Source organism: Natrix helvetica (genome assembly GCF_964273705.1).
Source record: "Natrix helvetica genome assembly, chromosome: 4".
Classification (NCBI taxonomy): Eukaryota; Metazoa; Chordata; class Lepidosauria; order Squamata; family Natricidae; genus Natrix; species Natrix helvetica.
The window spans coordinates 116,307,611-116,379,699 of NC_138550.1; positions in this window are offsets into that span (position 1 = coordinate 116,307,611).

Consider the following 72,089-nt stretch of genomic DNA (forward strand, 5'->3'; position numbering starts at 1 on the left):
AGGATGCCCTACGCACGGTCATTCATGCGCTGGTGACGTCTCGCCTGGACTACTGCAATGCCCTCTACATGGGGCTTCCCTTGGGACGCATCCAAAGACTACAGCTAGTCCAGAACGCAGCCGCGCGGGTGATTATGGGGAGCTCAAGATACTCCCACGTGACACCTCTCCTGCGCGAGCTGCACTGGCTACCTGTGGTTTTTCGGGTGCGTTTCAAGGTATTGATTACCATCTTTAAAGCGCTCCATGGCACAGGACCCAGTTACCTGCGGGATCGTATCCTCCCGCACACATCCCTACGACCAATCCGCTCTCACAGGGAGGGACTACTACTGGTGCCGTCCACTAGGCAGGGCCAGCGGGCGATGCCTAGGGATAGGACCTTCTCTGTGATGGGCCCAACCCTCTGGAATGACCTCCCCCCCGACATTAGAACTACCACTGACTTTTGTTTCTTCCGTCAAAAATTAAAGACTCACCTGTTTCGATTAGCTGATCTGGCACATTCTTAGTTTTTACCTCCCGGTGGATATATTTTAATGGATAATTTTGGATAATATTTTAACTCCTGGGTTATTAGAGTTTTTTAATGTACTATATTTATTATTCTATATACAGTCTTGCAACCTCCTCCACCTACGTATTTAATTATTTAACTGTTTTATGTATGTATTTTATAACGCATTTTAGTGACTGTACACCGCCCCGAGTCCCTTTCGGGAGAGGGGTCGGTCTATAAATATGAATAATAAATAAATAAATAATAAATAACCATACTGATGGGCTCTGAATCCAATGGCAATCTCCATTTTCCTCTGTGCATTCATGGAGAGCTACCCTGACCCTTAGTGGAATTTTTCCTAATGAGATTTTCCCATTCAATTTGCCAGGAAATGTACATAAGACCTTCTCAAAACGCATGACCCCTACTAACCACACCGATGGGCTCCAAATCCAATGGCAATATCCGTTTTGCTCTGTGCATTCATGGAGAGCTAACCCTGACCCTTAGTGGAATTTTTCCTCATGGGATTTTCCCATTCAATTTGCCAGGAAATGTACATAAGACCTTCTCAAAACGCATGACCCCTACTAACCATACTGATGGGCTCCAAGTCCAATGGCAATATCCGTTTTGCTCTGTGCATTCATGGAGAGCTAACCCTGACCCTTAGTGGAATTTTCCCTAATGGGATTTTCCCATGCAATTTGCCAGGAAATGTACATAAGGCCGGCTCAAAAGGCATGACCTCTCCTAACCCTAACAACAAGCTACGAATGCAATGGAGATGTCCATTTTGCTCTGTGCATTCATGGAGAGTTAACCCTAACCCTTAGTGGAATTTTCCCCAATGGGGTTTTCCCATGTATTTTGCCAGGAAATGTACATAAGGCCGGCTCAAAAGGCTTGTCACCTACTAACCACACCGATGGGCTCCGAATGCAATGGCCATGTCCATTTTGCTCTGCGCATTCATGGAGAGTTAACCCTAACCCTAAGTGGAATTTTCCCGAATGGGATTTTCCCATGTATTTTGCCGGGAAATGTACATAAGGCCGGCTCAAAAGGCTTGTCCCCTCCTAAGCACACCGTTGGGCTCCGAATCCAATGGCAATGTCCATTTTGCTCTGCGCATTCATGGAGAGTTAACCCTAACCCTAAGTGGAATTTTCCCGAATGGGATTTTCCCATGTATTTTGCCATGAAATGTACATAAGGCCGGTTCAAAAGGCATGACCCCTCCTAACCATACTGATGGGTTCCAAATCCAATGGCAATGTCCATTTTGCTCTGTGCATTCATGGAGAGCTAACCCTAACTCTAAGTGGAATTTTCCCTAATGGGATTTTCCCATGCAATTTGCCAGGAAATGTACATAAGGCCGGCTCAAAAGGCATGACCTCTCCTAACCCTAACAACAAGCTACGAATGCAATGGAGATGTCCATTTTGCTCTGTGCATTCATGGAGAGTTAACCCTAACCCTTAGTGGAATTTTCCCCAATGGGGTTTTCCCATGTATTTTGCCAGGAAATGTACATAAGGCCAGATCAAAAGGCATGATCCCACCTAACCATACCGATGGGCTCCGAATGCAATGGCCATGTCCATTTTGCTCTGCGCATTCATGGAGAGTTAACCCTAACCCTGAGTGGAATTTTCCCGAATGGGATTTTCCCATGTATTTTGCCATGAAATGTACATAAGGCCAGATCAAAAGGCTTGTCACCTACTAACCACACCGATGGGCTCCGAATGCAATGGCCATCTCCATTTTGCTCTGCGCATTCATGGAGAGTTAACCCTAACCCTGAGTGGAATTTTCCCGAATGGGATTTTCCCATGTATTTTGCCATGAAATGTACATAAGGCCAGATCAAAAGGCATGATCCCACCTAACCATACCGATGGGCTCCGAATGCAATGGCCATGTCCATTTTGCTCTGCGCATTCATGGAGAGTTAACCTAACCCTAAGTGGAATTTTCCCTAATGGGATTTTCCCATGCAATTTGCCAGGAAGTGTACATAAGACCATCTCAAACGGTATGACCCCTCCTAACCATACTGATCGGCTCCAAATCCAATGGCAATGTCTATTTTGCTCTATGCATTCATGGAGAGCTAACCCTGACCCTTAGTGGAATTTTCCCTAATGAGATTTTCCGTGGTTTTTTGGTTGAACACCATCTGTACGCTGATGATACTCAGCTGTACATTTCAACCCCAAACCACCCCAACGAGGCTGTCGAAGTGATGTCCCGGTGTTTGGAAGCCGTCGGGGTCTGGATGGGGGACAACAGACTCAAACTCAACCCCTCCAAGACTGAGTGGCTGTGGCTACCGGCACCCCGGTTCAGCCAGCTAACTCCATCGCTGGCCATAGGGGGTGAACAACTCCCCCCTGTGGAGCGGGCGCGCAATTTGGGCGTCCTCCTAGATACCCGGCTGTCTATGGATGACCATGTAGCAGCCGTGGCAAGGGGGGCGTTCCACCAGGTTCTCTGGTGCGTCAATTGCGGCACCTACTGTACCAGGATGCCCTACGCACGGTCATTCATGCGCTGGTGACGTCTCGCCTGGACTACTGCAATGCCCTCTACATGGGGCTTCCCTTGGGACGCATCCAAAGACTACAGCTAGTCCAGAACGCAGCCGCGCGGGTGATTATGGGGAGCTCAAGATACTCCCACGTGACACCTCTCCTGCGCGAGCTGCACTGGCTACCTGTGGTTTTTCGGGTGCGTTTCAAGGTATTGATTACCATCTTTAAAGCGCTCCATGGCACAGGACCCAGTTACCTGCGGGATCGTATCCTCCCGCACACATCCCTACGACCAATCCGCTCTCACAGGGAGGGACTACTACTGGTGCCGTCCACTAGGCAGGGCCAGCGGGCGATGCCTAGGGATAGGACCTTCTCTGTGATGGGCCCAACCCTCTGGAATGACCTCCCCCCCGACATTAGAACTACCACTGACTTTTGTTTCTTCCGTCAAAAATTAAAGACTCACCTGTTTCGATTAGCTGATCTGGCACATTCTTAGTTTTTACCTCCCGGTGGATATATTTTAATGGATAATTTTGGATAATATTTTAACTCCTGGGTTATTAGAGTTTTTTAATGTACTATATTTATTATTCTATATACAGTCTTGCAACCTCCTCCACCTACGTATTTAATTATTTAACTGTTTTATGTATGTATTTTATAACGCATTTTAGTGACTGTACACCGCCCCGAGTCCCTTTCGGGAGAGGGGTCGGTCTATAAATATGAATAATAAATAAATAAATAATAAATAACCATACTGATGGGCTCTGAATCCAATGGCAATCTCCATTTTCCTCTGTGCATTCATGGAGAGCTACCCTGACCCTTAGTGGAATTTTTCCTAATGAGATTTTCCCATTCAATTTGCCAGGAAATGTACATAAGACCTTCTCAAAACGCATGACCCCTACTAACCACACCGATGGGCTCCAAATCCAATGGCAATATCCGTTTTGCTCTGTGCATTCATGGAGAGCTAACCCTGACCCTTAGTGGAATTTTTCCTCATGGGATTTTCCCATTCAATTTGCCAGGAAATGTACATAAGACCTTCTCAAAACGCATGACCCCTACTAACCATACTGATGGGCTCCAAGTCCAATGGCAATATCCGTTTTGCTCTGTGCATTCATGGAGAGCTAACCCTGACCCTTAGTGGAATTTTCCCTAATGGGATTTTCCCATGCAATTTGCCAGGAAATGTACATAAGGCCGGCTCAAAAGGCATGACCTCTCCTAACCCTAACAACAAGCTACGAATGCAATGGAGATGTCCATTTTGCTCTGTGCATTCATGGAGAGTTAACCCTAACCCTTAGTGGAATTTTCCCCAATGGGGTTTTCCCATGTATTTTGCCAGGAAATGTACATAAGGCCGGCTCAAAAGGCTTGTCACCTACTAACCACACCGATGGGCTCCGAATGCAATGGCCATGTCCATTTTGCTCTGCGCATTCATGGAGAGTTAACCCTAACCCTAAGTGGAATTTTCCCGAATGGGATTTTCCCATGTATTTTGCCGGGAAATGTACATAAGGCCGGCTCAAAAGGCTTGTCCCCTCCTAAGCACACCGTTGGGCTCCGAATCCAATGGCAATGTCCATTTTGCTCTGCGCATTCATGGAGAGTTAACCCTAACCCTAAGTGGAATTTTCCCGAATGGGATTTTCCCATGTATTTTGCCATGAAATGTACATAAGGCCGGTTCAAAAGGCATGACCCCTCCTAACCATACTGATGGGTTCCAAATCCAATGGCAATGTCCATTTTGCTCTGTGCATTCATGGAGAGCTAACCCTAACTCTAAGTGGAATTTTCCCTAATGGGATTTTCCCATGCAATTTGCCAGGAAATGTACATAAGGCCGGCTCAAAAGGCATGACCTCTCCTAACCCTAACAACAAGCTACGAATGCAATGGAGATGTCCATTTTGCTCTGTGCATTCATGGAGAGTTAACCCTAACCCTTAGTGGAATTTTCCCCAATGGGGTTTTCCCATGTATTTTGCCAGGAAATGTACATAAGGCCAGATCAAAAGGCATGATCCCACCTAACCATACCGATGGGCTCCGAATGCAATGGCCATGTCCATTTTGCTCTGCGCATTCATGGAGAGTTAACCCTAACCCTGAGTGGAATTTTCCCGAATGGGATTTTCCCATGTATTTTGCCATGAAATGTACATAAGGCCAGATCAAAAGGCTTGTCACCTACTAACCACACCGATGGGCTCCGAATGCAATGGCCATCTCCATTTTGCTCTGCGCATTCATGGAGAGTTAACCCTAACCCTGAGTGGAATTTTCCCGAATGGGATTTTCCCATGTATTTTGCCATGAAATGTACATAAGGCCAGATCAAAAGGCATGATCCCACCTAACCATACCGATGGGCTCCGAATGCAATGGCCATGTCCATTTTGCTCTGCGCATTCATGGAGAGTTAACCTAACCCTAAGTGGAATTTTCCCTAATGGGATTTTCCCATGCAATTTGCCAGGAAGTGTACATAAGACCATCTCAAACGGTATGACCCCTCCTAACCATACTGATCGGCTCCAAATCCAATGGCAATGTCTATTTTGCTCTATGCATTCATGGAGAGCTAACCCTGACCCTTAGTGGAATTTTCCCTAATGAGATTTTCCGTGGTTTTTTGGTTGAACACCATCTGTACGCTGATGATACTCAGCTGTACATTTCAACCCCAAACCACCCCAACGAGGCTGTCGAAGTGATGTCCCGGTGTTTGGAAGCCGTCGGGGTCTGGATGGGGGACAACAGACTCAAACTCAACCCCTCCAAGACTGAGTGGCTGTGGCTACCGGCACCCCGGTTCAGCCAGCTAACTCCATCGCTGGCCATAGGGGGTGAACAACTCCCCCCTGTGGAGCGGGCGCGCAATTTGGGCGTCCTCCTAGATACCCGGCTGTCTATGGATGACCATGTAGCAGCCGTGGCAAGGGGGGCGTTCCACCAGGTTCTTTGGTGCGTCAATTGCGCCCCCTACTGTACCAGGATGCCCTACGCACGGTCATTCATGCGCTAGTGACGTCTCGCCTGGACTACTGCAATGCCCTCTACATGGGGCTTCCCTTGGGACGCATCCGAAGACTACAGCTAGTCCAGAACGCAGCCGCGCGGGTGATTATGGGGAGCTCAAGATACTCCCACGTGACACCTCTCCTGCGCGAGCTGCACTGGCTACCTGTGGTTTTTCGGGTGCGTTTCAAGGTATTGATTACCATTTTAAAGCGCTCCATGGCACAGGACCCAGTTACCTGCGGGATCGTATCCTCCCGCACACATCCCTACGACCAATCCGCTCTCACAGGGAGGGACTACTACTGGTGCCGTCCACTAGGCAGGGCCAGCGGGCGACGCCTAGGGATAGGACCTTCTCTGTGATGGGCCCAACCCTCTGGAATGACCTCCCCCCCGACATTAGAACTACCACTGACTTTTGTTTCTTCCGTCAAAAATTAAAGACTCACCTGTTTCGATTAGCTGATCTGGCACATTCTTAGTTTTTACCTCCCGGTGGATATATTTTAATGGGTAATTTTGGATAATATTTTAACTCCTGGGTTATTAGAGTTTTTTAATGTACTATATTTATTATTCTATATACAGTCTTGCAACCTCCTCCACCTACGTATTTAATTATTTAACTGTTTTATGTATGTATTTTATAACGCATTTTAGTGACTGTACACCGCCCCGAGTCCCTTTCGGGAGAGGGGGCGGTCTATAAATACGAATAATAAATAAATAAATAATAAATAACCATACTGATGGGCTCTGAATCCAATGGCAATGTCCATTTTCCTCTGTGCATTCATGGAGAGCTACCCTGACCCTTAGTGGAATTTTTCCTAATGGGATTTTCCCATTCAATTTGCCAGGAAATGTACATAAGACCTTCTCAAAACGCATGACCCCTACTAACCACACCGATGGGCTCCAAATCCAATGGCAATATCCGTTTTGCTCTGTGCATTCATGGAGAGCTAACCCTGACCCTTAGTGGAATTTTTCCTCATGGGATTTTCCCATTCAATTTGCCAGGAAATGTACATAAGACCTTCTCAAAACGCATGACCCCTACTAACCATACTGATGGGCTCCAAATCCAATGGCAATATCCGTTTTACTCTGTGCATTCATGGAGAGCTAACCCTGACCCTTAGTGGAATTTTTCCTCATGGGATTTTCCCATGAAATTTGCCAGGAAATGTACATAAGACCTTCTCAAAAGGTATGACCCCTCCTAAACTTTCTGATGGGCTCCAAATCCAATGTCAATGTCCATTTTGCTCTGTGCATTCATGGAGAGCTAACCCAGACCCTTAGTAGAATTTTCCCTAATGGGATTTTCCCATGCAATTTGCCAGGAAATGTACATAAGACCTTCTCAAAAGGCATGACCTCTCCTAACCCTAACAACAAGCTACGAATACAATGGAGATGTCCATTTTGCTCTGTGCATTCATGGAGAGTTAACCCTAACCCTAAGTGGAATTTTCCCTAATGGGATTTTCCCATGCAATTTGCCAGGAAATGTACATAAGACGTTCTCAAAACGCATGACCCCTCGTAACCACACCGATGGCCTCCGAATGCAATGGCCATGTCCATTTTGCTCTGCTCATTCATGGAGAGTTAACCCTAACCCTAAGTGGAATTTTCCCGATTGGGATTTTCCCATGTATTTTGCCATGATATGTACATAAGGCCTGTTCAAAAGGCATGACCCCTCCTAACCATACTGATGGGCTCCAAATCCAATGGCAATGTCCGTTTTGCTCTGTGCATTCATGGAGAGTTAACCCTAACCCTGAGTGGAATTTTCCCGAATGGGATTTTCCCATGTATTTTGCCACGAAATGTACATAAGACCATCTCAAATGGCATGATCCCTCCTAACTATACTGATGGGCTCTGAATCCAATGGCAATGTCCGTTTTGCTCTGTGCATTCATGGAGAGCTAACCCTGACCCTTAGTGGAATTTTCTCTAATGGGATTTTCCCATTCAATTTGCCAGGAAAAGTACATAAGACCTTCTCAAAAGGCATGACCTCTCCTAACCCTAACAACAAGCTACGAATGCAATGGAGATGTCCTTTTTGCTCTGTGCATTCATGGAGAGTTAACCTAACCCTAAGTGGGATTTTCCCTAATGGGATTTTCCCATGCAATTTGCCAGGAAATGTACATAAGGCCGGCTCAAAAGGCATGATCCCTCCTAACCATACCGATGGGCTCCGAATGCAATGGCCATGTCCATTTTGCTCTAAGCATTCATGGAGAGTTAACCTAACCCTAAGTGGGATTTTCCCTAATGGGATTTTCCCATGGAATTTGCCAGGAAATGTACATAAGACCATCTCAAAAGGTATGACCCCTCCTAACCATACTGATTCTCTCCGAATCCAATGGCAATGCCCGTTTTGCTCTGCGCATTCATGGAGAGTTAACCCTAACCCTAAGTGGAATTTTCCCGAATCGGAGTTTCCCATGTATTTTGCCAGGAAATGTACATAAGACCTTCTCAAAACGCATGACCCCTCCTAACCACATCGATGGCCTCCGAATGCAATGGCCATGTCCATTTTGCTCTGCTCATTCATGGAGAGTTAACCCTAACCCTAAGTGGAATTTTCCCGATTGGGATTTTCCCATGTATTTTGCCATGATATGTACATAAGGCCTATTCAAAAGGCATGACCCCTCCTAACCATACTGATGGGCTCCAAATCCAATGGCAATGTCCATTTTGCTCTATGCATTCATGGAGAGCTAACCCTGACCCTTAGTGGAATTTTCCCTAATGGGATTTTCCCATTCAATTTGCCAGGAAATGTACATAAGACCTTCTCAAAAGACATGACCTCTCCTAACCCTAACAACAAGCTACGAATGCAATGGAGATGTCCATTTTGCTCTGTGCATTCATGGAGAGTTAACCCTAACCCTTAGTGGAATTTTCCCCAATGGGATTTTCCCATGTATTTTGCCAGGAAATGTACATAAGACCTTCTCAAAACGCATGACCCCTCCTAACCACATCGATGGCCTCCGAATGCAATGGCCATGTCCATTTTGCTCTGCTCATTCATGGAGAGTTAACCCTAACCCTAAGTGGAATTTTCCCGATTGGGATTTTCCCATGTATTTTGCCATGATATGTACATAAGGCCTATTCAAAAGGCATGACCCCTCCTAACCATACTGATGGGCTCCAAATCCAATGGCAATGTCCATTTTGCTCTATGCATTCATTGAGAGCTAACCCTGACCCTTAGTGGAATTTTTCCTAATGGTATTTTCCCATTCAATTTGCCAGGAAATGTACATAAGACCTTCTCAAAAGACATGACCTCTCCTAACCCTAACAACATGCTACGAATGCAATGGAGATGTCCATTTTGCTCTGTGCATTCATGGAGAGTTAACCCTAACCCTTAGTGGAATTTTCCCCAATGGGATTTTCCCATGTATTTTGCCAGGAAATGTACATAAGACCTTCTCAAAACGCATGACCCCTCCTAACCACACTTATGGCCTCCGAATGCAATGGCCATATCCATTTTGCTCTGCTCATTCATGGAGAGTTAACCCTAACCCTAAGTGGAATTTTCTCGATTGGGATTTTCCCATGTATTTTGCCATGATATGTACATAAGGCCGGCTCAAAAGGCATGATCCCTCCTAACCATACCGATGGGCTCCGAATGCAATGGCCATGTCCATTTTGCTCTAAGCATTCATGGAGAGTTAACCTAACCCTAAGTGGGATTTTCCCTAATGGGATTTTCCCATGGAATTTGCCAGGAAATGTACATAAGACCATCTCAAAAGGTATGACCCCTCCTAACCATACTGATTCTCTCCGAATCCAATGGCAATGCCCGTTTTGCTCTGCGCATTCATGGAGAGTTAACCCTAACCCTAAGTGGAATTTTCCCGAATCGGATTTTCCCATGTATTTTGCCATTAAATGTACATAAGGCCGGCTCAAAAGGCATGATCCCTCCTAACCATACCGATGGGCTCCGAATGCAATGACCATGTCCATTTTGCTCTGCGCATTCATGGAGAGTTAACCCTAACCCCAAGTTGAATTTTCCCGAATGGGATTCTCCCATGCAATTTGCCAGGAAATGTACATAAGACCTTCTCAAAAGGCATGACCCCTCCTAACCATACTGATGGGCTCCAAAACCAATGGCAATGTCCATTTTGCTCTATGCATTCATGGAGAGCTAACCCTGACCCTTAGTGGAATTTTCCCTAATGGGATTTTCCCATTCAATTTGCCAGGAAATGTACATAAGACCTTCTCAAAAGACATGACCTCTCCTAACCCTAACAACAAGCTACGAATGCAATGGAGATGTCCATTTTGCTCTGTGCATTCATGGAGAGTTAACCCTAACCCTTAGTGGAATTTTCCCCAATGGGATTTTCCCATGTATTTTGCCAGGAAATGTACATAAGACCTTCTCAAAACGCATGACCCCTCCTAACCACATCGATGGCCTCCGAATGCAATGGCCATGTCCATTTTGCTCTGCTCATTCATGGAGAGTTAACCCTAACCCTAAGTGGAATTTTCCCGATTGGGATTTTCCCATGTATTTTGCCATGATATGTACATAAGGCCTATTCAAAAGACATGACCCCTCCTAACCATACTGATGGGCTCCAAATCCAATGGCAATGTCCATTTTGCTCTATGCATTCATGGAGAACTAACCCTGACCCTTAGTGGAATTTTTCCTAATGGTATTTTCCCATTCAATTTGCCAGGAAATGTACATAAGACCTTCTCAAAAGACATGACCTCTCCTAACCCTAACAACAAGCTACGAATGCAATGGAGATGTCCATTTTGCTCTGTGCATTCATGGAGAGTTAACCCTAACCCTTAGTGGAATTTTCCCCAATGGGATTTTCCCATGTATTTTGCCAGGAAATGTACATAAGACCTTCTCAAAACGCATGACCCCTCCTAACCACACCGATGGCCTCCGAATGCAATGGCCATGTCCATTTTGCTCTGCTCATTCATGGAGAGTTAACCCTAACCCTAAGTGGAATTTTCTCGATTGGGATTTTCCCATGTATTTTGCCATGATATGTACATAAGGCCTGTTCAAAAGGCATGACCCCTCCTAACCATACTGATGGGCTCCAAATCCAATGGCAATGTCCATTTTGCTCTGTGCATTCATGGAGAGCTAACCCTGACCCTTAGTGGAATTTTCCCTAATGGGATTTTCCCATGCAATTTGCCAGGAAATGTACATAAGGCCGGCTCAAAAGGCATGACCTCTCCTAACCCTAACAACAAGCTACGAATGCAATGGAGATGTCCATTTTGCTCTGTGCATTCATGGAGAGTTAACCCTAACCCTTAGTGGAATTTTCCCCAATGGGGTTTTCCCATGTATTTTGCCAGGAAATGTACATAAGGCCGGCTCAAAAGGCTTGTCACCTACTAACCACACCGATGGGCTCCGAATGCAATGGCCATGTCCATTTTGCTCTGCGCATTCATGGAGAGTTAACCCTAACCCTAAGTGGAATTTTCCCGAATGGGATTTTCCCATGTATTTTGCCGGGAAATGTACATAAGGCCGGCTCAAAAGGCTTGTCCCCTCCTAAGCACACCGTTGGGCTCCGAATCCAATGGCAATGTCCATTTTGCTCTGCGCATTCATGGAGAGTTAACCCTAACCCTAAGTGGAATTTTCCCGAATGGGATTTTCCCATGTATTTTGCCATGAAATGTACATAAGGCCGGTTCAAAAGGCATGACCCCTCCTAACCATACTGATGGGTTCCAAATCCAATGGCAATGTCCATTTTGCTCTGTGCATTCATGGAGAGCTAACCCTAACTCTAAGTGGAATTTTCCCTAATGGGATTTTCCCATGCAATTTGCCAGGAAATGTACATAAGGCCGGCTCAAAAGGCATGACCTCTCCTAACCCTAACAACAAGCTACGAATGCAATGGAGATGTCCATTTTGCTCTGTGCATTCATGGAGAGTTAACCCTAACCCTTAGTGGAATTTTCCCCAATGGGGTTTTCCCATGTATTTTGCCAGGAAATGTACATAAGGCCGGCTCAAAAGGCATGACCCCTCCTAACCACATCGATGGCCTCCGAATGCAATGGCCATGTCCATTTTGCTCTGCTCATTCATGGAGAGTTAACCCTAACCCTAAGTGGAATTTTCCCGATTGGGATTTTCCCATGTATTTTGCCATGATATGTACATAAGGCCTATTCAAAAGACATGACCCCTCCTAACCATACTGATGGGCTCCAAATCCAATGGCAATGTCCATTTTGCTCTATGCATTCATGGAGAACTAACCCTGACCCTTAGTGGAATTTTTCCTAATGGTATTTTCCCATTCAATTTGCCAGGAAATGTACATAAGACCTTCTCAAAAGACATGACCTCTCCTAACCCTAACAACAAGCTACGAATGCAATGGAGATGTCCATTTTGCTCTGTGCATTCATGGAGAGTTAACCCTAACCCTTAGTGGAATTTTCCCCAATGGGATTTTCCCATGTATTTTGCCAGGAAATGTACATAAGACCTTCTCAAAACGCATGACCCCTCCTAACCACACCGATGGCCTCCGAATGCAATGGCCATGTCCATTTTGCTCTGCTCATTCATGGAGAGTTAACCCTAACCCTAAGTGGAATTTTCTCGATTGGGATTTTCCCATGTATTTTGCCATGATATGTACATAAGGCCTGTTCAAAAGGCATGACCCCTCCTAACCATACTGATGGGCTCCAAATCCAATGGCAATGTCCATTTTGCTCTGTGCATTCATGGAGAGCTAACCCTGACCCTTAGTGGAATTTTCCCTAATGGGATTTTCCCATGCAATTTGCCAGGAAATGTACATAAGGCCGGCTCAAAAGGCATGACCTCTCCTAACCCTAACAACAAGCTACGAATGCAATGGAGATGTCCATTTTGCTCTGTGCATTCATGGAGAGTTAACCCTAACCCTTAGTGGAATTTTCCCCAATGGGGTTTTCCCATGTATTTTGCCAGGAAATGTACATAAGGCCGGCTCAAAAGGCTTGTCACCTACTAACCACACCGATGGGCTCCGAATGCAATGGCCATGTCCATTTTGCTCTGCGCATTCATGGAGAGTTAACCCTAACCCTAAGTGGAATTTTCCCGAATGGGATTTTCCCATGTATTTTGCCGGGAAATGTACATAAGGCCGGCTCAAAAGGCTTGTCCCCTCCTAAGCACACCGTTGGGCTCCGAATCCAATGGCAATGTCCATTTTGCTCTGCGCATTCATGGAGAGTTAACCCTAACCCTAAGTGGAATTTTCCCGAATGGGATTTTCCCATGTATTTTGCCATGAAATGTACATAAGGCCGGTTCAAAAGGCATGACCCCTCCTAACCATACTGATGGGTTCCAAATCCAATGGCAATGTCCATTTTGCTCTGTGCATTCATGGAGAGCTAACCCTAACTCTAAGTGGAATTTTCCCTAATGGGATTTTCCCATGCAATTTGCCAGGAAATGTACATAAGGCCGGCTCAAAAGGCATGACCTCTCCTAACCCTAACAACAAGCTACGAATGCAATGGAGATGTCCATTTTGCTCTGTGCATTCATGGAGAGTTAACCCTAACCCTTAGTGGAATTTTCCCCAATGGGGTTTTCCCATGTATTTTGCCAGGAAATGTACATAAGGCCGGCTCAAAAGGCTTGTCACCTACTAACCACACCGATGGGCTCCGAATGCAATGGCCATCTCCATTTTGCTCTGCGCATTCATGGAGAGTTAACCCTAACCCTGAGTGGAATTTTCCCGAATGGGATTTTCCCATGTATTTTGCCACGAAATGTACATAAGACCATCTCAAATGGCATGATCCCTCCTAACTATACTGATGGGCTCTGAATCCAATGGCAATGTCCGTTTTGCTCTGTGCATTCATGGAGAGCTAACCCTGACCCTTAGTGGAATTTTCTCTAATGGGATTTTCCCATTCAATTTGCCAGGAAAAGTACATAAGACCTTCTGAAAAGGCATGACCTCTCCTAACCCTAACAACAAGCTACGAATGCAATGGAGATGTCCTTTTTGCTCTGTGCATTCATGGAGAGTTAACCTAACCCTAAGTGGGATTTTCCCTAATGGGATTTTCCCATGCAATTTGCCAGGAAATGTACATAAGACCATCTCAAAAGGTATGACCCCTCCTAACCATACTGATTCTCTCCGAATCCAATGGCAATGCCCGTTTTGCTCTGCGCATTCATGGAGAGTTAACTCTAACCCTAAGTGGAATTTTCCCGAATGGGATTTTCCCATGTATTTTGCCATGAAATGTACATAAGGCCGGCTCAAAAGGCATGATCCCTCCTAACCATACCGATGGGCTCCGAATGCAATGACCATGTCCATTTTGCTCTGCGCATTCATGGAGAGTTAGCCCTAACCCTAAGTTGAATTTTCCCGAATGGGATTTTCCCATGCAATTTGCCAGGAAATGTACATAAGACCTTCTCAAAACGCATGACCCCTTCTAACCATACTGATTGTCTCCGAATCCAATGGCAATGTCCATTTTGCTCTATGCATTCATGGAGAGCTAACCCTGACCCTTAGTGGAATTTTCCCTAATGGTATTTTCCCATTCAATTTGCCAGGAAATGTACATAAGACCTTCTCAAAAGACATGACCTCTCCTAACCCTAACAACAAGCTACGAATGCAATGGAGATGTCCATTTTGCTCTGTGCATTCATGGAGAGTTAACCCTAACCCTTAGTGGAATTTTCCCCAATGGGATTTTCCCATGTATTTTGCCAGGAAATGTACATAAGGCCGGCTCAAAGGGCTTGTCCCCTCCTAACCACACCGATGGGCTCCAAATGCAATGGCCATGTCCATTTTGCTCTGCGCATTCATGGAGAGTTAACCCTAACCCTAAGTGGAATTTTCTCGAATGGGATTTTCCCATGTATTTTGGCATGAAATGTACATAAGTCCGATTCAAAAGGCATGACCCCTCCTAACCATACTGATGGGCTCCGAATCCAATGTCCGTTTTGCTCTGTGCATTCATGGAGAGCTAATCCTAACCCTAAGTGGAATTTTCCCTAATGGGATTTTCCCATGTATTTTGCCAGGAAATGTACATAAGACCTTCTCAAAAGACATGACCTCTCCTAACCCTAACAACAAGCTACGAATGCAATGGAGATGTCCATTTTGCTCTGTGCATTCATGGAGAGTTAACCCTAACCCTTAGTGGAATTTTCCCCAATGGGATTTTCCCATGTATTTTGCCAGGAAATGTACATAAGGCCGGCTCAAAGGGCTTGTCCCCTCCTAACCACACCGATGGGCTCCAAATGCAATGGCCATGTCCATTTTGCTCTGCGCATTCATGGAGAGTTAACCCTAATCCTAAGTGGAATTTTCTCGAATGGGATTTTCCCATGTATTTTGGCATGAAATGTACATAAGGCCGATTCAAAAGGCATGACCCCTCCTAACCATACTGATGGGCTCCGAATCCAATGTCCGTTTTGCTCTGTGCATTCATGGAGAGCTAATCCTAACCCTAAGTGGAATTTTCCCTAATGGGATTTTCCCATGTATTTTGCCAGGAAATGTACATAAGACCTTCTCAAAAGGCATGATCCCTCCTAACCATACCGATGGGCTCCGAATGCAATGGCCATGTCCATTTTGCTCTGCGCATTCATGGAGAGTTAACCCTAACACTTAGTGGAATTTTCCCTAATGGGATTTTCCCATTCAATTTGCCAGGAAATGTACAAAAGACCTTCTCAAAAGACATGACCTCTCCTAACCCTAAAAACAAGCTACGAATGCAATGGAGATGTCCCTTTTGCTCTGTGCATTGATATAGAGGTAACCCTAACCCTTAGTGGAATTTTTCCGAATGGGATTTTCCCATGTATTTTGCTAGGAAATGTATATAAGGCCGGCTCAAAAGGCATGACCCATCCTAACCAGTCCGATGGGCTCCGAATGCAATGGCCATGTCCATTTTGCTCTGCGCATTCATGGAGAGTTAACCCTAACCCTAAGTGCAATTTTCCCGAACGGGATCTTCCCATGCAATTTGCCAGGAAATGTACATAAGACCTTCTCAAAAGGCATGATCCTTCCTAATCATACTGATGGGCTCCGAATGCAATGGCAATGTCCGTTTTGTCTCTGCGCATTAATGGAGCGCTAACCCTAACCCTTAATAGAATTTTTCAAATGAGATTTTCCCACGCAATTTGCCAGTCCATGTACATAGGACCATCTCCAAACCCATGACCCCTCCTAACCATACTGATGGGCTTTGAATCCAATGGCAATGTCCGTTTTTCTCAGTGCATTCATGGAGAGCTAATACTATCCATTAGTGGAATTTTCATTAATGGGATTTTCCCATGTATTTTGCCATGAAATGTACATAAGGCGGGTTCAAAAGGCATGACCCCTCTAAACCATACTGATGGGCTCCGAATCCAATGGCAATGTCCCTTTTGCTCTGTGCATTGATGGAGAGCTAACCCTAACCCTAAGTGGAATTTTCCCCAATGGGATTTTCCCATGTATTTTGTCAGGAAATGTATATAAGGCCGGCTCAGAAGGTTTTTCCGTTCCTAACCCTACCAACAATCTGCGAATGCAATGGAGATGTCCCTTTTGCTCTGTGCATTGATGGAGAGCTAATCCCAACCCTTTGTGGAATTTTGCCGAATGGGATTTTCCCATGTATATTGCCAGGAAATTTATTTAAGGCTGGCTCAAAAGTCGTTTCCCCTCCTAACCCTACCAACAATCTGCGAATGCAATGGAGATGTCCATTTTGCTCTGTGCATTCATGGAGAGTTAACCCTAACCCTTAGTGGAATTTTCCCAAATGGGATTTTCCCATGTATTTTGCCATGAAATGTACATAAGGCCGGTTCAAAAGGCATGACCCCTCCTAACCATACAGATGGGCTCCGAATGCAATGGCCATGTCCATTTTGCTCTGCGCATTCATGGAGAGTTAACCCTAACCCTAAGTGGAATTTTCCTTAATGGGATTTTCCCATGCAATTTGCCAGGAAATGTACATAAGATATTCTCAGGGAAGGCATGATCCTTCCAAATCATACTGATGGGCTCCGAATCCAATGGCAATGTTCGTTTTGCTCTGCGCATTCATGGAGAGTTAACCCTAACCCTAAGTGGAATTTTCCCGAATGGGATTTTCCCATGCAATTTGCCAGGAAATGTACATAAGGCCTTCTCAAAAGGCATGATCCTTCCTAACCGTACTGATGGGCTCCGAATCCAATGGCAATGTCCGTTTTGCTCTGCGCATTCATGGAGAGTTAACCCTAACCCTAAGTGGAATTTTCCCGAATGGGATTTTCCCATGCAATTTGCCAGGAAATGTACATAAGGCCTTCTCAAAAGGCATGATCCTTCCAAATCATACTGATGGGCTCCGAATCCAATGGCAATGTCCGTTTTGTCTCTGCGCATTAATGGAGCTCTAACCCTAACCCTTAATGGAATTTTTCCAAATGAGATTTTCCCACGCAATTTGCCAGGAAATGTACAAAAGACCATCTCAAAAGGTATGACCCCTCCTAGCCATACTGATGGGCTCCGAATCCAATGGCAATGTCCATTTTGTCATGCTTATCGAGATGGTCTTATGTACATTCCTGCGAAATTGCATGGGAAAATCCCATTCGTGAAAATTCCACTAAGGGTTAGGGTTAGCTCTCCATGAATGCACAGAGCAAAAGGGACATTGCCATTGGATTCGGAGCCCATCAGTATGGTTAAGACGGGTCATGCCTTTTGAGTCGGCCTTATGTACATTTCCTGGCAAAATACATGGGAAAATCCCATTAGTGAAAATTCCACTAAGGGTTAGGATTAGCTCTCCATGAATGCACAGAGAAAAACGGACATTGACATTGGATTCAAAGCCCATCAGTATGATTAGGAAGGATCATGCCTTTTGAGAACGTCTTATGTACATTTCCTGGCAAATTGCATGGGAAAATCCCATTCGGGAAAATTCCACTTAGGGTTAGGGTTAACTCTCCATGAATGCGCAGAGCAAAATAGACATGGCCATTGCATTCGGAGCCCATCGGTATATTTAGGAGGGGTCATGCATTTTGAGCTGGCCTTATGTACATTTCCTGGCAAAATACATGGGAAAATCCCATTGGGGAAAATTCCACTAAAAGTTAGGGTTACCTCTCCATGAATGCACAGAGCAAAACGGACATTGCCATTGGATTCGGAGCTTGATGGTAGGGTTAGGAGGGGAAAAGCCTTTTGAGCCAGCATTATATACATTTCCTGGCAATATACATGGAAAAATCACATTTGGCAAAATTCCACTAAGTGTCAGGGTTAGCTCTCCATGAATGCACAGAGCAAAATGGACGTTGCCATTGGATTCAGAGCCCATCAGTATGGTTGGGAGGGGTCATGCCTTTTGAGATGGTCTTATGTACATTTCCTGGCAAATTGCATGGGAAAATCCCATTCAGAAAATTCCACTTAGGGTTAGGGTTAATTCTCCATGAATGAGCAGAGCAATGCCATTGCATTCGGAGCCCATCGGTATGGTTAAGAGGGGACAAGCTTTTTGAGCCGGCCTTATATACATTTCCTGGCAATATACATGGGAAAATCCCAATTGGAAAAATTCCACTCAGGGTTAGGATTAGCTCTCCATGAATGTGAAGAGCAAAATGGATATAGTCTTCGGATTAGGAGCCCATCAGTATGGTTTGGAGCGGTCATGCCTTTTGAGAAGGTCTTATGTACATTTCCTGGCAAATTGCATGGGAAAATCCCATTAGGAAAAATTCCACTTAGGGTTAGCTCTCCATGAATGCGGAGAGCAAAACGGACATCGTCATTGGCTTCGGTACCTGTTGGTATGGTTAGGAAGGGTCATGCCTTTTGAGATGGTCTCATGTACATTTCCTGGCATATTTCATTGGAAAATCCCATTAGGAAAAATTCCACTAAGGGTCAGGGTTAGCTCTCCATGAATGCGCAGAGCAAAACGGACATTGCCATTGGATTAGGAGCCCATCAGTATGGTTAGGAGGGGTCATGCCTTTTGAGAAGGTCTTATGTACATTTCCTGGCAAATTGCATGGGAAAATCCCATTAGGGAAAATTCCACTTAGGGTTAGGGTTAATTCTCCATGAATGAGCAGAGCAAAATGGTCATGGCCATTGCATTCGGAGCCCATCGGTATGGTTCGGAGGGGACAAGCTTTTTGAGCCAGCCTTATATACATTTCCTGGCAATATACATGGGAAAATCCCATTTGGCTAAATTCCACTAAGAGTTAGGGTTAACTCTCCATGAATGCACAGAGCAAAATGGACATCTCCATTGCATTCGGAGCCCATCGGTATGGTTCGGAGGGGTCATGCTTTTTGAGATGGTCTTATGTACATTTCCTGGCAAATTGCATGGGAAAATCCCATTCAGGAAAATTCCACTAAGGGTTAGGATTAGCTCTCCATGAATGCGCAGGGCAAAATGGACATCGCTATTGGATTCGGAGTCCATTGTTATAGTTAGGAGGGGTCATGCCTTTTGAGAAGGTCTTATGTACATTTCCTGCCAAATTTCCTGACATGTCCATGGAGGGCCTGTGGAAGTACTCTGGTACCCCCATTTAATCTTTTAATCTAGACCCCCAGGTTCCTCCATGACCACTGAAGCCGCGGAGGGTTCCTTTCGCATTAAAACCAAACGTAGATGCGGAAATAGACAACTGGCAAGAAGACATTAACAAATTCTTGCTGTGGCAGTATGCCACTCCATGCTCTACTACGAATAAAAGCCCGGCGGAACTGTTTATGTGTCGGCACATTAGGACCACCTTAGAGAGGCTGCACCCCGATTATGCCCCAGGGCGACCCTTAGACTCCCACAGCACGCTAAAGGGTTTTGATGTCAGCGCTGCTGTCTATGCAAGAAACTACACAGGCCGCCCCCTGTGGGTCCCCAGGGTAATCCACAGAATTACAGACCCCTGCTCTTACTTAGTACAGCTGGAGGATGGCCGTGTGTGGAGACGACACTTGAATCAACTAAGAAGCTGGCAAGGGGCCACAACCGAGACATATCAAAGGCAGGGCGTACCCCTGCAAACCGCGGACTACAATGAACCAAAGCCCCGGTCTACCTCCCCCGAACAGTCACCGAGTAGAAATAATACAAATCCAAGGGCCTTACCTGTTCTTCCCCATGAGTCTCCAGCGATGACTAGGGTGGAGGAGGGAAGGTCTGGGCCCAGAGGGACAGTGGTTCCAGAAGCTGGGGCACAAGTTCTCCCCAGAAGGTCCGGGTGCACTCGACACCGCCCAAGGTATTTGAATGACTACGCATGCGCATTCTAAGTGTGAAGGAGTGTTGTGTATTATAGTTTTCCCTCTGGTCCGTTCCACCAGAGGGCGCTGTGCTCGCTGCTGATTGGTTCCCGGTTTGACAGCCAGCATATATAAAGGCTGTCAAAGCAGGGCACAGCTGTTGCCTGTTAGCTACGCGCGTGAAATGTGAATGGCTGCGCTGGCAACCTGTTATCATTAAAAGCTGTTAGCTGCTTTAAGTCCTGGCTCGCCTCCATCTGTCCACCCAAGTTCTCCCTAGCTAGAACAAAAAGGTCTAATTCATGGCTTAGTTCTGGAGAGAGTTTATAAAATATATTGGATCCTCCCAGGAGCTTAGTTCAGTGTTCCATTCGAGTACCAAAGGGGCAGTGGAATGAGCTAACGCAATGGTGGAGCAGTACCTAAGGTGCTAACCTTTTTCGGCTCGCGTGCCATAGCGGGGAGCGCAGGGGGAGTCATGTGCAAGCGTGCCGCACCCATAATGCAACATGTAACACCCCAGTGTGCATGTGCGCATGAGAGGTGCTCCCCCATTTTTCCATGCTTTTTTTGCCCTCCCCAGGCTCCAGAGGGTTTATAGGAACCTGGGGAGGGCAAAAAAAGCCTCCCCCAACCCCCGGAGGCCCTAGGAGGCTTCAGGGACCTTCAGGAGGCTTCCCTGAAGTCTCCGGAGGACTAAGAAGGACCCTACAAGCAAACTGGAAATCACTTCCGGTTTGCTTGGAGGGTTGGTTTAAGCCCTCCAGAGGCTTCAGGGACCTTCAGGAGGCTTCCCTGAAGCCTCCAGAGGACTAAAAAGGACCCTATGAGCAAACTGGAAGTCCATTCCCGAACTTCCTGTTTGCCAATAGAGCTGGGTTTTTTGCACTCCGGAGGCTTCAGGGAAGCCCCTGAAGCCTCCAGAGGGCCTCTGAGGGGGGCGGGGGCTCTTTTCACCCTCCCCAGGCTCCTATAAAGCCTCTGGAGCCTGGGGAGGGCAAAAAATGGCTTTTAAAAAGGCTGAACCCAGCCGGCCAGCATGCACATGTGCACTGGCCAGCTGACAGGGCAACGCCACGCGTGCCATAGGTTCACCATCCCACTGCTAGGTCAACTACCAACAAACTAATTGTGCAGACCTACTGCCTTTTGCTGAAGGGGCATACAACATTACAGTGTACAGTAGCATGTGGATTACCCCATTCAAAGTGGTCAATGGAGTAGACTTTGTTTCCAAGCCAGATTACCCCCAGGAACCTCCCTCTTCTGTTAATTTGACAGAGTGGGTTGACTCCTTTCAGACTACATGGGGGAATGTTAAGTGAGCACTAAGTAAGGCAGCAGAAGCTTACAAAGATCAGGCCGATAAGAAACTGTTCCAACGGGGCTATTTTTAGGACTTTAATAGTAAATATTGGTCTATGTTTCCACCACCCCCAAAAAAAAGGTAGCAGAGAGCAATGGTTACCAACCTTTCAGGCTCTGTGGACCAGCAACAGTGGTAGTGGAGGGAATGGTTTCGCACATTCACCCACCACTTGCACAGCCCAGTTCTCAATGGGCCACAGCCCTCTACTGGGTCTCAGACTGGACATTGGGGACCCCTGGCATAGAGACATTCTTAAAGAGTCATAACTGCAGAAAATCTGCAACAGGTATCATTGAATGATACCTTGCTTATTGGTCAATACACTATAGTGTTCTTACTGTTATTATTACATCTCTGTAATATTAAAGTCCTCTGTAAATAGAGCTTAATAATCTTGTCTGCTTGCTTTTGGGTTTTTTCCACTACCCTGTTTCCCTAAAAATAAGACCTCCCCAGATAATAAGCCCAACCAGTTTTTGAGCGCATGCACTAAAATAAGCCCTCCCCCCAAAATAAGCCCTTCCTGAAAAATATTGCAACACAGCAGCAGCCATGAGATGACCATGCTTGCTGCCTCCTGCACCTCAAAAATAATAAGACCTCCCCGAAAATAAGGCCAAGTGCTTATTTTGGGGGTCAAAAGAAAATAAGAGCCTGTCTTATTTTGGGGGAAACATGGTAGATGTAGCTTGTTTAAGAACATGAAGTGCATTGGAGGTACAGTGAGTTTTGCTGCCAAGATATTTAAAACTTTTGGGTTGCTGTTGCCATGATATGGAAGACCTTTGGCCCTGGGCATAATTTCCCACTTTGCATACAGCAGGCAAATGAAAGAAATATCAGAACATCTCAATGATACATTTAGCTTTTATACAGAACCCTCTACACTTTCCTGCAGAATCTTTTGGAAATGCTTAAAACAACTCTATTTCTTTTCATTAAAATTTTGCATTGTTTGAGCCAAACGAACAGAACAAAGCCCATTAATTCTGCTCAGAATTACACTGTCCTGTGTAAACAATATTTGGATCAGAAGTGATTTTTTCTTTCTTTCTCCAAACAATCTAATCCCCTAGAGACATGCAACATGATATCAACTATTATTATCAATGTTATTTGGACCTGAAAAGAAATCCGATAATGTCTGTAATAGATCAATCGAACAATTACTAATAAAGCAGTCAAAATGGCATATGCTGTTAAGACTGTAACAAAGTAATATAATTGAAGCTACAGTTAATTTTTTAAGAGGAGAATATGAAAATATTATATTTTATTCTGTTTTGCAGAGAATCCTAGTAAATGTAATTGATCTGAAATTGTACCAACCTTGATAGTAATATAAATGATAATGGAAGTTACTGATAGGATCCCCTTTGCAGATAAAATTCAAAAGGGAAGGGATGACATAAGCACAGGGGTAGGCTGCTATGGGTCTACCCAGGTTCGGGAGAATCTGTAGCCAACATTATGGCCAGTTCGGAGAATCTCCAAATCCCACCTGGCTGGCCCTGGCCACCCCGCCCCTCCCAGGAGTCTCCACGTAGCCCATTTTGGATGCAAGGTAAGTGCAAGGTGTTAGATATTAGCATATATCGAGATAAGTCTTCCCTCAGGTCCGCTCCTACAGCGGGAAACAGGTATTCATCTGATTGGTCAATGGGCGTGCCTCATCCCTATAAAAGGGGAACCCTCCGACCACAGGTTAAGCTGGATCACTACTACTACTAATAAAATGAGCTGTTGAGTTACTTCGTGTCCGCAGTCTGTCTCTCGTTGCCCAGATCTAACATTGGCGACGAGGGTGGGATTGAGAGACAGATAGGACGAAGAGCGCACTTCAAGAATCTCCGGATTTGATCCAGCCCAGGAATTCGGCAGAAATTCCGGCAGCCATCTCAGATCACCGCAGCGCGGCAAATTCAAACTGAGAAAATGGCGATGCATGCTCCCCCCGCTCCTTTCGACCCAGCAACCGACGAATGGGAAGCCTTCATGATTCGCTTCGAGTGTTTCCTCGAAGCAAATGAGTACACGGGGATCACCGATGCAAGAAAGAAAAATATCTTCCTCGGCTACTGCGGAAAGGAAGTCTTCAATACGGCCAGAGACCTCACCGCGCCTACTCCAATACAAGCAGTACCGTGGGCGACGCTGAAACAAGCCTTGGAAACACATTACGCGCCAAAACCGTCCCGCCATGTCAGCCGCAAAGAATTCAACACGAGGACTCAAATGGCGGGAGAATCCATTAACCAATTTGTTGCAGCTCTACGAAGAATAGCAGCCCACTGTGAATACAGGGATTTGGAAGAGCATATCTTAGAGCAATTCATCTGTGGGGTAAGAGACATTTCGTTGCAAAAGAAACTGTTAGCCAACCCGAATCTAACCCTACAGTCAGCATTGAACAAAGCAAGAGCGTCGGAATCAGCGGAGAAATCAGCAGTGACCATACAAAGAAGGGTCAACGAAACCCAGCCGGCACCGAGACAAACCAGAGTCCACTACGAAGACGCAAGCCCCGACTACGTGGATCCCGAGTTCGAGGACAGTCACCTAATGCAGAGCAGTCACTGGAGGCCTGGGGGGAAACCCGGATCCCGCTTGCCGCCCTGCGCAAGCTGCGGAGGGAATCACCCCAGGTCTACTTGCAGGTTCAGGAACGTTGTTTGTTCGCACTGCAACAAACTTGGGCACATCGCACGAGTGTGCCGGAGCGGAGTCCCTGCCTCACGGCAGCCACCCATGTACCGCCAACAGAAGCCCAACCCAGGGGCTTGGCGAAGTCAAAAAGGGCGCCCAGAGAGAAATCCACAAGTGTTTACCCAGAGAGAAACTCCCCAAAGAGCTGAACGAGCGTATTCCCAGAGAGATTACTCACAAGAAAGTGAGCGAGCGTATCCCCAGAGAGAATTCACACAGAGAGCCGAAAGAGCGTTCTACCAAGACGCTCAACGAGAGTATTTTCAGGATATAGACGATGAGATAGAGTTGACCCAGAGAGAGGAGTTGCGAACGTATCTCACCACGATACATCAGGTCCGCCCTAAGCGGCCCAAAAGGCTGAAAGTCACAGTCCTCTTGGAGGGCTCACCCTGCGAGCTGGAGGTTGACACAGGATCAACCCTGACGATCATTTCATGGGCATCCATGAAACAGGCCATTCCCGGCCTCAGAAAGAGCCAACTGCGCGCTCCTGACGTCCTGCTACGAGACTACCAGGGGAACCAAGTCCCCATCGTGGGCCAAGGCACATTCCACATCCAGTTTAAGGACATCGAAGCCCAGCTGCCCGTGACCATCTCCAGCGCGCCATTGCAGAACCTCCTGGGGCTTGATTGGTTTGAAGCCCTGGGATTAGAAGTCACCGGAATCAACGCCGTGAGAAACAGCAGCGCTGAAAAGATCTTTAAGGAGTTCGAGGATGTGTTCAGCTCCGGTCTTGGTAAGTATGTGGGCAAACCAATATCGTTCAATTTAGATCCAAATGTGGCGCCAATCCGACTTAAACCGAGACGAGTGCCTTTTGCACTCCGCCCAAAAATAGATAAAGAGATAGATAAGTTAGTGGAACAAGGAATCCTTGAGCCGGTAGATCACGCGCGTTGGGAGACACCTATCGTGACCCCAGTTAAGTCAGACGGATCAGTCCGCTTGTGCGCAGACTATAAATGCACAATTAATGTCGCGCTACAACAGAGCGCATATCCGGTGCCCGTAGTACAGCACCTATTGCACTCATTGGGGCCAGGAAAGGTTTTCGCTAAGTTAGATATGGCACAAGCTTACCAGCAACTGCCAGTAGATAGCGCCACAGCGGAGGCCCAGACTATAGTGACGCACAGAGGAGCGTTTAAATGCAACCGGCTACAATTCGGCGTAAGTATTGCTCCAGGATTGTTCCAGAGCGTCATGGAACGACTGTTGCAAGGGATACCGGGAGTCGTCCCATATTTTGACGATATCTTGGTGTCCGCTGCAAACGAGGAGCAACTAAACAAAAGAGTCAGATCTGTTTTGGCCAGAATCAGAGAGAAGGGCCTCCGCCTTAAAAAAGAAAAATGCCAAATTAACGTGCCTAGTGTAGAATTCCTGGGTTATAGAATTGATGGTCAGGGAATTCACCCCACTGAAAAGAAAATTAAGGCAATCCAGGACGCCCCCACACCACGAAATCAAACCGAGTTGCAGGCCTTCCTCGGACTACTTAATTTCTACAGCGTTTTTCTGAGACAGAAGGCGACCGTTGCTGAGCCACTACACCGTCTACTCCAGAGGAACGCACCATGGAGATGGGGACGAGCCGAAGCTGCAGCATTCGCCGGGGTAAAGCGCCTGCTCACCACTGACTCACTACTTGTGCAATACAGTCAAACCCTCCCGCTGGTATTGACCTGCGACGCATCGCCTTTCGGGGTTGGAGCAGTCCTCAGCCACAGGATGCCCGACGGGAAAGAAGCACCCATTGCTTTCTACTCCAGAACTCTATCATCGGCCGAAAGGAACTACAGCCAAATGGACAGAGAAGCATTGGCTGCCGTTGCAGGTGTGAAACGTTTCCATGAATACCTCTACGGCCGCGATTTTGAACTCATTACTGATCACAAACCGCTGTTAGGACTTTTGGCGGGAAATCGCCCCACTCCGGTCTCCCTTTCTCCACGTATGACCAGGTGGACTGTTTTCCTGGCTGCGTACTCTTACAAGTTAATTCATCGACCGGGCTCCACTCTAGGGCACGCAGATGCGCTCAGCCGTTGCCCATTACCAGACATTTTGCCAGACCCCACTCCAGAAGTACCGGTATTGCTCATTGACTGTTTGGATTCGGGACCGGTTTCTTCTTACGATGTCGCAAGGTTCTCCTCGAAGGACAATTTAATAAAACAAGTGCAAACTTGGGTATGGAGGGGGTGGCCGAAGGGAAATGTGGGCCCGGAATTCAAAATGTTTTGGTCTAAACGGGACGAACTCTCCGTGTTACAGGGATGTTTGTTGTGGGGGGATCGAGTTGTTATTCCTTTTGCTCTACGAAAAAAGGTATTGAATGCTTTACATATGGGTCATCCGGGGATCGTGAGAATGAAAGCGTTAGCGAGAAGTTATGTGTGGTGGCCCAATATGGACAAAGAAATAGAGGAGTGGGTGGCCACTTGCGACCCATGCCAGGAGTCGAGACCAGCACCCCCGGAAGCGCCCGCCACAGAATGGGAGAAACCCAAGGCACCCTGGTCACGCATTCATATTGATTTTGCAGGACCATTCCAGGGTCAAACCTTCCTCATAGTTGTAGATGCTTATTCTAAATGGTTAGATGTAGTCCTAATGACATCAACCACGGCAGAGGCAGTTATAAAGGTTCTTAGGCGGCTTTTCGCCACCCATGGTCTACCAGATCTGTTAGTATCGGACAACGGGCCCCAATTCACGGCCATGCAGTTCGAAACATTTTTAGCAGGGTTGGGAATCAGACACGCCCTCATCGCGCCATTCCATCCAGCGTCCAATGGTCAGGCAGAAAGAATGGTGCGGTTCGCGAAAGAGGCCCTCGCCAGGATGGGCCCGGGGGATTGGCAAACACGCATTGACCATTACCTCCTCATTCAACACATTACCCCGAGCGCAACGACGGGTAGAAGCCCCGCTGAACTACTAATGGGTCGCCGCCTACGGTCTCACCTGGACAGGCTCCACCCGAATTATTCTACCTCGGCTCCCCCAGACTCTACAAGTAAGGTCAGATCTTTTAGAGAAGGAGACACTGTTTATGCTCAAAATTACACAGGGGGGACATTGTGGATACCGGCGAGGGTCATTGGCATCATGGGCCCTCGATCGTATTTGTTAGAGCTTGAAGATGGGCGGAATTGGAGAAGGCACATCGATCAGCTTCGAGGTCGCCTAGCACAATCCAACTTACGGGATGAGGGCGAAAGTTTCCTGTCCACAGAAAGACAACCGCAGGGAAACTTCATCCCAGGAAACGACGACACCGGCGAGCTAAGCGGGGGACAGGACATCACGCACGCAGCTGAGCAACCCCCCGTCATCACAGCCGCTGAGCAACCCCCCGTCATCGCAGCCGAACAAGATACCAGGGAAAAGAGCATCGAAAACGCAAGACCTCCAGAAACAGAAAAAGCACCCGATCCTGCAACCACTTCAAACCAACAGGAAACCAGTCCTGCAAGTACATCAACGCAACCTGAACTCCGACGTTCCTCCCGAGCAAGACAAACACCCACCTACCTAAAGGACTATGTCACCTACCGCAACGTCCCATCTAGGAGGGGAGGGGTGTTAGATATTAGCATATATCGAGATAAGTCTTCCCTCAGGTCCGCTCCTACAGCGGGAAACAGGTATTCATCTGATTGGTCAATGGGCGTGCCTCATCCCTATAAAAGGGGAACCCTCCGACCACAGGTTAAGCTGGATCACTACTACTACTAATAAAATGAGCTGTTGAGTTACTTCGTGTCCGCAGTCTGTCTCTCGTTGCCCAGATCTAACACAAGGCCTGTGCAAAGGCTCAGGAAGGGGGGAAATGGGCCTCCCGGAAGGCCTCAGGAGGCCAGGGCAGGCAGTTTTCACCCTCCCAGAAGCTTGAGGAAAACCTCCGGAGCCTGGGGAAAGCAAAAACACCACCCATGGTGGTGCAGAATGCTGGCTAGGCCATGCCCACCATGGCCACACCCAGCCAGCAATCGGGCAGAGAACACGTTGCTGAAACTTTTGAAGCCCATCCCTCCATAAGAATGATCCACCATAGGAATTAGAGCACGTGGGGCTATGTAAACATAAGGGAAGCCAACTCATCCAACAAAAGGTATCCTGAAATCACAACTAAAGGAACATAGAGACTTGAATTTTCAGAAGTCTTCTGGGTGGGTCAGTATTGACTATTGATGGTGCTAGTTTGTGCCAGTGTTAAAGAAGAGTCTTTTGTTTTATAAGGATATACAAATGAAGTGTGAGAAACATGCACAAAAAAACCCCTTGAAATTGTCAAAGAAAAAAACAATTAATAAATTAATTGGATATTTTACCAGTGAATTTGGTTAGACTAGTATAGACCATTTTAAATCAGAAGAAGTTATAAGTGTGTGTGTGTGTTTGTGTTTGTGTGATGCAATAAAATTTGAAGGAGGAGACCTAATAAAGGAATGGAGCAAGAAATAGACTAGCTGTCAAATATGAAAAGGAAGATGCAAGAGTATGTGTAAATTACTGATCAGTTACACTGATTCTTCATACAAGCAGTATTTAATAATCTTACAAAAAAGAGTAAAAATATTCTTTCTGGGCTCAAGTATAGTGAAGAATGGGCAAAGGATTGTAGAAGTAGGGTGATTAATTCTAGGGAGAAAGGCAATGGTAAAATTAAGCAAGCTCATGAATGATAAGAATATTGCTATGTCAACAAGGATCAAAACCATTAAAGCAACAGCCTTTATCATGGTAAAATATGTCTATGGTGGATCTGGATTATTCAAAAATGTTCCAGGAGATAGAATAAGAAACAATGCATTTATATTATAGGAGGGCAGATTTCAGCTCAGGAACAGTTTCCTAAAGGCAAGAACTATTCACCAATGGAATATACTGCCTCAAAAAGTAGTGGATTTTCTTTTTGCCTAGGTGTTTAAACAGAGGCGGAATAGCAGTCTATTGAGGAGCAGGGGTATCAAATTCGTATTGTCACGGCATAGTCTCGTGATGTATCATGACTTTCCCCCCCTTCGCTAAACCGGGTGTGGGTGTGGCCAGCACGTAACGTATGCGACCCGTCGACTGCAAGTTTGACAGCCCTGCTGTAGAGCATTATATATGATTGAATGTATAAGAGAATACTCTATAATTTGCAATGTATGAACCACAGAATTAGAAAGAAACAGAAAGGCCATTTTAAAAAAATATATTGATAATGTGAACATTTTGATAAGAAGCAGAGGCAGACAAAGTACATTTGTGTAGAAAAAGTCTATTATTTTCCCCCTGCTTTCCTTCACTGCTGTTGCAAAAGTTCTAAATATATATATGGAATCTTTTTGTGTGAAGTTCATTTCTGATTAGGGCCATTTCTGTTCTTTTCAGGATGCGTTTGGTGGCTGTAGAGTTGGAGTGGAATTTTAATTGGAAGCATGTGGGGGTTAAATTTTGATCTCGGCAGTTGCGTAGGAATGTGAGGTCACATGTGAAGAAACTTCCAATTCTACGCGGGAGAAAACCCGAACAACCAAAGACGTACATACAAACACCCGCGAAAACCTCAGAAAACAAATATCGTACCTCTACGGGGAGGAAATCCACCATCTGACCAGGACCTACGAAAAACTCGTAGTCCAAAGAGCTTCCATCTTATGTGACCTCACATTCCTACGCAACTGCCGAGATCAAAATTTAACCCCCACATGCTTCCAATTAAAATTCCACTCCAACTCTACAGCCACCAAACGCATCCTGAAAAGAACAGAAATGGCCCTAATCAGAAATGAACTTCACACAAAAAGATTCCACCTAGACCGAATCAACAAAAATCTCCTTACACTTCACCTCAAACTCAGCAACAAGATCCATCCCACACTTTGGGACAAATCCAAACAACTCGCCACCTGGAGAGCCGAAACACAGACCACCCTCAAGACAGACACACATACCAATAAACTCCGAAGACTAAAAGAACGCCAGAAACAAACCCCTCCCCCCTCACAGCCACACATGAAACAAACAGTGCATAACATCTCAGATAAGATCCTCACCAAAGCTGAAACCAATGTCCTTGCCAGAGGATTCAACTTTGCAGTCGCTCCCAAACACATCCCCACTGAAACCATTATATGCGGAGTTGAAACCAGCCTGACCAAAATCAACCCCGATGACGCTAACAGAATCAGACTCGAAATTACCAACATCCTCTGCACCAGCAAGCCCCCCAAAAGCAACTTACCCAAAGAGGAACAGACAGCACTACTTAACCTAAAAGAAGACACTAGCATAATAATCCTTCCAGCAGACAAGGGGAACTCCACGGTGGTCATGAACACATCTGACTACCAAACCAAATTAACCAACCTACTCCAAGACTCCACTTACAAACCCCTAAGCACGGATCCCACCACCTACTTAGAAAAAACCACCAGATCCAAAATAAAAGCCTCCCCCATCAGCGAAGAGATTCAGCAAAGAATCATTCCCAGAGAAAAATCATCCAGATGCCCTAAGCTCTATGGTCTCCCCAAGATACACAAAGAAGGAACCCCACTCAGACCCATAGTCAGCTCCATAGGCTCACCTCTACAAAACCTAGCCAAATTTCTCGCCAAACAACTACAGCCCTATGCAGAATCCATCACCTCACACGTAAAAAACTCATTCCAGTTCATAGAGATCATAAAGAAACAAAACTTACAGCCCAGCGACCTACTCGTGAGCTTCGATGTTGTATCCCTCTTCACCCAAGTACCAATCAAAGAAGCCCTGACAGCTATCCAAAATAAATACAACCCCCCCAAACATATCCTAGATCTGACCAACCACTGCCTATCCAACACATACTTCATCTATAATGGACAAAAATACAAACAAATAGAAGGAGCACCCATGGGATCACCCCTCTCACCTGTCATTGCTAACCTCTTCATGGAACACTTTGAAACCCAAGCTCTAGAAAAATCCGATCACAAACCCAAACTCTGGCTCAGATATGTAGACGACACCTTCATAATCTGGCCACACGGGAAAAATAAACTGGACAACTTCCTCACACACCTCAACAGCCTACACCCCAAAATACAGTTCACCATGGAAACAGAAGCCAATAACCAACTCCCCTTCCTGGATGTCTTAGTCTATAAGAAATCCAATGGATCCCTAGGACACACCATCTACCAGAAGAAAACACACACAAACCGCTATTTGCACGCACTCTCACACCACCACCCAGCACAGATCAACTCTGTAGCCAAGACACTCATCTCCAGAACAAAACGCTTAGCAGACGAACAACACCTCAAAACCGAACTACACACTCTCACCAACGTACTAACAGCCAACGGATTCCAAAGAAACAATATCACTAACCTAATCCAAAAAGAAAACCCCACTAAAATCCAAGACAGTGAACAAGAAAACGGCAAAGCCCTCCTCCCATACATAAAAGGCACCACAGACAGAATCAGCAAGATCCTCCACAAACACAACATCAAGACAGCATTCTACACAAACCGAAAAATATCCACCATCCTAAGAAACCCCAAAGACAAAATAGAGTTAGAAAATCAAGGAGTATATGAAATCCCATGCACCACCTGCACCACCACATACATTGGACAAACCAACAGAAGAATAAAGGCACGCATTGAAGAACACAAAAACTCAGTCAGAAAGGAGGAACCAACTTCTTCCCTGGTCCAACACCTCAAAGCCACAGGACATGATATAGACTTTAAAAAGACCAGAACTATTGCCAAAATTGAACACTTTAACAACAGAATAATCAGAGAAGCTATTGAGATAGAAAAACGACCACACAGCATGAATAAACGAGATGATACCTCCCGCCTACCAGCCATTTGGAAACCCGCCCTCACTGACAAACGAGTCCCTAACACAAAGAATGATACCAGATCCACACTCGCGAAAACCACACAGGATGTCACTATCACACATCCACGCAAAAAGCAAGCCCAAACCCACACTGATAAAGACCACAAACCAGAAGCCGGACCACAAACCAGAAGCCAGACCACAGCTGCATTATTAGCCACTTTAAACCCCTCAGATCCATACATTAAGCAAACTGATGCCCACCACGGAGATGTGGCACGACCACAAACGAGAAGCCAAACAACAGTAAAGCAGCTCACCAGCTCAAATCCCTCTGCAACTCAGACTAACACAAGCACAACCAGGCCCCCACCCAAACAGAACACGCCCCCATCCAATCAGAGCACAGCCAAACTCCCATCCAATCAGAACACAGCCAAGTCCCCTACCAATCAGAATACACCTCCACCCAATCAGAATGCAGCCAAGCTCCCACCCAATCAGCACAAACCCCCACTGGCAGTTAAAAGGAGGAACCGGCTGAGATCTCACATTGCTCCTGGAAGCACCAAGCCGGAAGCACCAGCCTGAAGATGATGAATGAGACTTCATCGAAACGTCGTGAAGATACTTCCAATTCTACGCGGGAGAAAACCCGAACAACCAAAGACATATATATATATATATATATATATATATATATATATATATATATATATATATATATATATATATAAATATATGTTTATGTTCATGAATATATGTTTATGAGAACTTTCCCCCTGCTTTCCTTCACTGCTGTTGCAAAAGTTCTAATTATGTTTATTCAGTTGTGGGTTCTCTAGGGATAATTAAATGCATAAAACATACAAGAAACCCTTGGTGAAAAAGAGAATTGTCCCTTCATAGCACAGGTGGTATTCTGCTGGTTTGCACCGGTTTGGGTGAACTGGTAGTGGTGGTGGCGCAAGGCTCCGCCCACCCACCCAGACGTTATTACAGACGTGCGCTCCCGCTACCGAACCGGTAGTGAAGATAAGAGGATACCATTACTGCTTCAAAGCCTTCATGTTTTGCTAATTTTCTAAAACAAAAGTTCTAGAACAGGGGTGTCAAACTCGCGGTGTCACGTTGTCACATGACGTATCATGACTCCCCCCCCTTCACTAAAAGGGGGTAGGCATGGCCAGCACGTGAGGTGGCACCCCTGTTCTAGAAGAACATTCCTATAAACAAAATGTCTGGATGTTGCTCTTGGATATAAGAAGGCTGGCATAGTTGTAATATAATTTCTTTAGCATTTGGAGATCAAATACAGTAAATAATAATAATAATAATAATAATAATAATAATAATAATAATAATAATAATAATAATGAAAACAAGTTCTATAACTGAATTATTGGAGATATTACACAGATTGTTCATGAATATATGTTTATGAGAACTTGTCTTAGATCATATTACTTGTCGGTTTGTGATTTTTCATTTCTTTAATTTATAATACTGCAAGTTACTACATTCTCAACAACTCAGAATAATTAGTGTTGATAAATTTCAGTTTCATCAATGGAAGGGAAAGAGACAGAGAATTGCAGATTTTCTGAATGAGTTGTGTGAAAGCAGAACAGAAAAAGTCTCCCCATGCTAATTTATTTCCTTCTGGTATTAATGAAAGTTTTTCAGCATTGTATATGCTTGATTATACACCACAGGCAACAATTTATATATAAAGTTCAGCCCACATGGTCAAAAAAGCTCCAAACCCTAAAGAGTATACATTTGCTTTTTATTTAGTGGTTAGAAAAAAAGGTTTATATTTATGCTTCAAATTAAAGGACACAGTCTTTCATTTGCACATACAGATGAAAATGTCTTTGTTCCGTTATATTTAAGAAAAGCAACACACGGGATATATTTCTGATACTATCTGTTAGTTCTTTCCCCACCCATAACTCCTGATATAGGACTTAGTATAATTGTTTACGCCAGGTGCTAAAATTCTACAATGAATGAAAGTTTTCTGAATGGTTTTTTTGATTTCATTATGAGCTCTGAGCCCAAGCCTCTCCTCTGGTGTGTGGTATATCAACAATACACACAGGGGTGATAAAAGACTTGTTAAATGTGGGAGAAAAAAGTTTTGCTTCAATCCTGTAAATGTATCCTACACTTAGCACTTGCTTCTGTTACGTAACGTCTTCATTCTACAGCATAATAATTGTTATTCTCTGCTTCCCTAGCCTACCTATTGGGTCTACAACAGGCAGAAAAAAGATCCCTAATAATGTATCTTGCATCATGCAAACTATATCTTTCTCATCAATAATGTTTAAGCAGTTGTTGTTTTCCTTCAACGCTCCCTCCCTGCTGTCTTTATGTGGAGCTTAAATAAAATCTGCAGGTTCTCCCCAAAGGTCCTAGAAACACAGAATAGAAGAATATCCTTGCAGATCATTAATCTAATCTGCTGGCCAGCTGAGGAATCAACTACTACACCATTTCTGACATTCATCCGTTATAATATAAAATACAAAATAAGTGGTAGGAAACAAAAGGGAGGGAAAGGGGAAGAGAGAAGTATAGAAAAGAAGGGAAAAGTCAATGGAATATTATAGTTTACCTTTTAAAGTACAGTATGACATTACCAATGGCTACAAAATGTACCTGCCTCTTCTTGCTTTTATTTTCTTGTCTTCATAGAAGTAATTCATGTATCTGCTATCTTGCCATATTAGTAGGAAATCAGATAAATAAAGAGCTGACCCTTGCATATAAAAGCCATTATTTTAAAACCCAATAGTTATAAAGAACATAAATTTATTTAATGTACCTATGTAGATAAATAGGTAGAAGCTATGACATTATGCAATACTTTTTATGCATCTCGCCATAGGCACATGTTAGGTGGTCGTCACAATCTTTTTATATAGTAAAAATATGTTTAAAAAATATTACAAACATCTAAGTACAGTGGGGCAACTAATAAAAAAATAACTCTCATAAGCATTTTTCCTGCATTGCTGATACAATAGCAGTGTTTTATCTATATGGTTCATGCTATATTTTATATTATCTCCACTGCTGTGGCTTGTCTGTGATTAAAATGAAGTCTGGGAATGTCTGATTATCTGGCAGAGGAGGCGTTTCCGTGCTGCACAAATGCCAGGAAAACAGAGTTTAGGCAAAAGGCAGTTTTCTATCAGGTAATCAGAACATAAGGCGTGGGAGGTAAGCAATGACTAGATATACTTGGCATGGAATGTTGCAGAGGTTTAGGCTCACAGAACTCATTTTTTTTAGTACTTCAAGTTACATTGTGCATGTGTTTTCCAGGACAGGAAAAGATTGCTTCTCTTTCTCTCTCCCTCTTTCCTCTTCTCTTTTTCCAATAGTCTTAGGTAAAAGTAAAGGTTCCCCTCACTCTAGGGAACGGTACTCATCTCCGTTTCAAAGCCAAAGAGCCAGCGCTGTCCGAAAACGTCTCCGTGGTCATGTGGCCGACATGACTAAATGCCGAACGTGCACGGAACTCTGTTACCTTCCCATCAAAGGTGGTTCCTATTTTTCTACTTGCATTTTTACATGCTTTCGAACTGCTAAGTTGGCAAAAGCTGGGACAATTAACAGGAGCTCACTCTGTTACGCGGCACTAGGGATTCAAACCACAGAACTGCCAGCCTTTCTCATCGACAAGCTCAAAATCTTAACTTAACTTAACTTTATTCAATTTCTAGACCGCCCCCCTCTCAAAAGAGACTCGGGGCGGTGTACAGTCATATTAAAATCATTGAACAATAAATATACATGGTATAAATACTAAATAAATAATAAATTGCTTTGTGATTTAGCCACTGAGCCACTGCATCCTTCCCCAATAATCTTAGGTATCCGCTAATGATTGTACTGGCCCCCAAAGCAAAAGGGAAAAAGTAAAAAAAAAGAATGCCCAACGCTGAATGGAAATTATTAAAGGACCCAAATGATGGTAAGACTTATCTTGTAAAATAGTAGAAGGTTAGTAGAAAAGGTGAAATGGTATGTCCTTGAACATACATATCTGGCACTCAATCCTTTCTAAATTTAGGAAGAGGTCAGATACTCCAATTCCATGAATTATCCAGGAGTAATCTACTTAAGTTTCACATCAGTACCCTTCTGTTAAATATATCTTGGCCGAAAGCTCATTTGGAAGACAAGTATCTATTTTAAGTAATTATCCCAATTCTTCATATTACAAAACAGGGAAAAAGCTAAACGTTTCAGACTGAACTCAAGGATTCAAAAAATAATTGCTTTGTGATTTGGTATGGATTAGCTCGAGAAGACATTTGGATTTGGTGCTTTCCATGTTAACAAGTGTTCTGGGGATCTGATTACCACAATCCAGGGCAGTTTTCTCAACCTTGGCAATTTGAAGATATATGGACTTCAACTCCCAGAATTCCCCATGCTGGCTCTTGGAGCTGAAGTCCACACATCTTCAAGTTGCTAAAATTGAAAAAAAAACAGGAAGTGACCTGGCAGCAGTGAATTTGGGGATCTGGTAGTCAGAGGTGGTATTCAGCTGGTTCTCTCCAGTTCAGGCAAACTGGTAGCACTGGCTGCGGGAGGCTCCACCCACCCACCCTGACATAATGCACGAGCACTTCGCATGTGCAGACATTTGCAAACTAGTAGGGAAGGTAAGTGAATCCCACCAATGTTGGTAGTGTTGCAGCTATGCATCAGCTTATGTTCAGATTGTATTTATTTGCAAACAAAGTAAAATATTACAACACATCAAACATTTGTAATGAATTCCTTCCCAAGTAAATTATCCCTCCACAGATGTGGAACCAAGGTAACCCTCCTGCCTTCTTTTGTTTACTTCTTTTATCACAGCATGCGTCAGTTTGCATCCTTTAAAATATTCATATCTGTAAAAATATTGTTATGTGAAACAATATATTTAAAACACTATACCAAACAACCCCTGGGAATCTACTTCCCAACATACATAGGTCATGACATCAGTGGTTGCTTGGTTAATGATCCCATACTCCCAGATGATACAGAGGGAATTGACAGTAAGTAGTGTTGGCATCTCTAAAACTACTTCTTTGGCTGAGCTGGCTTAAATTTCACCCAAGGAGTTATGCTCAATTTTTTTTTCTTTTACAAATGAAACTCATTGAACTAGTTGACAGCTGAGAGCATAACACATACAGATTAAGCAAAATGTCTTCATTTCTTTGAACTTGCAGTACCTGAATAAAATGCTGAACTCCACTTAGAAACAGATGTGTTGGAAGCAACGATGCCATAAGAATTATTTAAGTTCTAATTTTATTGACCAGATATATAATCTGGAATAATGACTGTAGGCTAAGTGTGTGTGTGTGTGTGTGTGTGTGCATGCGTGCAACATAATAACACAAAAGCCCAAAAGATGTTCTCTCCAATTAGTTCTGCTGTTGTTGTTTTAATGAAAATTTGTTTGGACTAGAATGCAGAAGATAAACCTGCTACCCTCCACATCAATTAATCCATCATCATGCATTGCATTAATGGTTGTTGCTAGGACACCATAAAACATACCTTTAATTTATTTTAATTTACAAGAACTTTGGGCTTCATGAGAATCAGATAGACACACAAAATAATGTGAACAATTTTTCTCTTTTCTACCTACTTAGTTCGACCATAGGACAGAACCAAAATTTGTCAATTGAACTGCCTTGCATTTGTATCTGTTAAAAGTTGCTATTTTTGGTAATAAAAGTTTCTGAAATAGTAGAATAAAAAAATATGGAACAACTTTTAATCATGCCATGACGGAATCTAGAATTGTTCTATATGATTTCGTTTGCTGTATTTAAATGCTTTATTTCTACAGTCTGAGCAATAAACTACATCCTTAAGGTTGACAAGGCAATTCTTCCATGTACACATGTATGTCAGTGGTGGGTTTCCATTTTTTTTTTACTACCGGTTAGCTTGTGCAGAAGCGTCCGGGCAGGTGGATGGAGTTTCCCACTGCCACTACTGCCAGTACATCCAATCCAGACCAAACCGGTAGAAACCCACCTCTGAAGTACATAACAGCCATGCAAAATAATTTTGCTGCAACTTTGATGCAAAACATATTGCCACATATCCACTACAATTATTAGTAGCATTTGCACTGATGCCTTTTTATTGACACAGTTGCAAAACCAGATTTTTTTTCTAACAGTAAATTTTTAAAATTGGTCAGTTATTTTTAAATGATAAAATCAATATCCTCTTTTGCCATTGCAAAATGAAAGCGTGATTAATGCATCAGTAAAGGAGGGAGTCTCTCTTGTGCTCTGATTTTTTTCAGGCTGCCTGGCAAGTTTATGAAGGTTCAAAGAGACAATAACACCAAGCTAATATCCTGCTACAGGATATTGGAAAGGCAAACAACTCTGTAAGTTTAAAAATAGGATTAGATCTGTAAGAGGGAACAGGAATAGTATCTATAGCTACACCAGGCTGAATGAAAAAGATAAGAGCTAATGATCCTTTTGCTTTAGGGCACGAAGCTAGCTCTGGTTAGCTTCAGAAAAGAATTTCCTCCTACCACAATATTATATTATCCAACTGAACAGGTGCATCAAATCTGATTTAGAATCTCCATTAGAGATCACAACTAAACTTTTAGAAGTAAGAAAAGTTTCTATAGCAATCCGTTTTCTACTAGCAAGCTAATTTTTGTGATAAATCGGATGCAATATATCACTGATGAAAAGGATTAGGAAAAACTAGAAGGAATCCATGTTGGAAGAACACATGGCATGGAATTTCACTGGTTAATAAGTCAGGTGCCATTGATATTATATCCCAGGAATAGAAATGAGAGAATTGATTACTTGTTTGTTTGCTTGAGATATGCTATTTTTCCTCTAGGAACTAAATACAGCATTCATACTACCACTTTTCTTCAATTTTTCTCAGACCAACATTTTGGGATAAGCTGGATCAGTACATTCCACAGCCAAAATAGACTTGTATCTCCCAAATCCTAATCCAACCTTCAGAACTCAATGACACTTACCGTATTTTTCAGAATATAAGATGCACCTTTTCCCCCTCAAAAAAGAGGCTGAATATCTGGGTGCATCTTATACACTGAATACAGCATTTTTGGCATCCTGAAACCTCGCCCCCTTTGCAAAAATGGTTGTGCACAGCCTTTAGGAGGCTTCCAGAGTGCTCCTGGGGGCTGGGGAGGTCAAGAATGAGCGAAAAACTGGCTGTTTTCCCCCCCCCCCAGCTCCCAGGAGCACTCTATATGCTTCCTAAAGACTATGCATGCCCTTTTTTTGTGACAAAAAATGGGCCTGTTTTTGCGAAAAATGGGCCGATTTTGGGAGGTCTGCAGCGTGCAAAAACTTTTTTAAAAAATTTGTCTCTTCAAAAGCTTCATGTGTCTTATACTCCCGTGCGTCTTATACTCCAAAAAATATGGTAATTTGCATAGTGAAGGATATATATATAGCTACAAAACATTGTAAAACACTAGATGGTTCCGCCCCAGGCGCCTGATGGAACCAGATAGGTTCCAGACGGAGCTTGGGCCACCTCCTGCAGCTCTGACCCGCCCTCGGGTAGAGGACCTGGTGGCCGCGTGGAATAATGCGACTACCGGGGCCTTGAACCGGGTGGCGCCTTTGCGGCCTCTCCGGCGGCAACGATCCACCCTGGCTCCTTGGTTTACCGAGGAGCTAAGGGTGATGAAGCGCCGCAAGAGATGCCTAGAGAGTCGTTGGAGATCCTCCCGATCCGAATTTGACCGAGCACAGGTACGAGCCCATTTAAGGACGTACCTAGTGGCATTGAGAACGGCCAAACGCCAATATTGTGCCACTCTCATTGCATCCGCAGAGAACCGCCCTGCCGCCCTGTTTCGGGTGTCCCGCTCCCTTCTGTTTCAGAGGCCGCGGGAGGCCCCTTTACAGGGTAGGGCAGAGGAATTTGGGAAATATCTGCAGGATAAAGTCGCTCAAATCCGGAAGGATTGGGTCCCCTTCAGTGGCCCAGTCGAGACGCCAGTGGCGAGTCTTGAGAAACCTTTTTGGGAGGAGTTTGACTTGGTTGTCATCGAGGATTTGGACAGATTGCGTGGACGACTGCGACCTACCACATGTTTACTGGACCCGTGTCCCTCCTGGCTTGTACTGGCATCCTGGGAGGTTACACGCGACTGGCTCCTGGGCCTAGTGAACGCTTCGTTGGGTGAGGGGTCTCTTCCGGCCGCCTTGAAAGAGGCGGTGGTGAGACCCTTGCTCAAGAAGCCTTCCCTGGACCCTACGGAGCTGGCCAATTATCGTCCTGTCTCCAACCTTCCCTTTTTGGCGAAGGTTGTAGAGAGTGTGGTGGCTTCTCAGTTCCCACAACATCTGGAGGAGAATGATTATCTAGACCCGCGCCAGTCTGGCTTTCGCCCCGGGCACAGTACAGAGACGGCCTTGGTCGCGTTGGTGGATGATCTCTGGAGGGCCAGAGATAGGGGCTGTTCCTCTATCCTGGTCCTATTAGACCTCTCGGCGGCTTTTGATACCATCGACCATGGTATCCTGTTGCACCGACTGGAGGGGTTGGGGGTCCGGGGCACCGTTTTGCGGTGGTTCGGCTCCTACCTCTCTGGCTGGACGCAACGTGTGTTGGCAGGGGAGCAGAGGTCGACCCTAAGCCCCCTTACCTGTGGGGTGCCACAGGGTTCGGTCCTCTCGCCACTCCTGTTCAACACATACATGAAGCCGCTGGGTGAGATCATCCGTGGTTTCGGGGTGGGATATCATCTGTACGCTGACGATACTCAGCTGTACATTTCCACCCCGAACCATCCCAACGAGGCCGTCGAAGTGATGTCCCGGTGTGTGGAAGCCGTACGGGTCTGGATGGATGACAACCGACTCAAGCTCAACCCTTCCAAGACGGAGTGGCTGTGGGTTCCGGCCCCCCGGTTCAACCAGTTAATCCCATCTCTGGCCATTGGGGGCATTCAACTCGCCCCCGTGGAGCGGGCGCGCAATTTGGGCGTCCTCCTGGATGCCAGGCTATCCATGGATGACCATGTGACAGCCGTGGCCAGGGGGGCGTTCCACCAGGTTCGCCTGGTGCGCCAATTGCGCCCCCTATTGGACCGGGACGCCCTACGCACAGTCACCCATGCGCTGGTGACGTCTCGCCTGGACTACTGTAACGCTCTCTACATGGGGCTTCCCTTGAAATGCACTCGGAGACTGCAGTTGGTCCAGAATGCGGCCGCGTGGGTGATTATGGGGAGTACTAAGTACTCCCATGTGACACCTCTCCTGCGCGAGCTGCACTGGCTTCCTGTGGTCTATCGGGTGTGTTTCAAGGTCTTGATTACGATCTTTAAAGCGCTCCATGGCTCAGGACCTAGTTACCTACGGGATCGTATTCTGCCCCATACATCCCTACGACCCATCCGCTCGCACAGAGAGGGACTTCTCCAGGTGCCGTCCACCAGACAGTGCCATGGGGCGGCGCCTAGGAGCAGAGCCTTCTCTATAGCGGGCCCAGCCCTGTGGAATGACCTCCCCCCGGATATTAGGAGCACTACTGACCTCCGCTCCTTCCGTGTCAAGCTCAAGACCCACCTATTCCAAATAGCCGGCCTGGCTCAATCATAACTTCATAACGCTCCTGATGGGTTTTTTAATTCAGTAATTTTATTTAAATGGGATTTTAAATTGTGTTTTTTTAATTGTCTTTCACTTATGAGTCTACCTCCTCCATGCACATGTATATGTCTTTGTTCTTTATGTGTGTATGTTTGTCTTTATCTGTATTTTATCTGTTTTGATTGTACGCCGCCCCGAGTCCTTCGGGAGAGGGTTGCGGCTAATCAAATAAAATTATTATTATTAAAATTATTATTGAAATACATCTCAATGCCAATCCAACCAAGCAACACTTGGTCAAAATCTTATTCCAGCATTTGGAGGCTACAGAATGGGAGGAGCAACCTTAAACTCATCCCTGCCAACATTGAGTAACTGTGGGTTTTGGCTTTCTTTGTTGCAGCTGTAACTGTTCTCCCTCCCGGCTTGCTATATCTATTTCATTGTCCACATACACACATGCACATATTCAAAATAGCTCTCAAAACCTGACTCCCCCCTCCCCCCCAAGGCCTTGAATTAGAGTAAATGGCAAGACTTTTGTATTTATATTTTAAAACGGCTGCTTTTCTTAGCGTATTTGGTCTATTTCTTGCTTTCATTGTGGTTTTTTTTTTACCTTATGTTTCCCAGAGTCACAGAGTAGATCAACCTTATAACTTTCTAAAATGAAATTTTAAAATAAAATATCATGCCTAGCTTTTCTATAGCATTTGATATAAGTAGGCTTATTATATATTATTTTGATACAACAGTCATATATGTCATTACCATTATTCCCATGATCCGGAATTGAAGCTAAGGTTTATAGAATCTTAGCCAACATTGATGAGTGCCTTAATTTGGGACATACCACTAGCCATATTTTGGAGGTGCAGACATGGGTGTGGATATTTTTGTTGAGGCAAGACAATTTGAGAAGGGGTAGGAAAAAAAGCAAACTTTTTTTCACTTCAATTTAAATTCTGTTAATTCAATTAATCAAATACAGATTCAGTTAAATATTGCAATATTAAAGTTCTAAATTAGAACCACAACTAAATTTGAAAAACTGAAAGACTCTTGAAAGAATATCAGAAGAACAGAAAGAGAAAAAAAATCAAATGCAGGTTTTAAGAGGGAGAGACAAATAATTATTTGAAATTAATCTTCGCTTGGACTGTGGGCTGAAGAACAAGTCATCACTTTCCTTTCTTTTGTTTCAGCTGCTCAGCGCATGCATTTTCCTTTATTCATTCTATGCTACCCAGGCTTTGTATCTCAAGAGGTGGACAATAAGAAAAATAAATTGACACAAGGCTTAGAGACGGTTCTCCTTTCTCAAAGGTTCCACTTGAGGGCAGAATTTCACTTTCTTGAAAGACACGATCAGGCTCGGTTGTGCTCAGAATCCTTTACCATTGTCAAAGTTTGTTTCACCATCCCAACATCTCGGGTACAGAAAAAAGACTGTTCAGTAAATGTAAATAAAAGTGAAACTGGTCAAGATTCTGAAAACCCGTTTGATTAATTCAGATAAATCTCTTCCAATGGGAGAATGCATTAAAGTACATGTCTCTAATGCAGTGCTTCTCAATTATTTTCTGTCATGCCCCCCCTAGGAAGAAGAAAACATTTCGCGCCCCCCCGCGCGACAGTAAATAGTATAATTTGTCTATAAAATTGTTATAAGTACACCTCTGCATAACATAGCACACCGGTCTTTCCTCGTCTCCCACCGTAGTCACATGCTTTCTTTCGTCTTTCCCTCTTGCTTGTCTATCCTTCCTTCCACCCTCCCTTCCTCTTTCCCTTCCTTCCTGCCTCCCTTCCAGTTCCCTCCTTCCTCTTTCACTCTGCCTGCCTGCCTTCTTTCCTCTTTCCCTATCCTCCTATCCTTCCTTTCTCCCTCCCTCCTTCCCTGCCTCCCTTCCAGTTCCATTCTTCCCTCCTTCCTTCTGCCTCCTTCCTGCCTGCTTGCCTTCTTTCCTCTTTCCCTCTTGCTTGTCTATCCTTCCTTCCACCCTCCCTTCCTCCTTCCCTTCCTTCCTGCCTCCCTTCCAGTTCCCTCCTTCCTCTTTCACCCTGCCTGCCTGCCTTCTTTCCTCTTTCCCTATCCTCCTATCCTTCCTTTCTCCCTCCCTCCTTCCCTGCCTCCCTTCCAGTTCCATTCTTCCCTCCTTCCTTCTGCCTCCTTCCTGCCTGCTTGCCTTCTTTCTTCTTTCCCTCTTGCTTGTCTATCCTTACTCCCTCCTCCCTTTCTTCCCTCCCTCCCTGCCAGCAGCTCCTCCAGCATCCCAGCTGGAAGCAGCAGCACAACAGTCGCCGTTACCAGGGGCGAAGGGGTGGCGGTGGCAAGATCGGGCGACCGCCGCCCCTTTGTCCCTTCCCCAACAGCGGCTGTTGCGCTTCCGCTTCCAGACGGAATGCTTGCGGGTGAGCTGCTGGCGGGGAGGCGAGCTACCTGCATAAAGATGCCGCCGAGGGCATGGCAGAATATATCCCGGCTTGAAGTGGCAGCGCTGGGGACTGCTCAGAGACTCATCAGAGCCGCGGGCTGGAGCTGTGCAAAAAGTCTGCTTGGGCTGGGGGGGGGAAGGGAGGGAAGCCTGGGACAGCCATGCTTCCCTCCCTCCCACCCCCGCCCGAGCAGGCTTCTTGCACAGCCCCAGCCTGCGGCTCCAATGAAAATCCACAGTCCGAAGTGCTGCCACTTCCAGGCGGGATATATTATGCCTTGCCCACGCCGCCGCCGTTGCACCCAGATGGAAAGGGAGCCTTCACGCCCCCCTTTACGGAGCCTCGCGCCCCCCCAGGGGGGCGCGCCCCACTATTTGAGAACCGCTGCTCTAATGGATGCTGCTACTCATAGCAATACTTCTTAATTTTCAGAATTACCAAACTTATATGAAGACATGTTGGTGTGATAAAATCAGCATAGGACAATATCAAAAGGCTTATTCTCAGCAAGCAACATTTGTAAGGAACAAAGTCAATCTTATCTAAATATTAATCAAAAGAGATCACACAAAAGGCTTATTATAGGAGTCTGAATGTACCAATTCTTAGCATTCTTCCAGTTTTGCATTTTTAGAAAGTCAGTGCTTGTCAAATAAGAGAAAATATAACATGCATGAAACTTAATTTCACACCAACAGAACATTTTCCTTCAGTAAGCAAAAATGAAGAACACTGTGCTGCTATCTATGGGAGGGGGGGTTAGGCTTCATTATAGAGGTAGCACTGCCTTTCAGAAATAGTGGTATCTTCCTATAATCTTACATACCAAAATCCATGCAAAGTTGCTGAGATGAAATTGACATTCTAGCAGGTTTTACACAATTCATCAATTTTTACAGAAATCTAGAAACATTTTAGTGACGTGTGAGAAAACAATGCTTTGAATAAATAAGGACAAACTGGGAGGAACCATTAAAAAACTATTAGGGGTCATCTTAATGTCCTGCAGCATAAAGATGCTTTACTATTTCCCCATGATATCACCCTTACTTTAACTACAGCCAATTGCCAAGGAAGCTTACAGGTATCTTTAGTGATTTATACAATTAAATAAAAGTTTTCTGTCTTGATGTGATTTTAACATATTAGATCAGGGGTTTCAAACTTGATTTCATTGAGGGCTGCATCAGGGTTGTGTTTGACCTTGGGGAGGGGCTGGCCAGAGGGGGCATTGCCTGCTCAATGTCACTCATGTCGGGGGCACCTGTGGCAGCCTGAGCACTCCGCCAGTGACCTACCAAGCTCCGTTTTCACTGGCAGAGGGTTACAGGAGACTGTCCCAGCTGGAAATGGAGTTTGGGAGCCTGTTTTTGCTGGCAGAGGCACCGCAGGCTGGTCACTCACTGTTTCCAGGGTCGCCAGATCTAAGCACCCCGCAGGGTGCCTTGAGTTTGACACCCTTGTATTAGATTCTGTGACCAGAGAGGAGAGCTTCAATAGAGAGCTTTAATTCAACTTTCCCAAATTGCATGATTATGAGTAATCTAGAATAGCATAAATTTGGAAGAAAAAATAAGGACAACAACTTCCTTGGTATCTAAGCTTTCTGTGAGGAAGTAATTCTACATGTGAATTATAATCAATAATGTAATTGTACTTCTAAAATCTAAAAAGGCAGGATCTCTCACTTTTCTTAATGTTTGGATATTTTTTTCCACTGAACTGTTTCACTTTAGTGGGGTAAAATAAAGACCATAAATATTCTCTTGCATTTGAAAATAGTGCAACAGCTTGGGTCGATGGCTCTCTCCAGGTAAAATAAACTGCTCTCCTTGAGTGAAGCCCACACCCCCAGTTCTGTGCAGGATTCCAACTGAAAGCATCCCCAACAGAGGGCTGTCTAGCCGGTGCCCTCAGACCAATGGAAGGGAGTCTATCACTTCCAGGTGATTTAGAGCTACCATATGTGGCCTGCAAGTCTCCAGATGACCACTTCTTGGCAACAAAGACATTATTCTTTTTCTCTTGGCTTCCATTCATGTCAGATAAGGTAGCCCTGCTAGCAGTGTTTTTTAAACTTTTAAATGTGTCATTCAACTCCCAGAATTCGGAATTTTATTTCTAGCTGCTTTGCTTGCATCATCTGCAGACTTGATAAGCATTCGCTTCTCTTCATTCAAGTCACTAATAAAAAGAACACAGGGCCAATTTGGACCTTGCAAATATTCTCTCAGGGCCCCAAATATCTGTCAATGCTGCTAATGAGGGCTAAATGAGAATGAATACCTTATAATATGACAAGGCATGCTTTAGAAGTGGCTATTTTGCTGTTTAAATCTTTCTTCAGATCTTAACATGGGCCTCTGGGAGCAGGATTTTGTTTATGGGAAAGAACTACTACTTTAAAGAATGGCAGGCTTAAAAGATTTAATATTAATTCCCTTTTATCTCCAAACAACAGATGGTGTTAATCTATGTACATAAAAGCACTACATTATTCAAGGCTGCAGTCCTAAACACACTTTCCTATAAGTAATCACACCTATTTTCATTTAAGGATTGAGCTATAAACTAAACTTCTATTAGGAATCCATAGAAATAATATGAATTCTGCCAAAAGAACAGAGAGAAGAATAAGAATATGAGCAAATTTAATTCAGTTTATTGATTCATAGATAAATTGGTAGATTGAATTACTTCTAGATTTGTTTTAGTCAATAACCATAGGTTTTAGCAGGGAGTATGCTATTGGGAAAAAGCCAAAAAGTGTATTAAAATTACAGTCACAGAAAAATATAGGTCAGCTTTTACAATGAAAAAAGACATCCTTCCAAAATCTTGTCTTGAATCTTGTTGTAACCATGTCTGCAACTAGGTAATTTAATGCAATAAAAATTAAAGTAATTTTAAAGACATAATTAATTATTCAAAAAAACCCCACATTTTCATAAGTATTAGCCAATATTTTTCAAAGCTAATTAGACAATTAATTAAAAGTACTTTTGCTGTTTTTCTTAGAGCTAGAAAGAGATAATTCTTTGATTCATCTCAGATGATAAAATCTGCCTAGAATATTTATAGATTTTACATTTATTCATGGTAGATTATTAAGAATGTACTCTTAGTATTCCTATCATATATACAGTATACTTGTGCAATAATTATGTCATTACATTTCTTTAATGTCAAGAAGCTACATGTTCCAACCTGCTAGGCATACTTTATCTTCTCACGAACAAAAATGCCTGTCCCCACCACAGAGAAAAGCTTTAGAAGGGAGTAGAAAGAGAAATCAAGATGTATTTTCATCAGATCAGAAAAAGCAATGGCTAAAGTTGGCAAGGCTGCTTAAACCAGGGAGAGCTATCCTATAAATATGGAGCAGGTGCATTCCAATCCTGAAATTTTTCCAGGCTGGGAAAAGAATGTATACAGGGAATGGAAAAAGATAGGCAAAAAGGTTTAAGATTTTAACCCTCAGGCAGACATATGACAGCCTGATTTCGGAATTGTGCTACACACCAGTTTCTTCATATATGTGATTATGTTTTCTTTTTTGTCTGTGATAAAGTACCATGTTGAGTATGGCTGTTAGCTGGTTCCTGAAAGCAGTCAGGCTTCTGAAAGAAAACAGAGTTATCATCATTCCTGACCTGATGTCTGACAAAAATCTACAAACAGAAGTAGCAGACTCACCACAATTAACAGCAGTATAATTAGAGGTGGGTTCCTACCGGTTCGGCCCAGATTGGCCGAACTGGTAGTGGTATGCTGGCCTGGGTCGCAGAACCGGCAGCGACCCAGGCTGCCCCCCCCCAATCGGTTCCCCGGTTGCTACTGCCACTGCCGCCAACTTATTTTGGAGTTCTGCGCATGCGCAGAACAATTTCCATTGAACTGTCCATGTGTGTGCAGCATGCATCCAGTGCGCTCATGCAAAGCATGCGCACGAGCAAACCGGCAGTAACGCTGGCTAGAATCCACCCCTGAGTATAATAATTAGTGTTTATTATATGGTGATTGAAAATCACTTTAAGGGTGAAAAAAGATGTCCTTTTATTTTAAGATGGGGTATAGAATAATTTTTTAAAATATACTTCTGAACCTATATCATCTTTTCTCACCATTTGGCACTGAATATATTTGCTGTGGCTATAATGCGGTTTATAAGTTCTTGCAGCCATACGGTATATTAGCAGTTAAGACAATATAAACTCAATCAATTTTGAGTTAACACGATCTCCAGAAACACATTTTAGTTTTACCTGTTAGAAGTGGGCAAGTATGAGCTATTTATATGGAGCTGTCAAGCAGAGCAACCAATCAGGGAACTGAATCGGCCCGCGTTTAGCCAAGCCGCGTCTGGCTGTTGCTGGCAGTCAGGCAGGGTAAGCCTGACGTCATCGGAAGAATACTACATTACCCATTTCAGTTGACATTGAAAATGACTTTTTCCAACTGGAAATAAAATAAAGCCTAATAACACAGTGAGTCGGCAACAACACTTTAACTCCATTTGGCCAGACAAAATGTAGGAGAGATGAAGCAAAACCTTTTTTTTGATTGAAGGATTTCCCCCATGGTTAAAGGCATGGGTTATGGTGCATCCCTATTCCCTTTTACTAATATTTCAAATAGCCCACTAAAAAGTACATAGTATTCTTTAAAAATAAATTAAAGAAGTGTGATAATATGCTCTGTCCGGCTTCTATCTTCTCCCAGTTATACTTTAGAAAAACTTCTGATTAAAAGCAATCACACCCAGTCAGCCTGAGTGTTTGAAATGATCTTTCATCCTGAATCATCTTGACATTACAAACAAGTAAACTATAGCCCCCTCCCCACCCACCCTGCTCTTTTTAACTTTCATCACAACAGGAGTCAATGTTCTGCTCAGTGCAATGGTTTCGAGCAGTGTAAACAAAGTGGAGTAAACAATGAAACAATACTGAAGTAAGAGCCAGGCGAGTGATTATGCATCCACAGATGAGATTGCAAAACCATCTGGGAATTATAAAAATTAAAAGATCAGCCAGAGTTTTCCTTTCTGCCAGTTCTCATTTATGTCTCAAGAGTGAAATGGTTACCATTGTTAAAGCCAGCAATAACTTGCAAGTCATAAACTCTCACATTTAAGACTTTCCTAAACTGGGAATACTCTTTGTCAGGTTGGGCCTGCTTAGTAGTTTCTTTCGCCATGGAAAAACCTGAGAAAGCAGTGAAAGTATTTAGGCTCCTGATAGAGCAGCTTAAGACAAATTGGCAGAAGCATAAAGCACAGGATCCCCAACAGGCTGACCAGATCATAATGACTAAATCTTGATTTAGACTTGCCCACAACTGCTCATAGGCATTGATGCATACCTAGGTTGGGAAGGAGTTGATGAATAAGCATAGGTTGCAGACAAGCCAGTGCCCTTACTTTTGGAATCTCAACCGTGCATTGTGTGGAGATGCAGATTTTGCATGCTGATTGGTTGACCCGACTTCCTGTTGGGAGTTTGGCAGAAGACAAGGCGTATTGTTGTTTGAGCATCCCCCAGCCAGAACGTTAACATTTGCAGACGTACAAATGCAACTCAGCTATGCAACTGTCTCCAAAAGACAGATGTTTAAATGAAGCTTAAGGCAGAAGCGTATATCGGCGAGGATTTGTTCTCTTCTGTATTCTAAAGGCCCAAAGATCTTTCTAATAATTCATCTGATGGAAAAAGGCCTTAAGATCCAATTCCAACTATTTAGTCTACTCTGCTCAGATTTTAAGATGGCTATTCAAGTGCTGAATAGGTCAGCTGCTATAAATATATTATGCTTGCCTAGATGTAACCCCACTGTATCATGGGACAAGGCAAATACAAACAAGGAAACAAAACTAAGATGTGGAGAAAAGGAAAACGATGGGAGTGAAATGGGATTTGAATGCTGTTTTTAAAGAGAGTGCATGTGTGGCAAATGTCAAAATAGCTGATTAATAACAAAATTTGCTAAGGGGAGCATAAATCACTCTTATTTATTACTGGCACAACAACATAATTCAAACGCCCTTGTTCCTATAAAGAAAGAAGCAGGGATGTGAGGGATCACACAAGTTTTGGAAGAAATCCCCTTGTATCTTTCTTCTGTGCCAAATAATTGTTCTTATAGAAATCTCCACTGTGGTGTGTATTTGTGTGTGTGTGTGTTATTGGGCTTCACTGAGCATGAACCCAATGTGGGTTGTGGGCCATCACATCCCATTAAAGACAGTTTGGAAGAGGAAGAACTCATTATTTCATATCTCAGTTTGCCTCTTTGATGCAGTGAACATATATGTCCTTTATTACAAAGGAGAGCTCATTATTTCAGAATGCTGTCCTTTAGACAGATTTTTTTTTTAAAAAATCACTTTTGTCTTTTATTTTGGTCATTGAAAGTGGTACAAATGGTACTACTTAACGCAGAGTCTTTCACATTCATGTGAGAAAAAAAACGAACTGTCTTTTAATAAATTTACATAGACTATTTGATTTTAGCTATTTTTATTACAGTATACATTTTGGAACAACTTTTCTTGGTTTTGCTTGTGAATTTTCCTTTGTAAAACAAAGTTATAAACACGGAGAATTAAATGTTTTTACCATTGCGAATCTTTTTCAGATTTTCCCCCTTTTCAAGTTTGTCCTTTATTTTTTCCACAAAAAAATGTCACTGTGCCCTTTGGAGTCACATTAGATTTTACTGAATTCAAACCTCCTTACCCTGGCCTGTCTGTATTTGTTAATGCTAATTTTAAAACGTCTCGGCACTGAGATGTACGTGGGCACATAAATTAAACAGGGTGGGCCTTGAGTACTTTCATAGGGATTAGCAGGGAATATAAAAGATGAAAGCTGGCTGGGAAGTGAGGAAAACATCCAGAATAAAGCAAATGCAAATTATGTCTGTGTTGCTGCCACAAAAATTACATTGGTATATTTGTGAAGTCATCACAAAAGTTGAGCGGCTGGAAGGACATTTTCTCTTTTCAATTAAAAAATTTTCAAATAATAATATACAAACCAGAAAGAACTGAAGGAAAACAATTAACATTATTATTTTGGGCAACTTGAAAGTCTTTCTGAAGAGGAAGGCCTTAACTCCTTTCCTGAAAGTAGATAGTTGGGACTAAATGTATCCCCTTAGAGAGTGCATCCCATATTTTGGAGAAGACTTTCTCCCACAAGCAGACAAAATATTCAGGCATCTTTAAAATAATTTCTCTTAAAATATTGTTACTCAAAACACTTTGTGCCTAAGAGGGGCATTTAAGATAGTGAATTTCTGCCACTTAAGGTTTAAAATTAAGATTTAAAACAATACTTGAAACTATACTTACCAAATATGGGTTTAAATACCTAGAATCTAGGTACAGTGAAGGGCAACAGGTTTGTTTAAATGTTCTCTGTGTCTAGGTTTTGCTTCATTTCTATGCTCTCTAATCTCTGAAGTCCAGGAAGGTAATATCTGGAAAGTTTAGGGAATCTTGTTTAGGGGAATGTTTAGGGAATGCTTGCAAAACGCCCTCTCCTTCTAAATAGGCGCCATAATGGTGCAGTGGTTAGAATGCTTCTGCCCACTGCCAGGAGTTCAATCCTCACTGGCTCAAGGTTGACCCAGCCTTCCATCCTTCCAAAGTTGGTAAAATGAGAACCCAGATTGTTGGGGACAATATGCTGACTCTGTAAACTGCTTAGAGAGGGTTGTAAAGAACTAGGAAACAGTAAAGAAATCTAAATGCTATTGCTATTGTTATGGCATAGAAGTATGTTGTTTCAGAAGTGTTGGTGTCTTAGCAGGGCAATCACAAAGTAGCCAGGTTCTCCCAACATAAGCAAAAGAATAACTTTTCCTGATAGCTGAATTCTCTTAGTTCAGAGATGGATGGGTGCAACTTCCAAAATCTGAAATAAGTATGTAAAAGTATGGAGAGGAGAAAATGATAGAGAGCAGTCACCTTTATCACACATTGCTTGAATCTCCAATCTCTACTCACAGGTTGGATTAGTAGTTTGTACAGAAATGCTCAGGTGATTTGTGTGTGTGTGAGAGAGGGGGAGATAGGGAGAGAGAGAGCAAGATGAATGTAGTAAATTTGCAAACATGACCATCATAGTTGCCAAGAAAACAAACCAGTGCTTGGACTTCAAAGGCAGCTACTACAGCATCAGCAGAATTTTTCCATCTGATTGGTACATTTGAGTAGCCAGGATATCTGATGAGGTAGAGACATTCTACAGGAAGAGAAGGGCCCTTGTCACTAACAGCAACACATAACAATTGGGTGATATACTCAGTGTTTACATGTTAACAGGAAAATATGATTGATAGGTGGATTCCAGGAACTGAACAGTTTTTTATGTCCCCATTACTGGAAAAAAACACGATGAATCAGAAGAAAATTAATTAAACTTATTTTCAGACATTTGCAAGATGCTCAGCTGCATCGTGAATTACTGTGCCCAGAAAAAGCTTATCATGATAGTTCAGGAGAACTTCGAAACTATTAACCTTCCCAGATGTAAACAAAACTACAGTGAAACCTTGGTTTAATGGCTCATGAGTGCAGTGGACAAAATATCCATTTAGACCAGGGCTGTCAAACTCGCGGCCTGTGGGCTGGATGTGTCACGTGCTGGCCACGCCCCCGCCGGTTTAGCAAAGGAGAAAAAAGTCACGTAACGACAACGCGAGTTTGGCACCCCTGATTTAGACAATCTCTCAAAATAATAAATTGCAACCTACATTATTGTTTTACATTTATTGTATTTGTACCAATGTTTATTATTAGCAAAATGGTATTTCGCAAATTATGTAAATTACTGTCAATGATGAAATTTGCACTGTTGGCTTACCATTTGCATCCTGATAAATAACGTACTTCTAGATTTAAGGAACATTTGATAGTAGTGGAGATGACTTCCCTTTAGGTGTCTGATAGCTGAACGGCAGTTAAAAAGCAATTTCTGAAAGTGATTAGAAAAGAAAGTATGCAAACCTAGTATCCTTTCAAATGCACCATCTGCTGATTGAACAAGAAGTCTTTCCCTCTTCTCCCAGAGCTCTAAACCCACTGGGGATGGGTTTTGTAGTCTTCTCATAAGGAGCAGCTGTCACAAGGAGCAGCTGGAGCACTTGTGAGCAATCTGAAGTCTTCTCCTTCTCTGGAGAAGAATTATTGAAGAGCTGCTCTACAGGCCAGTTCTTCAATCTGTCATGGTTATCTTTAGTCTGCCATTTCGTCAATCTGTCATTTCTTATGAATGAGATGCTGGTAGTTTAAGAACACCAGAATGTCTTTAATAATGGTTAAAGCATGGTTGAAGACTGTGGCCAATAGGAAAGGAACTCCGTTAACTTCAGATTCAAATAAAGCAAAGAAAAATGCACTTCTCAGTGTAAAAACAATACGAATGGAGAGATATTCTTTTTTCCCTTGCAAATAAATCCAATAAGCCAACTAAAAAACATATTTATAGGTCAGACTTGTAACAATAGCTTGAAAAGTTATTTGCCAAGATAATTTGCACGAAAACAATGTAAAGAATTGAGCCACTTAGTTTAAAGCAGTATTTTGTTCACGATATCTGTAGATTTAAGTTGAGAAGGGTATATGGAGCCATGCACTTGAAACCTCTGTTTGAAGATTTGCAAATAGTTTAGTCACATGTGCAATTGTTTACTCATATAGTACAAACATTTTTAAACCATTATATCAAATGACTGAAGTTCTTAAACTATATTTTTTAATGGGGAAAGCAAGAGGAACACATATGTAGAACACATTTATAGAAAAAACTCTATCTGGCATACGGTTCACTTTTGAAATGATCAGATGAATTAATATTTTTAATTCAAGACATAAACCATAAAAGCAATAAAACAAATAAGTCAAAAGAAAATCCCCATTATTTCAGTCTTTCAGTTCTGCACTGACACTTATTTATTGGATCGCTCACTTAATGGACAATAAATAATGGAGGAAAAAAAAGCTATTTGGCATAGACGAAACAAGGTTATTTCAAAAAATTTAAAGGGATCCACTTGTTCATACACCCAAATTGTACATTACCAGTACAGGAGAGTACCTTTTGGAAGTACAGATGATGTCACCAGTGGTGGGATTCAATTTTTTTTTACTACTGGTTCCGTGGGCATGGCTTGGTGGACATGGCATGGCTTGGTTGGCGTGGCTTGGTGGGAATGACAGGGAAAGGATACTGTAAAATCTTCATTCCCACTCCACTTCAGGGGAAGGATACCAGGGGTGAATTGCTGCCGGCTTTACTGCCGGTTCGCAAAGGACACGTAACACGCGCACTGTTCAATGTTAATTGTTCTTCACACATGCACAGAACAATTTACAGTGAATTGCACATGCACAGTCACTAAAATTCAAGACGGCGGTGCCCAAGCAGCAGCAAGGGAACTGGTTCAGGGGCGTGGCAGGTCTGGATTGCTGCCGGTTCTGCGACCCAAGCCTGAATTCCACTACCGATTCGGTCATACTAGGCCGAACTGGCAGCAACCCACCTCTGAAGGTTACTGCAAAATCCCCATTTCCTCCCGATCAGCTGAGACTTGGGAGGCAGAGAATAGATGGGGGCAGGGTTAGTATTTACCAGTTCTCTGAACTACTCAAAATTTCTGCTACCGGTTCTCCAGAACTGGTCAGAACCTGCTGAATACCACCTCTAGATGTCATCCTTTATTAAACTCTGTCCATCAAAAATGTATCCTCAAGTTTCATTTCCTTTTTAGACTTTCATTTTTTTTTTTGCTAGCTTATATTTACTTTTTTTCTAGATACTACAACAACCGCTGTAATACTCGCATGTATGTATGTTCATTTTAATACTTGAAATTTGTAGATCTACATCAGTGGTGGGTTTCAAATTTTTTAGAACCTCTTCTGTAGGTGTGGCCTGCTTTGTGGGAGTGGCTTGCCAGCCATGTGACCGGGTGGGAGTGGCTTGCCAGCCATGTGACTGGGTGGGCGTGGGCAACTTGTGAAATGTGGTGAAACTCACTTAACAACGCTCTTGCTTAGCAACCAAAATGTTGGCTCAGAAACTCTGGCATTTGAAGCATGCAAGTCTTAAAGCTGTCAAGTTACAAGACCCTTGCACCTCTAACCCTTTAGAAAAAAAACCCAGGGGTGTTCAAACTTGACGGCTTTAAGACTTGTGGACTTCAACTCCCAGAATTCCTCCTCTCGCTCTTCATCTTGATGATGTGTGGACGGGAGGAGAGAGGGAGCTGGGACCGGTTCTAAATGTCACTGTAGATTTGTGGAACCTCTTCTATAGAAGAGGTTAGAACTGGCAGGAACCCACCCCTGATCTACATCCAACTTAATCCCCCCCCCCCCAAGATTTAGTCTTCCCAGTCTCCTGGTTTCTAGCCTGGTGCCTTAACTACTACACCAAACTGGGTCCTCCTGGCTCTCTCTTTGGTGTAGTCAATGAGGTATCAGCTTACAAACCAGCAGACATTCAATTCAAACTTTTTTCTTAAAGGATTAAAGAAAAGCTCAACCAGTGAATACAATCACACTTGTGATTCTGAAAGTTATCAACCTTTACAAAGCAGCAGGAAAAAAAGTAAAATCCAAAGTGATTAAGAAGTAAGGCTCATTCTAACTTGAGTCCCTAAAGGCTATATTGACAGCAGTATAATCTTGGTGGAATCCCGTGAATATCAGCAGTTTGCAAGTGACTGCAAAAATACGTCATGTTTGTGAATAGTGAATAGTTTCTTCCATCTGCTCTAAAAGAAAAAAGAAAAACAGCTGTCTGGAGTATAAATGGATGGTTTCAAGATCTTTCCTTTTTTGGTGAGATTTCAGCAGTCCAGATTCAGCATACAGCTGCCATTTTCAGCCAATCCATGGGACTTCAATTCACCCTTTCTTCACTGAAAGTTTCCCTGCAAACCAGTCCTGAATCTTGCCAAGAAAGTTGTAGGGACTTGTCCTGGCAGTTGCCAAGAGACAAGACAGACTTGAAGATACCCCTTTCCAGAAGCAGGTTGCTCCCGGTTTGGCCCGGATCAGGTGAACCGGTAGTAGCAGAGGTGGGAGGCTCCGCCCATCCACCCGGCCTTTTTTGTGCATGCGCAGAAGTGTCACACACGCCCTGAGCACACGTGAATCCACACGCGAACCGGTAGTAAAAGAAATGGCATCGTACCTCTACCCCTTCCCCCCCCAAAAAAGACTCACTCACAGAAAAACTGGAATGTAAAGTTGGGAAGATAAAGTAGCAGGAGAGATGGCTACTAGAGGATATGGTAACTTGAAGTCTGAACTGCTTTGACAAAGTGCCTTGACAGGATTTTCTCAGGCTAATTCACAGCCAAGCTGACAAGAGCATAAAACAGAAGCAGCTTATTATGGATGTTGTGCAGCTATACTCTCACTGTACTATTTTTATTATTCCTAAATGAATAGGCACCTTCAACTACTAAACCAAGCAAAGAGTGGGAATACCTTTTGCCATTCTCCACGCCTTCATCAAAGGAACCTATGTTGTACACACAGCACTGAGGAAGCTGAACTTTGCAGAGTTTGCAGTTGGAAGTGGATAACCAGGTGTGGCCACTACTGAGACTTCTAGGTATATGTGAGGGTCAGATGTAAAACTGGGCTAATCTGCTGCTATAATTGCTTGGATTACTTTTCCAAATACCAGCAAGTTCCATCTTGTTTCTGTATCAATTTGCATTTCCCATGGGGATGCATATGGGTATTCTGCACATTTTTGGTACAATTTTCCCAAGTATATGTAGTTTAGTGACCCTTTCATACATGCTTTCCATTATGTAGAAACACATCCATTCAGTAAATGGATTATTACATGCATTCTACAAAGGAAATGTTGCTTTCTTTTGGGAGAACTTTGCCTTGTTATCTTTTTATAGGGTATACAGGGTAGAGAATGTAAGCTAGCTATGTATTTCATTTAAATCCTTGGATATTTTGTGGCATGCTGAGAATGCCTGTGTACCAAGATAGCTATAAGACTGCTGTCATTCATAATCTCTTCCATTATATTGCTTTTACAAGAAATGCTTGGCTTCAGGCAAGATATAACTAATCACAAATAAATGATGGCTTATTATCTCCAGAAGAACAAAAGCCTATGTATTTAAAAAAGCCACTGGAGCAAAACTGCTAGATCAGGTGTTATTTTTATACTTGTGCCTACAAAATTTACTGTAGTTTAGGTAAAATGTATATAAATGTTCAATCTGAAAAGTTTGTGTGTGTGTGTCTGCGTATGTGTATGTGTTTGTTTGTGTGTGTGTGAGAGAGAGAGTGATCAATATAAGCACATAAACAGATCATCAGTTCAAATCAAATTTACAAATGAAGGGAAAATGCATTTGTGGTACAAATATAGCATATTAGAAAGATCTGAAAGAGGTGACAATTTGTGAGGAAAAACGACTTAACTGAGTTTGTTTTGCAACTTTCTGTATATATATATATATGACTCTTCGATGGCCATTTTTTTCTGATAAACTTTAAAGTCAATATAAATAAATTATTTATTTCAGCAGAAAAATTGCTGAAATTTATTGATCTTTTACATTTATAATGGATCTTTTAGATTTAGAGTAGATTTCTTATTGATCTAAAAGATAGTACCAACAAAACATGGATTTCAATTGTAGATTAGATAATGCTTCAATTCCCATAACAATTATGTACTCAATAATAAATGGATGCCGGATTCCTCCAAAGAAATAAAAATAAACGAAGTTCAAAAGTTTTCTGTTCCCCAGAATGGTTTAGGCATCCTGGCTAAATCTCTACTTTCAGTGTAGCAATAAAACTAGTGCCCAGGTATGTTTCTTTTGGTAAAGTTCCATCTAGCCTGGACTTGACTTTAACTAATAAAAAAGAGACCGTATTTGATATACTGTATATCAGAGGACTACATTCATACCAATACTTCAAAATGATTCCAACATTAATCTGAACGTTTATATGGCCTTAATAAGTGAATAATGCGTTGGGTGGGGGGAAGAATGGAGGCTTGGTGGGTAAAAGATGGGAACATCAGCTAAATAATCATATAGCCATAAGGAGAGAAACAACAACAACATGCCTGTGTGATACCTCTTAGAGTACTCCTTCTGCACATGGAAAGTGAATGTCTTTTTCAAACCGTACCTTTTGCATGTTTTCACCATTAAAAGAAATACACTGACTTTAAAAAGTAATCAAGATGGAGTCCCTTCTATCTCCCAATAAAGAACATGAATTGGGTGCTCCTTTACTGGAGGTTTTTAAGAAGAGATTGGACAACCACTTGTCTGAAATGGAATAGGTCTCCTGCTTGAGTAGGGGGTTGGACTAGAAGATCTCTGAGGTCCCTTCCAACTCTAGAATTGTATTAAATTTTTATTATCCATTCAGCATAAAGGGCTGGGCACTATAGTACCTCACTCTCAGTTGCTCTCTTGAACATGCCAACCTCGGGCTGCTTATAAAGTATAGCTCACTTCTCAAACCTTCCCATAAACTGACAGAAATATTAATATTTCTGATATTCCAAAAAACAACCCTGAGTAGGGAAGTCTTTTCTCTTAAGACTGCCATCCACTCAGGGGCAATCTGTTGCAGGCCATAAGAGTCAAAAGTAGGTGGGGACAATGCTCTGGATCTGGAACAACTCATTTGAAATTGCTGTTGTATCTAATTCAAAACAACATACTCCCATGACCTACAAGCTTAAGATACTAATTTATTTCTTTTCAGATTAATATCTCAAATAGAAATGAATCAAAAGGACAGAGAACAGGAGACAGCAAAAGGAAAAAAACTCATCAGGAGGGAGGCATGGAGAAGATTTTCAAGTTAACCACCAATGTCTTTGTCGGGTGGTGGGGCGGGGTGGGGGGGGGAGGATGTAAAATCTGAAGGCAGAGATAATATTACTTCCCTGGGGCATTAGACGCTTGGTGGTTTAGAGTGCATGCCTTTGATAATCAGCTTCAGTATCTCTTTCATGTCACTGAACAGAAAGGAGGCCTCTTCAAAGAGTCTCATTCAGAAAAGGAATTGTTAAACAGGCCTGGCTGGGTTGAGCAGTCCTGAAAATTAAGAATCCTGAAGGGCAGGATTAGGCAGGAGGTCCACCCGCTCAGGCCAGGCAAAGGAATAAATTAATAGGTGTCTGTGTTGTGTTGCATCTGAGGTTTTCAGAGGTTGTCATAAAATATTCAAACATTTCTTTGAAACGCTTCCCCTCCCTCTATGTTTTCATGATTATAAAGAATTCTACCTTCTCGTCATTTGGCAGTGGTGGTGGGCCAGAGGTTTACTGCCTTTGAACTGGTGAGCGGCAGAGTTTCAGTTACACAACTGTGCTAATTCTACTTTAATCCTGACTTTTTCCTAATGTTAATCCTCTAAAAAGTATGTGTTCTCCCAACCAACACATCTAATATAACTGCACCCTTGTTCTTCTGCCAGAAATCTGGGGTGGAGATTTAGTTCTATACTGAATTATTTCCTTCAGCTCCCCACCCAGGTCTTTCTTGTTTCTTGATTGCATATGTTGAAAATTGCACACTTACATAGTACCATACTTTTTTTTAAAAAAAAAGGTTGGTTTTTTTGCCAGTCTGATATATAAAATGCTTGATCCCACAGATTTTAATTCTAATATATTCTCATAAACAGACTCTAAGTACTGAAATACTTGTTGCATTTGCCATCGTGAATAAAATCTGAGCAGATTGAATTAATTAACACAATCCAGCAAGTTCTATTAAAGTCAAACAGCATGATTCAAAATTCCATGCAAATGAAGGTTCATGTTCATTTAAATATAGGAAATAATCCTAATCCATGGACAATTAAGTTTTGCTCTTATAAAGCTCTGGAGTGCTGAGTATCATTGCGAATGAATCTCTCATACCAATAGTAGAGCAATGGGTGGAGCAAAGGACCAGGGATGTTTGGGGACGAGAGGGGTGTCAAAAAAGATGCCATCTTGATTTTTTAAAACCTTCCTGTAGATACTACCAAAAGCCAAAAGTACAAAGAATAGAATAGAATAGAACAGAACAGAACAGAATAGAATTCTTTATTGGCCAAGTGTGATTGGACACACAAGGAATTTGTCTTTGGTCCATATGCTCTTACTGTACATAAAAAGACAAGATACATTCATCAAGAATCAGAAGGTACAACACAAGATGTGGTATTCAGCAGGTTCTAATAAGTTCAGAGAACTGGTAAATACCACCTCTGACTGCCCGTCCCCCCATCTATTCTCTGCCTCCTGAGTCCCAGCTGATCAGGAGGAAATAGGGATTTTGCAGTAACCTTCCCCTGGCATGGGGAGGGAATGCAGATTTTATAGTATCCTTCCCCTGCCACACCCACCAAGACATGCCTGCCAAGCCACACCTGCCACACCACACCATTCCCACCAAGCCATGCCCACAGAATCGGTAGTAAAAACTTTTGAATCACAACACTTAATGATAGTCCTAGGGTACAGCTAAGCAATCAGGAAAGAAAAATCAAAGATCAATGAATGTCGTAAAGAAAAAACACTTCATTTGGAGCGAATAGTACTTGGCTTACACTCTAACAGCAGTGTCAAACTGATGGCCTGTGGACCCGATCCGTCCCTTGCAGGCCATGGCCACCCCAGCTCAGAGAAGGGAAAAAACATAGCAATACCTCATGTAACAGTAACATGATGCCATAAATTTGGCACCTGTGCTCTAGAGCAATATTTCTCAACAACAGCAGCTTGAAGATTGGTGGACTTCACACATCTGTTAAGGTTGAGAAACAGTGGTCTAAAGTCATTAATGTAGCAATCCAAAGCAGAGTTTTCAAAGAAGCAAGAGTTTCTTTTTTTAGAAATCTTGGCTGCAAATCTTCCATTTACTCTTGGAAAGCTGAGTACACAAGAGTTCAGATTAGCTAATTACAATAATGTTCATTGGTTTTTATTGTTCAGCTTCATAATTCCTAGTATAGATATAAGAAATACATAAATTGCAGGATCCTTAGAGATTGTTTTCACTACACAAAATGGAAAAGCAATTCCTGATCTTCTCATTCTACTTATTCAGTTGCTAAATGTAATAACAGTACATCTAGAGTTATTCTGGTAGGCTAATGTTTAAAAAGTTATTATGCATTTCACAATATTTATTACCCATTTCTCTCTTGTCCTTCTTCATTATATATTAACTGTTCATCAAAATTTAAATAGATTAATTTAATAAACATTTCCCTTGTTTTGGCCCAAGATTAGTGCTTACACCTGTTGACCGGCTTACTGGTATGTGTAGTTTTCCTGCCTGAGTAAATGTGTACTAGGGGACGTATGACCTATTTTCTCAGAAGTAAATTCTAGTTTTTGAATTAACCTTATTTTCATATGTACCAAGGGCTACAGCCTAAATGTATAATGAAAATATTTATCCCATCTGCTTCTCAAACTGAAATATTCCTATGCAGAGGCTATTTCTAAAGCAGGTCAAACACATATTTCACATGTAAAATTTTATATTTTACTTCTAGACAGTCGGTTGTCTGTGCATTTAGTTTTTAGTGTGTTTTCTTTAAAAACTATGGCTGATCATTGCTTTTCTATTATGCATATTGAATTTAAAAGTTGATAAAAGCTCACATCTGTTATTCAATGAGCAATATCTAGCAATGTTTATATTCATATGTAGTCTGAATTAAGACATTATTTAAATATTGTGGTCTGGAATCATAACAGAACAGAACAGAATGGGGATGTTTCCAATAAGAAATAAAAGCAACCTGTTTTATTATGTAGGAGTATGGGAAATGTCTTTATATTGACTGCTCCCATTGTCCTCCAGAATGATACTATCTGGACAAAACCCGCCATTTGGAGAATATAACATTCCTCCAAGAAATGTTTAATATTAGCCATTAAACCAGGAGAATATTTTCAAGGTTTAATAACAGCCCTATATGTGTTTTGGCTACTTTAATATCAGGGTTTGGAAGATGAAATATGAACTGCAGCATAGTAGTAGTAGTAGTAGTAGTAGTAGTAGTAGTAGTAGTAAGAGCCATGTCGATTCACTAATCTTTCTTGTTAGGCTTTAGTTGATTAGGTTAATTATCTTTTGAGTTTTACACCATATTAACTCTATCCATTAATCTACTTAAGCATTTTTATGGCCACTGAATCTGATCATTGACTGGCAACATCTTGAGAGTCTGAAATTGAGTTCTTCACATTTAGCTAGAGATGCCACATTTAAATCTGAGACTTTCTATGCGCAAAGCATCTGTTCTGCCTCAAATCATGATCGATGCAGAGCTTTACAATGAAGCATGGAGGCAGCTCAAACAGTTCTATCTTCATGCCAATCCCATACTGTATTCATCCTTCCCACTCATAAATATCCTACCTTGCTCAATCTCTAACCTGGGAATGCTATACCTAGAGTGATTCCTCTAGTCTGAGGTGAATAGTCCTTTCAACCTAGCTTTAAAACCCAAAAGATATGAAGTTTGTAAGAATAATTCAGTTCCTAATCTCTATTAAAGCCATGTATGCAATTGCTTTAAAAAAATAAAGGATGACCTGCATATCAAGAAGGGTTGACTTTGTTTATGCGTTGGCAACATTAGTAATATTCAGATTTTACGGATCTATATCTAAGAAACTATATGTCACAAAATTAATGGTTGATGTCTATAACTTGAGTTTTTAATGTTGCTTTATTTCAGAAATCTTTATTACCATCTGTTTCAAGTGGGTTGTTTCTTGGCATTTGTCATCACAGTTGTGTGAAGATTAGTTCTTGAGATCTGTGGCACCATCCTGACAAAATGAAAGGAAGGACTCCCCCATCACACCAGACAGAGGGTACATTTTCTCCAGTAAGAAAAGCAAAACTTTGGCAAACTGCAACATAAAAGGAAGAGACATTCATGTTTTTTTTAAAAGTTCCCAGCTGAACTACAGGGCGTTGCACATTATTTTCAATGCATCTTCTGGTAACTGTATTTAGTTGAGTGACTCATGTTTCCTGCCCAATGTTAGCCAATGGGGAGTATGGGTATTTTTGTTATGCTAGCTATATCTTTAGTCCAAAAGTTTTTATCAAGCTTCACCAAACTGATAGCTTAAAGCGATTTTCTCTTTCCTCTCTCTTTCTGTCTCATTGTTCCTGGATTCTGGTACCATGATTATGCATAATTTTAAGCCTGTCTACTTTACAGATGCTTGGCTTATACAAAGGCATAGTTAATCACAACTTCCTTCTGCCATTTTTTTTTCAATTCAGTCACAGACTTTCCATGCCTTTGAACTGTCTTCTTTCGCACTTACTACTCTTCCCATTTGTATTCTCTCTCAGTTAAGATCTCTACTAATCTGTTTGCAGCTATTTTTAATTTTTTTAATTAACTCGTTCTGGTATCTAACTTTGCTTGAGTTGTTGTTGGCAAATTATAGCCTTTTTCTCTCTTTTGTAGCTTATTCCCTGGAGAATTCAGGGAAGGATACAGATTGTGGCAGTTGCTCTTTGATCTCTCCCCTCTGGGGAAGACAGGTGATTGAGAGCTGCTTCAAATATGACACGTTCCCAAGGCCTTTTCTTTTTTTATAGCTGGTAGGAAAACAATAGGGGCACGGCATGGGGACAAAGATGAAGACTTTTTGCAGTTTCATGTTTGTTATTTCACTAATACCTTTATTTTTACTCCACTTGGCTGATAATTCCCTTCCCCAAAGTGAGAATACAAAGAAGATGGTTCAAAATTAGACAAGACACACTGATAAAGGCAAGCAGTTGGGGAGAAGACATGCTTAAGTTACCTAAGACCAGAATAAAACAGGGAATTTTTTATAAAGTCCTTATAGCCATTTTAATTAAGCTGACAAAGGCTAGGGTGAAAAGATCATTGGTCATTTTGAACAAACTTTGAAGATTAATCCACCTACTCATATATTATAATGCCATTTAATGGAGTAACATTCCTATCATAAGATTATTTAGTATCTGATAATGGTACGTATATACCATATTTCCAGGACCCTTATGATTTAATCTACAATTCTTTTTTTCCTTGAGTATAATCCATGGAACACTGATGATATTTCCAAAAGTCATATATGAGTGTGAAAATGGGGCATGCTTTATTACTTTACTTTATTTACATTTATAAACCGCTTCCTCTCCCCGAAGGGGGGAGCACTGCAGAGTGCTTCTGGGGGTTGGGGAGGGCGAAAACGCGATGTGCGTAAGGTTTTGGAGCCCAAAAATGAGCCCATTTTGGGTAAAGTGACCAGACGTCCCGCTTTTGGCGGGACAGTCCCAATTTTTAATAATTTGTCCCGCATCCCGCGGTGTTTTAAAAAAAAAGTCCCGGTTTTTGGTAAGGTGCGCGGCCACACACGTGGCAAGAAAACACCGCACAGCAGTTTGCAACTGCTGTGCAGTGATTTCTATTGTCACAGGCTCCGGAAGCAGGGGAGGTCCTTTGCAGGCGGCTAAAACTGGCCGCCCGCAAAGGACCTCCCCGGACTTGTTTTGATGAGCACGAGGCGACTGATGGTAGTTTGCGCCGGGCGCGCCCGTTCAAACTATTGTCAGTCGCCCCGTGTTCAGCAAAGCAAGCCTGGGGAGGTCCTTTGTGGGCAGCCAGTCCTAGCCACTTGTGCCTGGCGCTGCGGCTGAAGTGAACCCCCAAAGCCCCCGCCGCCACTAGAATGACTGCTGCTGCTGCCTCCTCCTCCTCCTCCTCCAACATCACCACCACATTTGCTGCCCGACTGCAGCTGAGGTGAAGCCGCCAAAGCTCCCGCTGGCACCTCTGCCTGTGGCAGCGGCGCCTCCCCATCCTCTCGGAGCACCTGAGCTGCGCCCCACGTTACCCCTGGCCCCTCCTCCGCCGCCGTGCTTTTGAGGAGACATGAAGCCGCGGGAGCCAGTAGGAAGGCGGCAGAGGGGGCGAGAGCAGGAAAAAAATGCCTCATGGCTTCTCAAAAGCACGGCGGAGGAGGAGGAGGCGGCAGGGGTAACGCGGGACCCAGCTCAGGTGCTCCAAGTGGAGAGGGTGGCGCTGCCGCCGCTGCCATAGACAGAGGCACCAGTGGGAGCTTTGGCAGCTTCACCTCAGCCGCAGAGCCGGGCAGCAAATGTGGTGGTGCTGTTGGAGGAGGAGGAGGCGACAGCAGTTATTTTGGTGGCGGCGGGGGCTCGTCGGCATCTTCAGCGGCAGCCCTGCCCCCGGTGAAAAAAAAACGGATGGAGCAGATCCACGCAAATGATGTCGCCGCAACGTGACTGGAGGAGGAATTCTGGGAGTTGAAGTCCACAAGTCTTAAAGCTGTCCGGTTTGAAGACCCCTGGGGTTTTTTTCCCTAAAGGGTTAGGAGTGCAAGGATATAGACCAAATTTTTAATAAAGAACAACCCCCCCCCCAGTCAATGGTGTCCCGCTTTACCAATGTTAAAATCTGGTCACCTTAATTTTGGGGAAAACGGGCCATGTGGAAAAGAGCATTGAGTTCTGGTAAAAAGAGGATTTCAAAATATTGTTCATTTGTTTTGCATTATAGGATATAACTTTCCATTCTAATCAATCATATTCCACTCTAATAAAATGGAAACCAAAGTGTGTGTGTGTGTGTATTTGTTGTATTTGATGTTTATACATATTCATACACACTCATTCATAACTTCTAAACACTTCCATCTATTGTGTTTAGATCACAAGGTTGGGATATACCTACATTGGATTTTGCATTATATAGGTTGAAATAAGGCTAGCACACATTAGCCTCTGCAACATTAGTAATCTTTCTGCTGTTGCTATAGCTAGTGGGGAGGGGGGGAAATCAGCATTTACTGGTACTTTCAGTGTTAGGCATTAGATGGACAATAAATGAATATCTAAATAGCTTATACATAAATGCCTATTAAAGTCAGGCCACAGAACTGGATACAATCCCAAACGTCATTTTGAACACACTCTGAAGATTGATCCACCTACTCATATATTATAATGCCATTTAATGGAGTAACATTCCTATCATAAGATTATTTAGTATCTGATAATGGTACATATATACCATATTTCCAGGACCCTTATGATTTAATCTACAATTCTTTTTTTCCTTGAGTATAATCCATGGAATACTGATGATATTTCCAAAAGTCATATATGAGTGCGAAAATGGGGCATGCGGAGCACTGCAAAGTGCTTCTGGGGGTTGAGGAGGGCGAAAACGCAATGTGCGGAAGGCTTTGGAGCCCCAAAATGAGCCCATTTGGGGGGAAACGGGCCATTTGGAGAACTGCAGAGTGCTTCTGGGGGCTGGAGAGGGCAAAAATGCAACACATGGAGGCAAAAAATTATTTTTTCTTGTTTTCCGCCTGTAAATATAGGTGCGTCTTATAGTCTGAAAAATACGGTATATACTGGATTTTCCACTAATATAACTAATCTTTGGATCTGGTTTCATTTTTCTCTCTGCTGCAATGCATGAAAGGAGCAAGCAACGAATGACTTATATGCAGAAGGGTTATCTGTGAATATAATAGCAGATTTATATGCCCTTTCATAGTATTTTACCGTACTCTCTAAGCAATTTACAGAATCAGCAATCCTCAGTTTACAACCTTGTAAGGCAGTCAACCTTGAGGATCGAACTCCTGACAATGGGCAGACGTAGCTTACAATACTGCATTACAACCACTGTGCCACCACAGATCTTGAATAATACTCAAAATATTTATAAAAAGATGTGTCAATTTGTTTGCTTACTCACTTACTGTATAAAGGATATACCAAGGATATACCAAGCTCTTAGCACAGGTCCTTTTGAGTTAAGTATCATTTTCAAGCCAGCCACAGATTCAGTTCAGTATTATGCCAAATAATATTTTGTCAAATCTTTGCTGAAATCAAAATGCATTATATCTTACAATCTACTATCAATCAAACCTTTATTACAGAAATAGACCAGCTTAAGGGTGGGATATAAACAATTTTAAAAGCTGAAAAATATAAAATGCATAAAGCTGAAAAAAATTTAAAGCACGTACAGTATGTACAGTATATGTGTATACATACATGCATTCTTGGTGTATTCGGGTCTTTTCCCATGTAAGATTGAGAGTATCTTTGCGACGTTTCGACGAGGTCCCACTCGCCATCTTCAGGCTTGCACGAAGCTGAAGGTAGCAGCTGAAGATGGCGAGTGGGACCTCGTCGAAACGTCGCCAAGATACTCTCAATCTTACATGGGAAAAGACCCGAATATGCCAAGACCTGCATACCTGTACCCGTGAAAATCTACGAAAACAAATACATGCATTCCTACATGCATGCACGCACGCACACACGCACCTAAAACCAATCTATAAAAATTGATAAAAACTATTTAAGATGAGGAACATAAACGTTGGTAAATAGCTAACTAAATCTATCACAATACAAAGTATTTTTAAATACAAATACTAAAAAATCTAAAACAGTTTGGAAAAAATGCACCTTATTTAGATAAGTTGAAGTTCTTTCACATAACACATAAAACACATAAAAACAGCTCCCAAGGAGATTTTGCCCAATATCATGTATTGCACTTTTCAACTGGATAACCTCTGTCCATAATTAACCGTGGTAATGCCAAAATATCAATTTGGATTAGAATGCGAACTGTACTCTTATGTACCTATGTCACGAAATTGCATGCACATCACAAGGCATATTTCATCATTTGTTTCCCATTTTGTGTTCCTCGTGGATGCCCATATCTTCAGTTACATTGGGTGACTATTCCAGAATGTACAGTCAATGCTACTGGCAATAAAAATAATCATAGAGCTATATGGAAGAAGTCCTTCATAGATATTTTGGCACAGCTTTATTTAAGAATAATATAGGAACCTTAAATACCTCCAAATGTATAGGATAATATGGGCAAAAATTATTTTAAAACAATTATGCTTTTATAAATGAAACAATTTATCATCCAACTGACCACTCAAAGATCAAGAGCTAAAAGCAGTAAGAGATGTACTTCAACTGACAACTATTTACATACAATTTTGAACAGCTGGCTGCATTACTTCTTTTACAGCTTACAAAATTCTCCATAAGTTAAAAGTTACAAATAGAATGCTCATCCTGTTAAAAATGTTTAAACATAATAAGTTGAAGAGCAGGTCAGCTTTTAAGAGCCAGCATTGAACAAACATATCATAATCAAACACCATCTTTCTTCTGTGTTTTGCATTCATAACACTCCATGTGGAACCTCTGAATCAATGCCAAGGAGAAAATGCTAATCCTTGCTGGATTTCAACGTTGATCATTTATTCTGCTAAATCTGATGTCATTTTAATAGGTATCACAGCTCTATGTGGCTAAACTTCATTTTCTCTTTCCCTGATGTTAAATATTTTAGAACATATATCTTTATTTGCTTTATATACTTTAAATCATTATTAATTTGTTCCACCTAAAAAAGTATCCCAACTATTCATTTTTATTTATGCTAAATATATAAAGGTGCCAGATAATACAAACCATGATTCAGATTTCCAGAAAAATTCTGATCATTTTTTTTAGTAACTGAGTTTTAAGTGTATGAAGTGTTAGATTCAAAAAAATGAGAAACAGAGCAAGAGGACTAGCACCACTTACAGGTCGTCCTCAAATTACAACAATTTGTTTAGTGATCGTTCAAAGTTACAACCACACTGAAAAGTGACTTATGATCATTTTTCACACCTACGACCATTGCAGTATCTCCCTGGTCACATAATCCAAATTTAGCCACTTGGCAACTGATTCATATTTATGACGGTTGTAGTGTCCTGTGGTCATATGATCGTCCTTTGTGACCTTCTGACAAGCAAAGTCAATGGGGAAGTCAGATTCACTTAACAACCTTGTTACTGATTTAACAGCTGTGATTCACATATCAACCGTGGCAAGAAATGTCATAAAATAGGGCAGTATTCAACTGTCTCACTTAGTGACACTTAGAAATTTTGGGCTCAAAATTGTGTTCATATGTCGAGGAGTACCTGTACACTATTCATTTATTGAACAAGCATTCACGTAATTCTGGGGAGTTCTATTTTCAGAATAGTCTTCAGTATTAAAAACTTCAAGGATGGAAATGGTGCAGTTTGGCAGTCAGCGATTTGATTTAGCCTCCGCAAACAACATGGACTAAACAGTAAGACATCCACTAAAATATCTTTGGTTGTTCTTGAGAAAAATAATTCTGAGAAAAAATGCCCAATAAAAAAATTAATACAATACAATACAATACAATAGTAGAGTTGGAAGGGACCTTGGAGGTCTTCTAGTCCAACCCCCTGCCTAGGCAGGAAACCCTATATCGTTTCAGACAAATGGCTATCCAACATCTTCTTAAAGACTTCCAGTGTTGGGGCATTCACAACTTCTGGAGGCAAGCTGTTCCACTGATTAATTGTTCTAACTGTCAGGAAATTTCTCCTCAGTTCTAAGTTGCTTCTCTCCTTGATTAGTTTCCACCCATTGCTTCTTTTTTCCACCCTCAGGTGCCTTGGAGAATAGTTTGACTCCCTTTTCTTTGTGGCAACCCCTGAGATATTGGAACAATGCTATCATGTCTCCCCTAGTCCTTCTTTCTCTTAAGCTAAACATACCCAGTTCCTGCAACCGTTCTTCATATGTTTTAGTCTCCAGTCCCCTAATCATCTTTGTTGCTCTTCTCTGCACTCTTTCTAGAGTCTCCACATCTTTTTTATATCGTGGCGACCAGAACTGAATGCAGTATTCCAAGCGTGGCCTTACCAAGGCATTATAAAGTGGTATTAACACTTCACGTGATCTTGATTCTATCCCTCTCTTGATGCAGCCTACATTAAAAAAACAAGCATTGTTTTACATCGTGGCGACCAGAACTGAATGCAGTATTCCAAGTGTGGCCTTACCAAGGCATTATAAAGTGGTATTAACACTTCACGTGATCTTGATTCTATCCCTCTGTTGATGCAGCCTTACATTAAAAAAACAAGCATTGCCAAAAATAGGAAGGTGAAATCAAGCACAGTCATATTGTGAAAGGAAACACTGAGGTTAGAAATGGAAGGAGTGAGGGCCAAAGAGAAAAGAAGCCGTACACATGATGAATTGCTATATTAACACACAGCTGGACAGCCACAACTGGACAGCCACTTAAAATCCTTTGGAAGAAAAATGTGGTGTCTTTCCTTCTAAACCCAAAAGGTGCTTTTTCAGGAGGCAACCGGAATTTCTTGTTTTTTTCTTGTGAAGACATGTCACTTCTCATCCAAGAAGCTTCTTAAGCTCTGACAGGATAGTGAGGAATAGAAGGATTGTATAGCTAAAAATCTGTAGAGATTCTCAGTCATCCAGGTCACGGATCTCTACGGACTTTTATCTATACAGACTTTTAGCTATACAATTTGGGATGAACACCCTTTGAATGGTATGGGAGTAGGAATGGATTTCCAGAGGAAAAAAATTGCGGACCACAGGAACCAGAAGCGCTACTCAGGTGACCTTGAGGACACAGATATGCCTCCATGTGCTTCAGCAACCCTCTAAAAGGATGCAAATAATCAGCTGTCTGCAAGGAATATAAATCCTTCCATTCCCCACTATCCTGTCAGAGCTGAAGAAGCTTCTTGGATGAGAAGTTAAATGTCTTCAAAAGAAAAAACAAGAAAGTCCAGTTACCTCCTGGAAAAACACCTTTGGGACTACCATGACCTGGATAACTGAGAATCTCTACAGACTTTTTCCTTCTAAACAAAAATAAAATAAAGTGAACATTTCATATGGTTGCTTCTAATAAAGAAATGTCTTCATTCAAGATGGTTGCTAGAAATCTCCTGGGTGGGAAGCTACTGTTGAATTTATGCTATTAAATTCTCTTCAATGATTTGATTGGGTTAAATCATTAAATTTGGGCTTTGAAATTAAAGCTGATAATTTTGAAAGTATTTATGTGGCAGGTGTCCAGGCGAAGGTAATCATGCCAAGGATTATAATTGCTAGATTGCTAATTAAAGAAAAATTGAAGAACTTATTACACATTGGATGAAATTAAATACCAGAAGTTGATCAACAGGTTTTTAAAGGTGTTTGTTCTCATGCTATGCAAATAGAAAAGTTTTGAAATCACATAGAATAGCTTTTTGAGAAATGGCACTTTCCTATTACCTAGACAACCTGCCAAGTTTATTTTTAAAAAGTCATAAGGATATGAATTTCATAAGGAAATTATGTTCAAAAATATTAAAATTACACGAAGAAGACAAGAGATTAATATCAAAGTGTTACCGAAGGCTTTTCACTGAAGAAAAGATAAAACATGATAGAAGACGTGGCTGCAATGGATCTCTCATGCTATGTATTAAGACGGTGCTCAATATAATGAACAAAACTCCACAGATACCAGTTTAAAGGTGTATTTTTATGTATTTGGTTTCAAGGGGAGCTGGGGGATATTCCTGAGGATTTGCTGCATGGTCCACCTGA